Genomic DNA, 60,948 nt, shown 5'->3' with positions numbered 1-60,948 from the left:
GAATGCAACAAGTCTCAAGTTTTATTTTAGCTTAATCATGCATGTTATTTTGATTTTTTGTTTCCGTACGCATTTCTTTTATACATGTTAGTTTGAATTATATTTTTTCATGAAGGAATAAATAGTTTGGCGATACACTTTTCCCCCGAAAAAGGGTTTTTAACGACGTCGTCCAACTTTTTCAAAAGATTGTCTCCAAAGGAAAACAACTTGTCGTTCCTCTATGATCTGCACGAGTTTGTTACTTAAAATTGATACTACGAAAAAGTAGCTCACCGAACCTCTATGATTGGTCCAAGCTTTTTATTTAAATCTGATTTTACGAAAAGGCAGCTTGTCGAACCTCTATGATTGATCTGAGTTTGTTACTTAAAATCGATTCTACGAAAAAGTAGCTCGCTGAACCTCTATGATCGATTCGAGCATGTTACTTAAAATTGATTCTACAAAAAAGCAGTTTGTCAAACCTCTATGATCGGTCGGTGCCATTTATTTGAAGATTCCCTACAAATAGATAGCTCACTGAACCCCCATGATCGGTTTGAGCTAGTTGCTTAAAACCACTACGAAAATAAAGAAATCACGCACGACTCGCCAAGCCTGTACGATTGGCCAGAGCCAGTGATAGGCTCTTTCTACGGCTACACTAAGATAATTGAAACTAGGGTAACATCAAAATTCTCCTCCTTTCATTACTGTTAAAAACTGACCTAAATAGAAGTTGTATGGGCCCAACTGGCCTTACATTGTTCCCTAAACTTTCTAATAACACCTAATTAATTACATAATGTAGTCTTCCATCCATTTGGGCTTAACAATCTGACGTTTGGGCCTATTATTGTTGGGCCCAGTTGTATCAGTACCATCCGCCCGTTTTAGCACTCTGTCCTCAAAGTGAGTAGTTGGATTGATTTGGGCTGAAGAGTCATTAGCAGATTGGGCTTGCGGATGTGTTGGGTGTGAAGGGTGAACATAGGATTGGCCCATTTGTGGATTGTTTTGGAATGTTATAGCATTGTTAGGAGTGAAGTCTTGGTTTTGGGAATCTGAAATGTGGTCATTACGTGGCCTTGTGTGAATGGTTGGAATGGGTGGTTGGGGTAGAGAGTTAGGTGAGGGACTTAATGGTGGTTTTAAAAGTTCTGAGGGGTTAGGTGGGGCTATTAAATGCTGGTGGGAAAGTGTTAAGTCACGTGGTGTAGAGTTAGGTGGGGGCATTAATTGCTCTTCTGAAGGGTTTTCAAAGTCAGGTGAGTTAAGTGGTTGGACATTTAAAATGCTTTTGGGGTTAGGCGGGGGGGTATTCAAAGAGATTGGCGAGTCTCTCTCTGCGTGAGAGAGTGAATTAATACCTGTAGCTCCATGGGTTCCTTTGAAAGAACGGAGGAGGGATACATGAAATACGGGGTGTACTCGCTAGGTGGTTGGTAAGCAGAGTTCGTAGGCCACAGCGCCGATGCGGGGGGGGGGGGGGTATTCAAAGAGATTGGCGAGTCTCTCTCTGCGTGAGAGAGTGAATTAATACCCGTAGCTCCATGGGTTCCTTTGAAAGCACGGAGGAGGGATACATGAAATACGGGGTGTACTCGCGAGGTGGTTGGTAAGCAGAGTTCGTAGGCCACAGCGCCGATGCGGGGGGGGAGGGGGGTTATTCAAAGAGATTGGCGAGTCTCTCTCTGCGTGAGAGAGTGAATTAATACCCGTAGCTCCATGGGTTCCTTTGAAAGCACGGAGGAGGGATACATGAAATACGGGGTGTACTCGCGAGGTGGTTGGTAAGCAGAGTTCGTAGGCCACAGCGCACTTGATAAGGCCCCGAGTAACGAGGGGCGAGCTTTGAACATGTACGACGCTCCACCGATTGCTGGCGGTGAGGTTGAAGACGTACCCATACCCAGTCATCGAGGTTAAAAGAGCATTCAGATCGGTGCACATCCGTTGACGGGCTCGACGAAGGTTTTGTTTGAGGGCATGGAGAACCAGCGTATGTTGGTGCAATAAATCAACAACGGTGGTGCCTGAGCATGGACTGTGCAACAGATCTAGGGCGGTGGGAGGTTGTCTTCCGTACAGAGCATGGAATGGTGAGGTTCCAATGGCAGAATGGTAAGTTGTATTGTGCCAAAGTTCTGCTAGATGAAGATATTGGAACCAAGTGTGAGGATGTTCGCCCACAAAGCATCGGAGGTAATCTTCCAAACTTCGATTAAGAACTTCTGTCTGTCCATCAGTTTGCGGATGATAAGCAGAACTGAACTTTAATGTTGTGCCTTGTGCCTTGAATAGGTCAGAGTCCAAGGTCATTGATGGAATCAGGTTGTTGTCTATTGAAAGCAGGTTAAGGGATGCAATGGAATGGGTGGATAGGTACTGGCAAAATTGGTGGTAAGTGGTTGAAGTTGGGGTAGATGGAGTGGCAACTTGTAAGGTGATTTGTTTGTTCTGGTGAGTGAAAGCAATGCTGGGTACAGAGAAATCTGCCTGAATAGGCCCTAGAGTGCGCAACCATTCAATACCCAAAACTACATCTGCTCCTTCAATAGGTAATAGGTAGAAAGGAATGGTGAATGTAGAAGTCTGAAGAGAGATGTCCACTAAGGGGCATATCCCTTGGCATTGTATGAAGGCCCCGTTTCCTACCATCACTGACAAAGGGGGGCTTGGTGTAATGGGTAGATGAAGGTGGTGAGCTATGCGGGGCTGGAGAATGTTGTGGGAGCTGCCTGAATCAATGAGAACAGTGACAGGCAGGTTGTGGATTGTGCCAGTAAATTTTAGAGTTTTGGGAGATGTGTTGCCTGTGAGGGCGTGGGGTGATAAATGAAAATGGATGGTGTTTGGGCATTCAATGTTTGTGGTTGCAGTCTCGACAGTGTCTAGGGTATAGTCTGAGTCATCCAAGAGAAGTAGGAAACGAGAAGTGGTGCATCTATGCCCTGGGGTAAATTTCTCATCACAGTTGTAGCATAAACCAAGGGCACGACGTTCTTGCAGTTGGGTTGGTGTGAGGCGTTTAATGGGCAAGGGATGAGTTATTTGATGGTTGACAGTGGATTTGTTGTTAGGCAATATGGGGAAGTTGGAGGTAGGATGGGTTGTTTGGGGAGTAAGAAAACGTTGGGGTCTAGGTTTGGAGTCACGAAGTTTGTCCTCAATGAGTTTGGCTAAACCAATAGCTTGGGACACAGAATATGGGTTGAGGATGGAGAGTTCTCTGCGGATTTCAGGTTGGAGTCCCGAAATAAAGCAATTAAGTATAATATCAGGGGTGAGTCCAACTACGCAGTTACATAATTTCTCAAAACGGGATTGATAATCTGTTACCGTGGTGGTTTGCTGGAGTTTGAATAATTCTGCTTGATGGTTAGTGTAGGTGGATGGTCCAAAACGCAGTTCCAAGGCTCGAGTGAAGGAAGGCCAGTCTGTGATAAGGTTGTTCTGATGCAACCATTTAAACCAGCTGAGAGCCTCTCCCTTCATGTGAAAAGCTACCATAGAAATCCTTTGTTCAGGTGGAATCTGATAAAACGCAAAATACTGCTCTGCTTGGAAGAGCCAATCTAGAGGTTCAGGGCCTTCATAAAAGGCTAACTGGAGTTTGGGTGGTCGGATAGTGGAAGGGGGGTTGCTATTATATTGGGTGTTGCCAGGGGGTTGATTTGTGTTTCCATCGGTGTGTGTGGAGGGAATGTGATTCATGAGAAATGTGAGGATGGATTGAACCGAATCATTATGTGTCTCCATGGCTGCCTCGCGGGTGTGATTATCGTCCATTTGAACCTGAATACATGATAGACGTTCTTGAATGGATTGTAGAATTTCTTCTAGGTCTTTGGTTTGGGGTTTAGAAGGAGGCATTGGGAAGGTCAATGAAAGCACCAATTGATAGGCTCTTTCTACGGCTACACTAAGATAATTGAAACTAGGATAACATCAAAATTCTCCTCCTTTCATTACTGTTAAAAACTGACCTAAATAGAAGTTGTATGGGTCCAACTGGCCTTACATTGTTCCCTAAACTTTCTAATAACACCTAATTAATTACATAATGTAGTCTTCCATCCATTTGGGCCTATTATTGTTGGGCCCAGTTGTATCAGCCAGCAACTGCATAGTCTTGAAAGAATGAAGAACGAACATCCAGAACCTCGGTGAACACTACAAACGGCCGAAAAGGATAAGATACCAAGATCTATCAAACAAAAGGGGAAAAGCAAAAATTCAGGTATGAATATCTAGGACTTACTTGCAAGTCATTATGATCCATCACATAACACAATTTACTTTTGGTTCGAGTAATTTAAGTTTTGGAAGCAAGTTATGTTTTGCAATACAATAAAGTTAACATAAAATGTGTATGTCTTAAACGGACATACAAATAGAGTAACTTGTTTTTCAAAATAGTTTTACAACCCAGATAAAACTTAAAACAAAACATACATATCAAGCATTTTCGGTCAGCTTCCTGTCCACCACAAACTTACAGGGCTCAATTATAGATAAATCAATAGTTTTGTGGATGACGACTACTTGCTCCAAAGCCGCATCAAAACCGGTTGCGAACGAATTAGCCACATCATCTTTTAGGAGCTTCATTTTTGTTCCTTGTTCATCGAGTTTTGCCAGTTTCTCTTCATCATATTTCTGGGCCTGGGTCAGTTGGGCATCCAGTTAGGACTTCTCACGAGTTAGTTGGTCAACGCTTCCACGGAGCCGATCCACTTCAGCATTTTCAGCTAGCAATCGGTCAATCTCCTTTTGTGAGTCTGCTAGTTGTCATTTCCGTTTTTGGATCTCGAAGATGTCCGCCTCTGCTTGGGCATTAGCTATACACACCAGTGTTGTCACTTTTTTTAGCATGCCTTCGGCCTCTTTACAAAGCAGGTTTACCTTCGACCCTTTCAGCCTCGAGACATCCTCTTTCAAAGTACTGTGTCTTGATATGAGACAACATGTCGAAGTCAGAATACCAAAAACTCGACTTACCTTTTTCGTTTTCAGCAATGCTCAGGTTACCGACATCCGAGCTCGAGTGTTGGAAAGAGATCAGGCCCTCTACTCTCTTCCTTTTGAAACTTGCTCCCGATTGTGTGTGGTCGTTGGGGTCGGATTGAATTCGGACTCTACCTGGGGAGGCCAGGTTTGCCACTAAGGTGGTCTTAGCTGCTCGCATCCTTCTCAAGCGCTCAACCAATTCCTCTTTGTTGAAAAAAGATAACATCTTATCTGAAAGGAAAATGTTAAAGCATCTCAAAATACAAGAGAAACCAAAATTCCTACAGAAGTCCAAGAAAACGCTATACAAATATAAACCTTTATCAGCTCGGGTCGATACTCCCGCTTCAAGAGAGTATAGGTGTCGAAAGTGATTTGAAGATTTCCCAAAAACTCGAAAGCACCTTGCTCCACGAGGTCAAGTTGCTTGAGCTGGCGAGCACTTTAGAACTCGGGTTTGTTGGTCCAATACAAAGGAAACCATCCAAGAGTGTGGGGCTCTCGGTTGCAGGTCGTGCTTTGACAAAGCGACCTTTGAAGTTCTTGTAGGAGGATTGGAAAAGGGAGAGAATTCCTCTCCTTCCACAATTGTTTAGGGAAGACCACAGTTGTTTATTGGAATTCTTAAATTCGAAAAAGTAAAAAAAAGATATTAAAAGTCGATGAAATCCTGAAGTGTGAACATAAGATAATGAAGGCTCGGATAAAGGCCCAACTATTTGGGTGTAGCTGGGACGGACAAACATTTAGCTTAGCAAGAATTTCTTTTTCAAAGATGGTTGACAAATGCAGGTATAATTTAATGAAAATGATGACATAGAAAAAACAAAATGACCCTGGGGAGCCACCGGACTCGTCCCTACACACCAGTTTGTCGGGCTCACAAGCAACGACCTTGACGAATCTTTCATCGACTCTACTCAAGCTATGCGACTCACTAAGGTTCTTAATTATCTGGCAAGAGGTTTAAATAGAAGTCTCCCTAAGAAAATTCTTTTTTGCCCAAGTTTAAAGAGTTGAGTAATCCATAGTCTAAAAAAGCGAAAGAACAAACTAAGAAAAGCCAGAAACAGGTGGCAGGAATGGTATGAATAGTAGTAAAGCCAGAGGGTGTAGGGCAATGGAAAAGACAATTGAATAGTAAAACCACCACCACAAAAAGCTAAAAGTAAGTAGCACTAGTGACAAAGACATACCTAATATGTCAATCATTAGGGAACCACGTTGGAACAAAGAATGAATAGTGGCTATGGTTTGGAGCGAATGAAGCAAAAAAATGGAGTAAGCTAGTAGTAGAAATGTGGAATGTTAAAGAGCCCCATTGGCGGAATTCGAAATGAACGAATCAAGTCATCAAGAAGCTGACACATAACCCATACTAGATCGTATCCAATGGTCAGAGTCAGGATAACAGTCTTATCGGAAGAGTCTTGTCTTCTCGGGGAAGCGGAAGTGCCAAGAGGGGAAGGTCAATCCTTGCGCGACACGTGTAGCATGAGGTTCAATATTATGAGGACTTGGGACGATAAACCCTGTCAGTACAAGCCGCGCAAAGACAACACGTGTATGCCAGGTATATTAGCCTCTTCGCCTAGCTCTACTCGGCTGGAGGCAGGGTGGATGTGTCCCATCCGAGCAATCTGGTCAAAGTACTGACCACGACCTAAGCAAGAAATAAGGATTCGTTTTGCTGACTAGGCAGGCCACGTTGGTCTAACTAATCAAAGGCAAGCGCGATCAAGACTGAAGGAAACACGAAGAGATTAGGGAGAACATTTGAGGACATGGAGCCCGGGTGGAGAACGTGAGGTGAACGAAGTGGCGTAGAAAGAAAGGATAAAAGGAAATGAGAACAAAGGATACGAGACGACATTTTTGGTTGGTGAACAAAGAAAGAAAGACAGAAAGGCAAAGAACGTCAAAGAGAACTGAGTAATTAAACATTCGGCTGAGTTGACTAAATACAACTCGGCGAGAATATATATATATATATATATATATATATATATTAATGTTATTATTTGATAATTGTTGTTTTACTATTAAATTAAAATAATTCTAGCGTAGATATGTTTAACGTTAGAGAAATGATACTATAATTATGGTAAGTAGATTTGTGGTCATAATCTATTTGTAAACAATAAAAGTTAACAACAATAATAATAATAGAGATGAAAGAAGTTGAAATTTTTAGCATACAATATGGAAGAGATTGATTACATGCTTCAGAATTAATTGTTTAGTATCTAAAATAATGTTTATTATTGATAAATAGTTTATAAATTGGTATTTAATTAGTTACAAAAAATTTTGCTATAAGTTTTAGCTACCAACTTTAAAATCTAAATAATTAATAGTTAAAACATTAGTAACTAATTAGATACTAATTTAAAAATTATTTATCCATAATAAAAACTAATATACATACCAATTTAAAAACTATTTATCAATAATAGAAATTAATCTAAATACCAATAATTTTATTCTTTAAAATAATATCTAATTTTATTCAATATTGTTTTAGTATATATATATTGAAAATCAAAACTGACTCTTAATAAGAAAATTAGGTGAGAAATTAAAAACAATTAATTAAATTTACTTACGATTTATTAGAAAAGTTCATTTAAATGATTAATTTAATAAAAATGACCAAATTTATTTATTAGTACTTTTTATGGATGTTGAATGTGGTGTGTACTATTTAAGAAGGTAAAAAAAAGTTATAAAGTAGAGTTATTCCCAGGAAATAGTATCCTTTTATTATGAATAACGAGAGATTACTTCTGCTACCATTTTTGGTTTCATGATGGTTATGTATTAGTCAGTGAAATCTTGGCGATTTTAACAAAGAAAAATTATAGTAGAAACTTAATTGGGTAGGGAATTGAATGCAAACAATAGTAATATTGTTTGATAAATAGGCAAAGAAAGATGCATTTTTTTTATTGAGTTTCACATATTTTATTTTTCACTCGAATACAAGAAGGAAAAAGTATAAACAAACTAATATTTTTGAAAAAAAGTATTTTTTTTTTCTATATAGTGGAATTAGACCACATTCGTTCCTTAGGAATATTATTTTATTGATTTAAGTAATTCAAACCTTTTAAGAAAAATTGTACTTTTATGATAAAAATTACTTTAGAAATATCATAATATAAATATATGGGACAAAAATAATACCTTAATTTAATTTTTTTTTAAAATTTATTTCGTTCATAAAAAAATAATTAATAAATATATGACTGGTTTTATAATTACGTAATTGATTAATTTTAATTTTTTTAAATGATTTTTTTTTTCTACATTTTGGTGTATCTTTTTCATCAAACTAATAATTATAATGAGTGGGGGAGGGAACTCCACTGCATTAATTTTTCTTATTTATATCTAGTAAGTTGTTTTTAATTCAATAAAATACTAACTATCATTCATTACCCAATTCAATTTAGGGAATTCCTTTTTTCTCCCCATAATTTTCTTCTTCATCCTCCTAAATATGAAAAAATTTCCACTTTACCCGTAGTTTATAAAAAAAAATTGAATTGTATAATTCAAAAATAATTTATTACATGAAAAAAGTTTTTAGATTATGTAATTTATAAAAAAAATACTTTTAAAGCTTATTTAACTTTTAGATTTTTCAATTCAAAATATTTTTTACATTAAAAAAAAACTTTAGATTACATAATTCATAAGTTATTTAACTTTCAAATTACATAATTAAAAAAAAATTGAATTACATCACCTGAAAGTCGTCTTTTAACTTTCAGATTACATAATTAAAAAAAAATTAAATTACGTCACCTGAAAGTCGTCTTTTGCATAAAAGAAAAAGACTTCTAAATTATACAATTTGAAAATTATTTTTTTATAATCTTTTTTTTCAAATTACGTAATTTGAGAGTCTTCCAAATTGTAAAATCTGAAATTCAAATTTAACTTCTGAATCATTTAATCTGAAAGTTGTTTCTAAATTACACAATCCACAATTTAAAAATTACTTCTTAATTATATAATCTAAAAGTATTTTTTTGAATTGTAAAATATTTTTTTTCTTGAATTTATCTATAACACAACACATAGATAATGGTAGTGTAGCGATAAAGGGACAACAACAATGAGTGGAATCTTTTCAACAAAGAGGTGAAGGCAAGAAGGAAAGAGTTTAATCTTTTCATCACCCTATAGGAATGCACGTGGAAACTATGGGGTACAAAAAGAAATCTCCTTCAAGAGCACCAGCCGAAGCGCCTTGTTCATTTTTTATTAAACATTTTTGTGAGAGTTTTTCTTTTTCCTTTTAATTTTTTTAAGTCTCCTATTTTAAACATTGGTCAAAGTTGAATACTAAATTTAATAGTTAGAAGTAATTTTTTAATTTATTTAGCAAATTGTTGATTTTAGGTTATTCGCATGTATTGATCTTCTTTTCTTTTTCTTACATTTAAATTTTTGTTTCTCTACCTTTCTTTTTTGTCTTTCTCTTTCTTTTACTCCAATACCAAAATGGGGTGACACTTCGTATTTTAGATTTAGTTAAATGTGAACAAGAAGAAAACCCATGTTTATATGAAGAAATATTTTCTCATTGTTCTATTAGGCGGGATCTGCATTAGTCTTAATGTGATTAGAATAAATTGAAAAATAAATAAAGAAAGAAAATTAATAGTTCAAAAGAAAATTAAAGTTCTTATAGTATCAGTATCGTGTCTTCTATCGACCTGTTCTTTGGTCTGGACTGTTTCTTTTATGTACCTCCATATATTTTTTCTCTTATTTTTATAGATTTTCGTATTTTTAAAAATATCTTTATGTAATATTTGAAATTATGTAATTTGAATTTTTTTTTTAAAATTTGTAATTGGTTTCCGGATTACATAATCCGAAGCCTTTTTTTATATGCATAATTAGTTTATGGATTATGTAATTCGAAAGTCTTTTTTAACATCCGAATTATGTAATTTGAAAGTTTTTTTTTTAAATACGTGTTTGGATTACATAATTCAGAAGGTACTATATGATGATGATAAAAAAATATTTTCATATTTTGTATGACGGTGACAAAAGAATATAGGGAGGTGTGGAAGAAATAGTCTTGTTCTTTCATCCCTTTACATGTTTTTTTTCTTCTCAATGTGGTACAAAAGAAATCCAAATGTCTACTGAGAAAAGACATAAGTTATTAATATTATTATTATTAATGTAGGGTAAATAATTTAGTCATATAGTAATTCAGTTTATGTTATATAGATAAAAAAAAAGTGTTAATTTGCTTAATATAACTTCTTTTTTATCATGGCGATAAAAAAGTTAAAAGATAAAACAATTATTCAACTAGTTTTTTTTATGCTGAGTGAAACCTAAAACCAAAATTCTAATATCAGAGAAGGCAGCCCAAATTTTTTTGGTTTACTACATCTCTTTGTTTATATAACCTTATATATTTAAAAAAAATTAATCAATTTTTTATTTATTATAAATTTTGAACTTGTTTTATTAATATTATTTTTCGTCTTTATCATTAATTAATAATATGACATTAGTAGTTCAGTAACTAGTCACGTTATTCATACTGCACAGAACAATCATGTTTGTAACCACTGAAACAGAGACATCATTGTTTTTAATAATATCAAACAATGTTACAAACCAGGATAGATTTTGTCGGTTGGGAACACTGCCTCTATTAGCCACAAAGCTAAACACTTACGACAAGGAAGCTTCTGAAATGGAAATTGACAGCAATTAACTACAGCTTGTTCTTGAACATCAACAAACTCATCAAGCAGATGGCAAAGGATTCTATTATTGATTACCTTAGTAAAATCCACCGAAATTCAATGGAGTAATACACAAAATAATTATACAGAAAATTTAACTCCTTCATCGTCAGTTGAAGTTCCTTTAAAGACCACAAGCTTTCCTTTCTGTTCTAATAGTTTCAGTGCACGATTCAAAATAGTTCGATCAATTCCATGAAGATCTGCCGAATATAAGAAACAATGAGAACAAACTTCAGTCAAAATAATTGCAAAGCCCAGCAGGTAAGAAATAACTACAATATATTAAGAAAAAAGAGTATGCCAAGATTGAGGAACAATATTCCTTCTTACACACAATGAGGATGAAAGGTATGGCACACACATAACATCACAGAAAAAATAAATAAAGGTACGGCACACACACGTCACCTCTTGCCTTTGTCCACGAACTTGTCTCAAAAGTATTCATTATATTACATCACATTACAAGCTTTCTGGACAAACTTGAGAAACTCTTCCCACTACAAATTTTCAGGGCAACCTGAGAAACCGTCACCCATTACAAAACCACCCCCCTTTGATTTAGGGTGGTGACCGCTCTCTCTCTATTGTGTGTGTACCTTCTTCATTCACATGATCTATTTATATAGCAAAGGTTCATGACTTCCTTCATAAATAACACTTAGTGGACCCTTATCTATCCCGCCTCTTCATCTATATCTCATTATGATAATGGGATTTTCAAGAGTCAAGATACATTCACCATCCTCTTGGAATACATCTTTTGGCTTTTTAACTTTCTTGTATTAATGTTAGGAAAATTTGGATTGATTTTCACAACAATCCCTCCCCCTCTAAACTGTATAACTTTTGCAAGCAAAAACTCAACTTTTAACACGACCAATTCCATCTTATTCAACTCGGATTAAATGATTAAGTAAAATCGTCTCCATTGATTTATATTTAGTATTAACCAATTGTATAATTCTTTTCATTTTCCAATTACTTTTTTCCTTATTTTTGAACTTTCTGAGATTAAAACAAAATGAAGAGGTATCATCTTCCTCTTCTCTGAATTTGTCTGCACTCCCATTCTCAAGTATATTGGTCCAAGAGTGCAGCAACCACAGAATCCACTCTCTCTACTCCGAACAAAAATTATAGCATGATCTTTCACAATATTGACTGTACAGTTTTGTAAAACTGTTTTAACTGTATTGTAATTATAGTGGTTTAGTCTAGCATGCCAAAGCTGTATATCAGAATTTCCAGGTTTAAGCACAGTATTGTTTGCATCAGCAGAAACAGAAAAAATAGGCTCAGAAAACACATAGAGGTCATCTTTAACAGTTCCGAGAAGCAAAGTCTATTTGGTTACCTAATGTTTCACATAGCAATCTTTAGGAAAGAATTCAAAGTAGACATTATTATCTTTGGCAAATTGAGATACACTAAGTCATTTTTTTGTGATGTGAGGAACATGAAGATTTACCACTACAAGAAAAAGTGCTTTTAGAAACTAAATTTTTGGTTTCTAAAATGATAAAATTAATCACTAACTTGATTAGAAACTAATTTAGAAACTAATAGTCTTAAGTGGCTAAAATCATGGTCGCTAATTTTAGATACCAATTTAGATTCTAATTTAGAAACCAATTTAGTGACATTAAATAAAAACCAATTTAGTAACCAAATATATAGAAACTAATTTAGTGACTAAATGTGTAGAAACTAATTTAGTAACCAAATATGTAGAAACTAATTTACGTGCAGATGCATTTTGTGTTAAGTCTTCAAATTTACGTGTAAATTCTGCCTGTTAACATCAATAGAATATTTATACCAATAGAATATTGATCAAGAAAACAAACAGATATTATTTCATGAATGATTGCTTCTCAGTCTATTTGAAGTAATTAAAAAGAAATTAGTTGGAAACTTTTCATTAATGTGCAGGTAAACAATAACAGTGACCTATAATAACAGTGTACTCTGAGGTTGATTTGGTAAGGATCTATGTGTGTGCCAGCAATTCCCCTCTTTCTCTTTGGCACCAAAGAAGCAATTGCCAGTGTTGGTTTGGTGTCATACTGGTTCCTCGGTTTTTCCAATGTCCAATAACAACCTAACACACTGATTTGATTCCCCTCGGTTCATTAGCATTGATTTAAGGTATTGTTTTTATTGATTATAAATTTAAAACCTTGTCAGGTTTCATTCTGATACGGTGGTGCAAGACATTTATCTTGTTATCTTTTATTAATTTTCTTTAAATTCATTGTGTACTTACATGCAAAGCTTCTTTATTGTAATTGGAGGTCACTTATATATGCTATAAAGTGTAAAACGGTAAACAAATGATTTTTCTTCAGAAGTTAGTAATTTTTCTAGTACTGATAAAAGTGTTACATTTTTCTTTTTACTTTTCAATTGTTTTTGACATCAAAATAAATGTAGGAGGATGCTGGGGAAATTTTGATATTGGGAAAGCACAACAAGGGGTGCCATTGTAAAAAATCTGGGTGCCTCAAGAAGTACTGTGAGTGCTTCCAAGCCAACATTCTTTGTTCTGAAAATTGTAAATGCATGGATTGCAAAAACTTTGAGGGTAGTGAAGAGAGACAGGCTTTGTTCCATGGAGATCAAAATAACAACATGGTGTATATTCAGCAGGCAGCCAATGCTGCCATAACTGGAGCTATTGGTTCCTCTGGCTTTTCATCACCACCAATATCAAAGAAAAGAAAAGGTCAAGAACTCTTATTTGGGTCAGCCATCAAGGATCCATCACTTGGCAGGCTGGGACAACAGGTGAAATTTGTTAATAATGTTTAAGGTTTATTTTAACTTGGGAAATCAGTTAAATTGGGGAAATGAAGAGAAAAAACTAGTGGAGTTTTACAATTTACACTCACTTAATATTTCCTTTACTGTAATATTTACATTTGTGCAATAGTAGTTTATATTTTTAAATTAAACGTGAAAGTTGCATTTAAATTTGATTTAGTCTTTATTTAATTGGGACATGCTCCCTTTGATTTGTTCCAATGTTTTTAGTACGACTCAAACCCAGGAGGAAAACCCATCTCAAAGCTAATCTATTGGTCAGGAGGGCCTCAAGGCCTAAGTATCACAATATGCTTCCATATTTGCTCTGTGAGATATTAGAATATCTTACATTAATTCAAAAGCCCGTGTTCACTATGGCCATTCTGGATATCCAGTCAGAGTCTGACTCCTTTGCAGGCTTAGGGTTTCACTTAGAGTAAGCCTTTCTCTGGTTGCTTTTTACCATGTCTAGGTTGCCCCATCCATGTCTAGGATTTCCCTCGGTTCTTACACTGTGGTGTTGCATAATTGAGTTGTGTTTTGTAATAATAGTTATGGATGCACCTACCCTTGAAATATAATAATAAAAAAGTGACGAGGAACATACGTACATACCCTTGTCTTGTAAGATGCACCTAAGAGGCAAAATCTAGATGAACTTGATGATGAAGGACAGGTCGGATAGACTAGGAACCCAGAGGTTGAGAGAGACTAATCACTATAGCAGTGTATGCCTCTAGCTCAAACAGTTTTCAGGGAAAGTACATTAACAACTTTTTCTACAAACCTATCCCAGCTTTTGAAAATCATGAAATTGAGCTTTATCGCAAGCTGTTTCACTTCAACCACACTACTTTTCATCCAAAATTTCAAAATAATGAATTTGTAGATTTTTTTATACGTTTCTCAATTTTTCTTTCTATTACAGATAGCCAGCAATATTCATGTTCTCTTTCTGTTTTGTTTTTGTACTTAAATTTGTATATGCTGTGATGGGAACTTCTAGAGAGATAGCAATTGGTCTCGTGGCAGTGACAGTGATTTCTAGACAGATATGTATTTAAACACACAACAGCAATAAACTAACTAACAATAAATTTGTATATGTTGTGATTGGAATAGAAACATCATGTGTATTGTTTATAGAATCAAAAAGTGTGTGCAAGATTATAAGGCCAATTTCATACAAATATATCTTATTAATATGTTCAGGATGCATAAATTTAAGTGATGGAGAATTTTGTGAATAAATTAATGGATTGATTTGGATTTTATACCACACAGGAATACTCTATTCTAAAAAACTAACACTATTATCTTATAAGGAATCTATACATAAATTAAAAGAATTATCAGTTGATAGTTGAGATAAGTAAAAACATCCTACTCTGCTGCAATGAAACAATGAAACAAAGCTAGGCAGATTCCTAAAATGTATAAAGAATATGTTCATTGTAATGAAAAAACATTGAAAATAAAAGATTCAAAATCAAATTTGATATCTCCTTAAAATTAAAAAATACAGAGCAAGAATGGAGCACGAATTGAAACTTACAATAGAGCGAGAAGAGAGCCTCCTTCAGAGCAGAGAAGCTTCGTTTTCGTAGAGCGTGTTACCGTCGCACAGGGTGTGCTTCTGTTGCGCGTTCCCGTCATAGGGTTACCGTCGCGCGTTCTCGTCGTAGGGTTCCAGTCGTAGGGTTGCCGTCGCGCGTTCTCGTCGCGTCGCAGCGTTGCCGTCGCGCGTTTCCGTCGCGTCACAGGGTTGTCGTCACGTGTTCCGACCGGGAATGTTGCCGTCGCAGGGTACAGTTCCGATTGGGGAGTGTGTTACTGTTAGATGAGAGTGAAAGATGAACGGAAAATGTAGAAATAAAGAGGTAGAAAGAGTTTGAAATTCAAACCTACCTGCAGTCTATTCTCTCAAACTTTAAAAAAATTAAATTAAATTAATAATTAATTTTATAAAATTTAATTTAAATATTAATTTAATTTTATATTTAAATAAAATTAAAATATTAAAATATTATTTTAAATGTAATTTATAAATTGATATTAATTATTTTAATATTAAACTAAAATTAATAAATTAGTAAATTTATTCTTATCAATTTAAAATATTTTATAAATTAATAATTAATTATATAAAATTTAATTAGTTCAAAATTAGTATTTAAATTTAAATAATAATGACTAAAAATTTAAGTATCTAATTATATGGTGATTAGAAACTAAAAAATTAGTTTCTAATTTTATTATTTTTAGAGACTAAAAATTAGTTTCTAAACTAGATTAAAAGTGACTAAAATAATGGTTTCCATTTATATTTTAGCAAGAGACTAAAAAATTGGTTTCTATAAAAAAACTTTTTTTATTTTTATTTTTAGCAACCAAAAATATAGCATCTAATTATATTATAATTTTTATTAATAATAGATACTATTTTAGTAACCAATAATTTTTAGTTTATAAAATGGTATCTAAATTAGTTACTATAGAAACTATTTATTTTTGGTTTCTAAATTAATTGTCATTCAATCATTTTTTTGTAGTGTACTAAGTAAATTTTTTGTGATGTGAGGAACATGAAGATTTCTTAAGATAATTTCGTATTAGTATGTGATGGAGTGTATTTAGCAGTACCAATATGTGCAACACGCATACTTGTACCATTACCAAATTGAACTTGATCAGCGCCTTGATAGGTTGATTTGTTGATAAAGACTTCTGAATCATTTGTGATATGATGGGATGCCCTATTATCAGGGTACCACAGAGGATCAATTACGGTGGATGGCGTTCCAATAATTGAGGATTCTTCATCTAGGTGAGAGGGAAATTGAGACATGTTAGCACTGAAGCAATTTTTTTCAAACTGGTCATTCTTGTACCAACAACGAAGTGTTGTATGGCCAAGTTTGCCACAAATCTGGCATGGATGTTTGTCGGTGTGCCAAGGCATATTCGAGGTTGAAGCATTATTGTTGGGAATACGAGCATTGGTAAAACGATTTGAACGAGACTTATGGTTTCTTTAAGGCATACGACCACCACGAGAAGAATTGGGATTAAACCTAGAACGAGCATTTGCAAGATTTGTAACAGTGACATTTCCATAAACAATATTGGCTTGGATTAAAGAAGACTGAGTTTTGTGCTTTTCAAAATGCTCTTCTTGAACAAGCAGCAAAGCTTCATGATCATCAACACTATATGGATTCGTTCGTGATATAATTGATGTAATGAAACCATCATACTCATCAGATAGGCCATCAAGAATCGTTTCGTTGTGTTTCTCAATGGAGGTAGCAGCACCAACCGTTGCCAAGGTATCTACAGTTTTCTTTATATCCAGAAGATAAGTGGTACAAACTTATCATTTTTTGGGGTTTTAAGAAGAAGAATCAGTTTCTTGATTGTTTGCCCTGGTATGAGACGCGTATGAAGTGCATAGGCATTTCCATATGTTAGTTGATTTCTCGAGGCCAACCATCTTTGTGAGAACGGTTGATGTCATCGAAACAAGAAGCCAGACACAACGAGGCGATCTTGTTGTATATAGTGAAGATAGGCATCATTAGGTTTTGGAGATTGATTAGCGGTGGACGGTAGGTACCGATCAAGGACACCAATGCCTTCAAGAAAGTGTCCAACCTAACTGTAGATAGAACCTGTTGTTTCCAAAGAAGAAAATTGTCATTATCCAGCTTTAGAGTGATTGTGGAAGAGGTCCCATGGGAAAAGAGGAAGATGAATGACTGGTGGTGGAAGATGTAGAAGAAGAAGTGATGTGAGTTGATTAGAAGATGAAGCATTAATAGACACTTTTAAGAATTAGGATCAAGATTCTCAAGCAATTTCAAGAACACATAACCGAATAAAAACCCATTTTAAGAACACAAAAGGAGAAGATGAACCGATTAAACCCATTAAAAACAATAACAACACACAAACTACCGATTGAAATCAATCAATAGCAACATTCAACCGATTGAAACATCAAACAAATGAACAAGACATGTTTTAGAATTTTGATATGACATGGAAATGGAAGAAGATGAAAAGGTTGGAAAAACTTATGTGGTTGTAGACAAGGGAATGGTCACGCCACTTGGAAGGTGATTGGCTCCAAAATGAGTGAAGAATGTCGCCACTTGAGAGCTCCCAAAGACTCACAAGATAAGACTATGAGAAGGAGAACAAATCTCACAAAATCTCTCTTAATTTGAGAAGAGTAACTTTACTTCAATTTCAATTTAATGTGTTTTCACAATAGCCAAACACCTCTTTATATAGAGTAGAGGGTCAGTCATTCAAAGGGAAAAGGAAAAAGCAAATGAAAAGGCATTGCAAATGTCGCCCAACAAGTCACAAACCCATGACAAAAGTGACTTTTCTACTATTTCTCATAAGTCTTATACTCATATTCATATTTCCCTTCATATTTCCCTTTTATGTTCTATTTTAAAACTATTGTAAAGAAATTACAAATGTTAAGAACACTAATAAGAAGAACTTCAAGCATTGTGGTCCTTGCACATTCCTCCTATTGATGACATATTTATTTACTTGTTGAGATGACCCTTCAAGTTTAGTATCCTTAGTTCTCTTCATGTGTTTTTGGGTCACATCAAGAAGTAACAGAAGTCATGAATGGAAAAAAAATGTTTTTGATACCATATAAAGAGAAGAATAGAGATGATACAAAGATAGAAAAGTCTATGCAAAAGCTATATATAGAAAATATACCACCTAAGAATATATATAGAATACAGAATACAACAGAATATGAAACTACAATAGAAAATATAATACAGAGTACAAAAATCCATGTACATAGTCAAACACTAGATAGATTATTTTGCATGCTTAATAGTCTCAAATGCCAAGGAGAGTGTGACCTTATGTAGGACGTCATGAAATTGGCTTTATTTGTATGGGTTGAATGAAGTATGAGTAAGAGTTGCAAGTTGTATAGAAATGAATTATAACAAATATAAATAAGAATGAGCCACAACTTATCTTAATATTGTGCTGACCCATATACTTGTAGTTGTTTTTATATTTGTTATCAGTAATACATAAAGTCAATCCAATTGAAAACTGTTCAAATCTAAAAATTCTAATGTTGTTTTTATGTCTGTTATCAGTAATACAAGTGGTACAAAATACAAGTCATATTCAAAAGTGTTCTTCTATGTCTCTTCATTTGGTGCTTTAAAAGTTTCTGGCAAGCGCAATGAACTGAACAAAGGTCCATATGTTTTTTAAGCTTTCATGATTCATCATTGCATCCCTAGGTTGATTTCACTAGAATATAATGCCAAATAAATTTTATTATTGTACAAGGGAAAATAGATAGTAAAAAAAACAATTTGTATTGCTTTTAGAGTCAGTGAGACATATACAGAAAAAACAATGCAAACCAAAAGACCCTTTTTCAAATGCCATATAAGACTTGGTTAAATCAAATTTAGAATTTTACATCAAAAAACATATCATTGCATGCCCTTTTATTAGACTAGTCCAAACAAAACTAGCATAGGGCAAACAAGCACATCACCAAACATAAAAAGATAAAGAGTTCACATAAGACATTAAATGCATGATTTTAGAAATAAACATCAATCAAAGTATTTGCTTATTTTTTATTAGTGATCCATCTCGAGACTTTTAATTATATCATTTAAAATATCTCATCACTATCTACTATTCTATTTCTAACTTACAATTGTTTTCTCTTTTTCTCAGGTTGAAGTGGTAAAAATGTTGTTTGCTTTGGTTACCATGAGCTGTTATTAATCCTATTCATTTCTTATAAAAGTTCCATACATGTTTACCAGACATTCATATAGAATAAATTTCGTATTTTTTTATCCACAAAGATTAAATGAATTAAAAGAGATACAACATTTTACAAAATAAGAACAAACATATACTTCCCTAAGAAGCTACTAAACTTATGAAGAACAACACAAGTTTGGTTCCCCTAACAATGCAAAAACTGCAGAATCTCCAGCACTATAGCCAACAAAAACAACACATTATGCAACAAAAAAAACAGAGTTTTAAGCATTATAGAAACCCTCTTAGCAGCTAAAAAACTCTTGATGCTGCCTCTAGCCTGTACTTCTGAATGCAGTTACTAAACCTGTGAAAATGAACATATGTTTAGCTCCCCTATCAGTGCAGAAAACTGTAATTTCTCCAACACTTTAGTCATCATAACCAGCAGATTATGCAGTAAAAGACAAAGATTCCAACACTAAGAAATGCATGCCTTTGAATAAGGACTCCACCGATGATGTTGTTTCTGCCACCAACCCTCACCATACAGACTATGCCTTCCATACATGGGTTGTTCAATCAACAGAGTGGTTAGTTCAGCCCTTCTAATGATAAATAATGTCACGGACTATTGCCAAGCGATGTCAATGACTGCTCACTTGAATTCCTTAAGCACACCCAGCAGCTACATACAATGCTTCCATTCATGACATCCTTAAACCAGAGTCCACTTTAAGCACCATCAAGAGCAGAGATGTTGCAGTGATTTATATCCTCCTCTAGCCTTTATTTTTTCCTTATGTGTTTCTATGACCTCTTGTTTAAAGTTGAACTTATTTAATTCAGCAAACAGTTTACTTATTGTACCGGTCAGGTCAGTACCGGACAGTCCATGTCACTCGGTATTGATGACCGACCGACCGCATTAATATACATTAAAGGAGCTCAATAAAATGAGAACAATGACAATCATGAAAAATTTCTATGAATCATGATTATGTCTCATCGAATCCGGGTGACATTCCCGAGAAATCAGCTAACATTGATTTAGTGGAAGATATTGATTTATTAAAGATATTCTCCAAATATACCAATATATTAATATACCTCCCTATAAATCAAGGATCATGCTAGAAACTAGTTAACACTGATATTTGATAGATTCGGTCCATCACAACAAAGATCCATGATTAAAAAACTATAAATAAACCATCTACAAATGTGTAAGGTAATCAACTTTCCCTATACACTCTTAACACAAAGTACTTACTTGATTGTCGGAGTACCTTTTTCAGGTCAATCCTAACTGAGTACCAACAATTAAAGGATGAGACTTGAATTAAGGAGCGAAAAGACAACTGGCACATCAACAATTCTACAATCAGTTTCGGGTACTATCAAGGTCCACTTTGTCTATACAGGTATATGCATATGCAGTGATGTTTCTAGCTTACCCTAAACTTAGCCTTTTTTAATTTTTCATTTATTCCAGAATGCCAGAACCGCAATGGTAATCCCATTCAGAAGGAATGATTGAAACAAATTGAAAAAAAACAATATTATTCAAAAAAAGACATACCAAGTTCAAAAAAATATACTGATAGACAATTATACTGAAGTAGCAAATCACCTGCGTCTTAGAGATTTTCACTACAAGAAAAATAAGGCACAATGTTTGAGAAGATGAGTTATGCAGAACATGGTTTTGTTAGTACTTATGCCAATACACAAAATTTGACACTGCCATGACGCTATGCAGGGTATACTGCATAATTATGCAGGTAGTTTAGGCTTTAAAGATTGTTGTATAATTATGCAGGTAGTTTAGGCTTTTAAAGCTTGCTGCATAATTCTGCAGACCCAAAATAGAATGAACTTTTATGTTTTTGGTTGTACATTGTAGTATTAATCATGGAATTTGTTGGTTTTTGTTGCCCTGGTTGTGCTAGGAATTTGAAGATTATACCAATAGTAGGCTCGGTGGGCCATTGACGAAGGGTAATGGAGTAGCTAGTGACACAAATTTCATGGCAGCCACTAACTTATTATGCTGCATAACCTGAAAATTATGCAGATCTGGTGCACTTTTGGTTATGCTGATTGGTTTTTTTTGGTTTTAAAGCTTTGCCTTTTATTATGAAACAACTTGCTGTAATATGCTTTCTGTGAGACTAAGTTTTAGTTTATTTGCTTTTGAAAAAGCAAGTGCCAAAGATCTAGGCCTTTGTGCTTGTATTTATCTTTTTTGTCTGGTATCTTTTGTAGATGTTTTTTATAAGGTCTGGGACACCTGAAGTGTTTTATTAATTATTTTATTTATTACTGATAAAAATGTTTTAGTCTTTATAGATTTGAAAGCAAAATGGAAAAATTGTAGGCATTTGAATAGAGACATTTTAAAGTGTCTTTTTTAATTTATTTATTTTTTTTATAAAAAAAATTAAAGCAGCAAATCATCAAACTTATCCTGTTTCAAATTATTTATCAGATTACCTTCTTGAGGAATATATATATATATATATATATATATATATATATATATATTAAAATATCAGAATTAAATTTTTTTATCTGCTGAATATCTTTTGGCGGGAATGAATCTTGCTAATTGCAATGTGAAAAGAATGCAGAATTTTAAAAAGTTGACTTGACTTTAAAACGTCAACTATGTTACTTATGAAAGAGAGAAAAAATGAGGAGAAATGGTGCATGATTAGCATATGATCACGAATAATCAGGATCCCCACCAAACATCAAGGTTCTTTAAAAAACCATCTTTTCACACGTTAAATATGTTTTAACGTATGATTACGCTAAGATGTGAACTAATAGTTAATTAGAATGACAAGTGCATCCTCATAAATATGTTTTCAAAGTATATATTATCATAAATCTTTTTATTTAACTTCAGCTCAGCCTAAGAGCAACCATGCCACATGATCGTGTTTAATAAATTGGAGACAATATTAAGTAAAAGAACTTATTTGAGTATGGAGAAAGGTGATTTTTTTTATATTTAGCTAAGGTTTAACCACCCCTTTAATGCTCCTGTTTAATTATGTTTAATTATTTACTTTTTTGCTGATATAAAAAAAAGAGAGTAAAAGAACTTGTAAAGTTTGATTTCACGTAATATCAATTTAAATATTTTTATGTCATATTGATTAAAATTATATTAATTTTTATAATCAGTATTCTTGTACTAGTGAGGACTATGATTGATGTCGCATCTTGATCTTCATAAATGATAGATATAATTAACTTCATGAAAACTAATTCTTGGATTAATATCGTTATACTTTTAAGAAGCATTAAAAAATAGTACAATATTTTATTTCATTATTTATGTTGGACATCTCACATTCACTATAGATAAAAATATTTCATAGTATAAATTTGTGAAAATCTTATCTTATGAACCGATTTTGTAAGATTGAATTATTCTGGCAAGTGTTTGTTGGACTCAACAAACAGAATCAATACACAGTGTTACACACAAAATTGCTTAGCACATGAGTTTTGTTCAATTCAGAAAACCAAAAAGATCTGGAAATAACAAGAATAACTGCTTGATTCTAAAAATGATTGATTGATTTTAAACTATTACAAACAATTATGTAGAAAAACAAAGTGCAGTGATAAAGAAAGCTTTTAAAGTTATATTGGATCACTCATAACATAGCTATATCCAGCCCCACCTCACACCAAGATGGAGTTCGCTAGATCACCGAAAATTCTTTTACAAAAAGAACAACAACACAGTTTTTGAACACTACAAGAACCAACCACTCAGTACAACACCCTATTACAGTTGTGAGTACCACCAAGAAACCCTATCTTGGCACTTATATAAAGAATTAAAGAACAATACTGAAAAGGAACTGATTCACCTTGATTGTGAACCAAGAAATACAAAGGGGTCTCTCAATTCACATGAGCACTTTGAAGAACCTTTGAACTCTAGTTGGATGATGAAAATTAGGCACCAAGAACACTCGAAGATAAACAATAACTAATTCTTCCAAAGCAACTCACTCTTTGATTCTCACAAATTGTAAAAGTGTATTTTGTGTAAGCAATATTCAAAACCTTTTTTCTAAAAACAAACTCACACTTTTATAGAAGATGAAACAGAAATAGTTTTTAAAACATAAAAGGGTCTTGTCAAGTAAAATCAACCGGATGAAAAACAAAACAATCTATTGATTTTAATCAAAACAAGTAGTTTGTGTGAAAATTGTTTTTTCTTAACTGAAAATACTTATAATCTTACATATTAAAATATGGTTTTTCAAAGGTAAAACACATTAGAGAAAAATCTAAAAGCATTTCAATATTTTCAATCAATTGATTTGTAAGATAACAGATTAAAAAATTGTAACTTTCCAAAAAAACAAAATTTAAACCAGTTGAAACCATTTTTAATTAGTTGAAAACCATTTAAATCAATTAAAAATCAGTTTAACCAGTTGAAAATCATTTTGTTCTTGGGTCCTTCATCATTCCTAAAGGTAAAAGATAAATTAAGCCACCCAAAATAAAACCTAAGCTACATAGACACATAAGGCAACAGGTCTTCACTCAAGACTTCAATCATGGCTCCATCAAACACTTTAAGTTAGGATCCTTGAAATATTCAACACTTATGAGGTCACCCACTAACAGGACGTTATCGGACCACACATAAATATATGGTCGCAAGCACAAGTTGGCATATCTCAGTGTGAGAGGGTATGTGAGCTTAAAGTCCACTTTTTAATAATTTATATATATATATATAAATTAACACTAGAGTAAATAATTTTTTCCATTATTTATATCTCTAAATTAACATTAAAGCATGGTAGAAAATTTAAATTCTAATAAGTTAATTTATTATTAATGACTTGATAAAGTTAACGAGTGGATCGAACTAGTGCTTAAAAAATTAGGTTTCCAAAACTACAATATGCTAATCATAATGCTAATTCCAAAACTGTTACTATGTTGCTTGTTGATAAGTACTAGTGCTTTTTTTTAGTTGCTTGTTGACTTTCTAATTACCTTCAATTTAAGAATTGTTCATACACAATATGCAGTGTATTCACCTAAATCTTCATCCTGTAACTACTTCACTCCCATCAACTTGTTCTTAAGCTATTTGACCTTCTTTTTCGACAATGTGGAATGAGCTATCAACTTTCCGGTATGACATATAGAAGGTGGGTGAAACTCTTCAATGCTTAAGTTAATTTTGATTATTAAGTGTTAATTAATTATCTAACTAATAAATTAAATGTATTTTTATTTATACTACCGTGTTTTCACCTCATAATATATCCACTAATTAATTTTATAATTAAATTTATTTTATAATTTTCACTTTAATTAATAATTAATATGTTTTGAACATATTTACCTGTCATTGTTTCAAGAAACAAAATAATATTAAATATTGTTTAATAAATCATTCGACATTTCGATCATTCACCGTTTTGACCTTTCACTGGTCCTAAGGTCAAGAATTTTTTATAAGTAGAACCAAAAATAATAACTAAAACATTTTATTGGAAACGTGATTTCTTTATATTTTCTTACTTTAACAGTCGAGAATTTCTTAATTTATTAAGAACTTACAATTCCTTAATTTATTAAGTACTTATCTCAAATATTATCTTGGATTTAACCCAGAAATACAGGGATTGATAATCCATGCTTTTTAGGTGTGGGCAGTGAATTAGCAAGGGTATAGTTGTATGAGTTATAAATAATATTCTTCTCTTCTTTTGTGATGGAAGAACATAGTATCTTTAATTACTTGTGAAAATGTTCCTAAGTTTAGTTATTGGGAGTATCTTTAATATGTGTGGAATTTTTTTATAAGGGTTGGAGTATCTAAAATGATCCATTTTTATTTTATTGTATTTTTTAACTGATAAAAAATGTTTATATTTATAAACCAAGAAAATAAGTTCAACTACAAGGTCGCAAGAAAAACCCAATAGCTTGCTAATAGCAGTGTGAAAAGAATGCACGAGGTGACTTTCCTTTGCCAGGTAAACGTCAACGATGCCACTCATTTTTTTGAAGAAAACAATTTACCAAATGGTGCAGGATTAGCATATATATGACACGAATAATGTAGATCCCTATACCAAACATCAAGGTTATTTAAAAACATATTTTTCACATATTTTTCACACGTTAATATGTGAAGTAATTGTTAATTAGAATGACAACTCCATCCTCTTAAATATGTTTTCAGAGTATATATTATCATAAATCTTTTATTTAACTTTATTTCCGCCTAAGGCCACGCATACCACATGATCGTGTTTAATAAATTGGAGACATAATTAAGTAATAGTACTTGCAGAGTTTTGTTTTCACGTAATACCAATTTAAATACTTATATATATTTTCAAATTAATTAAAATTATACAAATTAAATTTAAACCAAATCCAAAAAATATGTGTAATGACTTGCAAAAGGGCAATAAAGTAAGGAAATTTGAACGTAAACAAATTTTTTTTCAATAAACAAAGTGCAGAAAAAAAAAGCAATACAAACTTACTGAGGAACTAAATCAATATCCGTTGCATAAAAGACATTAAACAGATAGCTTAACAGGAAAATGTGTCCGATAAAATATGGTTTCTGTCCAAGTTTTGTATAATGGAGGGTTGGGTTGGAATTCTTGAAATGCTCAGTTTTATCTATATAAGCTCACACCCTTCCAACATTAGACTCCAAGCCACTCAAATCATTGTTCTTTCTTCTTTCTATAGTTCCATTTTCCCGATCTTAAATTTCTTCTTTCTTTGCATTCCACTGGAAAAAATGACACTCTCCAGAGCGGTTAAGAGGGCTGCGGGGAAGCTCCAAAAAAGACCTGCTGAGGTGCCCAAAACTTCCATGGATATGGTATTCACTTTAGCAGAAGTCATGATGAGGTTCGGTTATGCAGAGACACTTGGCGGCAAATGTGACCCATTTGACATGCATAGAGCCATCCTTTATGCTATCATGGAAACGGTACATCCATTTCATTCTTTCCCTCCATTCAAGTTTTATTCATTAGTTAATGTCCTTACTGGGTTCTTGTAGGATAAGAAAACAGTTGCAATCGAATGTAAAGAAAGAGATGATTGTGTGCAACTCACAGACCCTGAATTATTAAAGGAGTTGTATGAGCTCAAAAAATGCTTGATACGGACCATGCTTTTAAGCAATAAACACTTTCGTTCCTTTCTATTTACTGCTGGATTCGCCAAGAGGACGTTCTCCTAAGGAACACAAGAGCTGGGGTAAAGGGTTATTTTAGTTTTTATACTTGAAGATGCAGCAAATCTATCAAATGCTAGTTTATCTAACAGTTTGTTTTGGCAGATTCAGAAGCCTGCTTTCACAGTCATACGTGATAAAAAATCAAAATGTTTGTTTGTGTTCATCCGGGGAACTCGTGAAATAAAAGACACTCTGACAGATGTAATCGGTGATCCCGTTTCCTTCAATCATTTCATTTGCAGTGATGGTGAGCTGAAGAGGAAGAACGTGATTTCAGGACATGGGCACCGTGGTATGGTTGCTGCAGCTGGTTGGATAAAAAAACACTGCACTCCTAAACTTCTTGATGAACTTCATCAATACCCCGATTTCCAAGTCAAGGTATTATTATATTAGCCTCTTACTTAAGCTTTTTTGAAGAACATTGATTAAAATGTTCACCCACTATAATGACAATTCCCCGATTTCTAATTCAAAATATTGTGGTCAACTTTTATATGCCACACTCTTGCTTCAATGTTTTTATAAACTCAAATTGTGTATTGTTTTTATTTAATCATGCAACTCAACCCAATCTTTATTTAATAGATCGTTGGGCACTCACTTGGTGGTGGTACTGCTGCGCTGTTGACATATATGCTTAGAGAAATTAAACAGTTCTCTTCATGCACTTGTGTCACCTTTGGTCCAGGCATGTGCTAATACTGATTTCTATCTAAATTTGTATTCTGCTTTAGATTGAGTATTAATTTTCAATACGTTTTTATTATAATTGAATCATCTCATCATCTCTGGAATTAACCAGATGTAGAATAGTACGAGTTTTGCTGATTCTAAAGAAGTAATTGTAATCTTTTTGACAAACCCACATCTTGGACATGATAATACAAGTAAAAATGAGTTTTCTACGTAGGTCTTTCACCCCATGTAAAATAACTCATTTTTTTCTACGAGACTTCATTCTGCATAGTTTTGAAATAGATATGCAGAAAGTATTGACCGTTATAATTCATTTGATAGCCATGCTATGAATTGCATTTGAGTTTATATTATAAATAAAGATTGTTGTTATGACCAATAGGGATTAATAAATATACATTTTATCAATTTATGACAAGTAATGCATAATATTTTTTTCCTTGTGATATTTCATTATAACACCAATTGAAAATATATTGCTATCGATCTCTCATATTTAGTTTTAATGCAACCAAGTTGTGTTCGTAAATTTATATCTATATTTCTTCTTGTGAACATTAAATAAATGAAACTTAAGGTATTTATTAAAAAAGTGATGGATAATATTTCAACCCTAAATATGAAAGTTTTCAAGACTTTTATCTGTCATTGTTAATTAATTAATTAGTTGTTTTGTTGTTTCACAATTTTAATTTTTAATGCAGCTGCTTGTATGTCACTGGACTTGGCGGAATTCGGGAAGCCCTTTGTCACTTCCATTATAAATGGTTATGACATGGTGCCTACATTGTCAATTTCTTCTGTTCATGATTTCATTTCCGAGGTGCTCAAATCAGTTCTTTCAACGATACATGGTTTTGCCAAAGGTGTTTTTTTTTATATGTTGTCCATATTTATGTTAATGGTTTAACTTCGGAAAACGTTTTCTCTCAGGAAATGGTTGGTTCTTTGCTCAGCTTAAGTTGGCTTTTATTATGTCACTCCATAATTAATACTGATTGCATGATTTACAGGATCTGGTTAAGAGTAAAAAGTTCATAAAATCTGCTTGCAGCTCAATCGGATCTCGCTTACCATTTGCATCTTATGCAAAAGCCATCGTGAATCATGCAGTATCACGTGGCACCCAGGTACCTTCAACCTCCCTTGTTTATGCTTAATTGTGGTTTACATTGTGGATATGATCATTAAGCAGTTACAGTAAGAAAAAAAAACATTTACATTACAACAAGTTATTACTGTTGCATACGAGGGAACCATGTTTGATCTATTGATCTTACAAGAAGTACACTTTTATACTAATTTCTCCTTACTCACATTAAGATTCTTTCTTTATACCTGAAGGTTGTGATGAATAGTAAACAAAGAACTCGGTCAATGATAACGTGGCCCCAACGTGAGAATACTGCGGCATTGTCAAGTTCTAAATCAGCAAATTTGGCTGAAGCCTCTCAATCATTAGATACAACTTATGAAGATGAGGACGAGGGATCTAAATCCTCCAGTGAAGGATCTGATAATGATGACATGGATGAAGAAGAGGAGCAAATCATATCTGCTACTCACAACATTGCTAACGATGAATTTTATCAATATTTGAAGGAGCTTCAACTTGAGGCACAGAATGATTATCCTAACACTAGTGATGCCAAGGAAAAAGAAGCAGCCACAAAAGAAAGCACCACAGAAGCAGAAATGAATGATGAGGTTGTTCATATTGAAGAAAGAGGAGGTAGTACAGTGGCAACATCAGACAAGCAGGTTAGACATCATCTTTATCCACCGGGAAGGATCTTGCATATTGTCCCTGTACTTTCCACTGGAAATGGTGATGGTGATGAGAAACATGTCTTGTATGAAACGAGTAGAGAGCTGTATGGAAAACTCAGACTTTCAAGAGGGATGCTATTTGATCACATGACAGGGAAGTATCTGAAGGTGCTACAACAATTAATCAATCAACTAGAGGATGAGAAGTCCCATTATGGTGCCTGAAAACCCAAAATCAATATCAAAGGTTTTACCTAACAGGGTTGTGGAGCCTTTGAATTAAAATTGGCCTCTTTATGTTTGTTTGCGTGTATTGGAGCCGTAGTAGCCTGACACTTTTATGTGTAAGATTATTGGTTTGTGAGACCGATGATAATAGGAGAAGTGTGTTTGGTGGTTATGAATCGTGTTTCACTCTCCTTACCAAAATATTTAGAATTAGAATCAAGATATTTACTTTTAATTCCAAGTCTCCATGAGCAAATTAGTACCAATTACTTTTTTATTTAATTTTTTTAAATTGGCCATCCACGATATTTGAGTTACTCTTTCTCTAGTTTATTGATTAATTGTTGTAACTTCTTTAGATACTTGGTCGTGGGATGATCCAATACCATCCCTCCTGAAAATCTGAGTTTTCCATACAGCTTTGTAGGTGTTTGATATAATAAGCAGACATGTTTTTCATCAGCTTCACTATGGTTTGAGTTCGAATTTTCAGACATATGTGAAGGGATCATATGCATGATCCTGTCTGGTGGATAAAGACGTCGCCTAGCTGAAGCTGTGACCGGAAAAACACTAGCATAAATGTTAGGAATATTAACATGTTTTTCCTGTTTAAGCTCCCACTGAAGTCAACAATTGGTCTTCATCTTCATTATCCTCATCTGAGTCATCATTTTCAGATCCTTCCTTGGAAGAATTATATTCTTCATCATCATCAATATTCTATGAATAATTGCTGATAAAATATAATTTTTTGTATTTTTCTTTTTGGCCCAGTTTGGGTTTTTTCTGGGCTGTCCAACACGGTTTGTATTTCCTTTTTATACCCCTTTGTAACATACTTCACATGCATAATAATAATACATTTTTCTTCTTCTCTTTCCTTTCTCGCTTCTTTTCTGTTATTCACTGCTTTCACCGCTATTGCGGTTTTTCTTTTCTGGTTCCCCTGTTCTCCCTTTTCAATCAAGGGTCGCATATTCTTTTTCATTTTTTTCTCACTTTCGCATGGTCGACGCCTACTCTGTTATAGTATTAGAGCTCTTCCTTTGAAGAGCTCTGTTGCGCGCTCTGCCTTCCTTCTTTTCTTCATCTTTATACCTATTTTTTACACTTACGTTCCTTTCTTTTTCTTTCTTTCAGCAATATGGGGGAGGAACGTTCAGCAAAATCGGCTACACTAGTGGCAGGCGGAGCAGCCTGGGCCGGGTTGGGGCGGGAAGGTGCAGGCCTTTCAGCCTGAGAAGATGAGGCACCGCACGCTCGCGGTGCGTTGTGTGCTTGTGAGGAGGGGTTTCGTGATGAAGGAGGTGGATTCGGGGTGATCTTGGAGCGAGTCATGGTGGAAGCTGCAAAGGAAGAAGAAAGGAAAGGGTAATCAGGACTCGCAGGGGCTGACGCTAATTATGAACGAAGGGTGAACAAACGAACGAACGGAGGTTCGTTGCAACAGAGACAAAGCCCTAAGTTACGAAGAAGGAGAAATAGCGAAAACAACCCACAACGTATGCACCAGACAGTTAAAGGATGATGCGAATCGGTTAAAATGCAGTAAAAACCAGCAGAAAAAGGAAAGGAAGTACCTTTTTATGATCAGGAAGGCGATGAAGAATGTTGGTGATTCGGGAAGTTGAAGAACGTCGAGAGCTTTTTTTCGCAGAAGAAGGTTGGAGCGTTCGAGAATACGAAGAGAAGTGATGGAACAGTAGGAACGAAAATGGGTTTAAGGGTTTTTCGAAATGGGTTTGGGAAGCGCAAACGTTAACTGAAGGTAACCGTTGATGAAGCCACGTGTCGAGCGATGGGTGAGGGGTTTGGTGGAGCGTCAGAGAAGCAGAAGGTACAACCGCTTGAAATTCCGCGCCAGTGCCACGTAGATCGGTATTGGCGTGACTCTTTTAGTCTTTTCGCTGGACAAGTCTACGCTTAAGACTGGGGGGCTTGTGTACCGCCCTGGTAGTCGGAAGTGACGACGTGGCACCAAGCTACAGTGTAGGCGTGTTGACAAGGCGCCAGATCCGCAGAAGGGAAGGAAGTCGGGGGGGCTCATGTAGTCGCCAGTTATTAAGTTGGCGTGCTCCGATCTCCAGCATGCCAGGCGATCGCCCAGTTGAAGATGAAGTCGCCAGATGTGAACTCAGGCGACCAAGTGATTAGAGATCGCCAGAGCAAGCACATCGCCGAAGATGAAGGTGGTGCAGATTATGAAGGCGGCTGACGAGACCACAGGGAAGGTGTATGAAGGCACCCTAACTCGCCAATTCCAGTAGAGATCGCACTCCCAAGTTAGCTATGCACTGAGTAACACCATGCATAAGTAACTTAGCCAAATAAGAGATAGAAGCAACGTCCAAGTCAAGGAGGCTCCAGATGATGGCACGTGTACAGTTGGATGCGAGCCACGTGTCTAAGTCTGTAACTGCCAGGAGAGAGAAAGTGACCAGGTATATAAGAGTTCTCAACGAACTTTCGAGGTACGCGCACGTTCAGATTATACTCTTTACGTTTGCGAGTTCTTGAGCACACTGTGAGAGAGAACATTGCACGGCTCCTTGAGATTTCTTGAGCGTTCTTGCTCTCAGTATTTGGTGGTTCGGTCACTGACTTGGGCGTTGGAGTGCGATCGGCCGCAGCGGCGCCGCTCTGTTCTTTTGCAGGTTCTTGAGGTGGATCTTGAAGAAGGACGGAGGTTCAAAGCGGTGCACACGTCGATCCTTTGACGAGGCAGGTTCCAGCGTCCCGGTCAACAGGCAGGATCATCAGGCGCCCACCGTGGGGCCGTGTAAAACTTGCTCTCATCCACAGCGTGAGTTCTTGAAGGTTTTCGAAGTTTTCTGCGTGGTTGTGTGCTGGTGCAACCATCGTTCGCTGCTTGCTTGAGATTTGTTCGGTAGTTTCGCGTTTTACACCGTTCGTTTGGATTTGTGAGCGGTGAAGTGAGGTTTTCTGCTGTCTACGCGTGATTTGTTCGGTGGAGTCTGAGTTCTTTCGCTCGTTTGGTTATTCGCGGGGAAAGCAGTGGTTTCTGGTGGAGTTGCAGGTTTGTTTGAAGGTTTGCGGTGTTCTTGAGTTTTCTTGCGGAGTTTCGCACAGTTTTCTCCGATTGATCGCTGAATCGATCGTAGCTGAAGTAAGTGGTGTTCGCTACTTGAATCGCTTTGGGGCGCAGATGGTCAGATCGCCGGCCAAGGATGAGGAAATGCTGGTCTATGCGTTTAAGAAGGGCGTGCTGCCGGGACCATTCTGCGAGGCATTGATCAGGGCCCACCCTGCCACGTTCGCTGAGGTTAGGCGACTTGCGGTGGCCCACATCGCCGACGAGAGTGAAGTCGCCGAGAAGAGAGGAAGCGTGGCTCCCACCAGGCCACGTGCCCAGACCAGGATCCAGTCACACAGGGTGCTGGAGACAGCGGCGGCCAGAAGGGATCAGAGGGCTCGCCATCCTTATGATCCAAGGAAGAACAAGGGTAGAGGCCAAGGACGCCAGCAACCAGCACGCCGGGAGTACAATCGCCCGCCTAAGCACAAGTTTGTTATGGGATTGACGGATCTGATCGCCATTCCCAATATTTTCGCTAGGTTGAAAGCGCCCGAGAAGGTGGGCGACAAGGTGCTGGGGTCAAAGCCAGATGCCTGGTGTGAGTTTCACCAAGGCTTTGGCCACACTTTGGACTCGTGTTTGTCTTTAGGATACCAGCTCGACGATTTGGTTAAGAGCGGGTTCCTAAATGACTACCTGCTGGATAGAAGGACGGGGGGTGCGTCGAGCTCCCAACCAGCAGGTGGAGAAGCCCAACAGCATGAGATGCCCACGCACGGGGAGATCCACACCATTGCAGGGGGTTTCTCAGGAGGTGGATGCACCGCATCACAGAGGAAGAGGTACGCGAGGTCTGTGATGACGGTGGATATGTTTGAAGACCACTCGCCGGAAGTGGATATTACATTCACCAAGCAAGATCTCCGGGATGTTGTGCCTCATGACAACGATCCCATAGTAATTTCTTTGATAACAGCAGGAAGAAAGGTCCACAGGGTGCTGGTGGACCAAGGAAGCTCGGCAGATGTGATGTTCTGGCCGACTTTCACGCAGCTGGAGCTGCCCCTTGACCAGCTGAGGCCCTATGGGGGGTGTTTGTATGGGTTCGCTAGTGACCAGGTGGAGGTCAGGGGGTACATAGAATTGAGGACAACGTTTACAGATGTGGCGGGTTCAAGAACGGAAAAAATCAAATACCTCATTGTAAACGCTCCTTCAACATACAACATCCTGTTGGGAAGGCCCACGCTCAACAGGATAGGTGCCATACCATCGACCCGGCACATGAAGGTGAAGTTGCCGTCCATGGAGGGGGTGGTTATCACCATCAAATCCGATCAGAAGGAAGCAAAGAAGTGCTATGAGAATAGCCTGAAAAACAAGAGATCGGTGAGTTACGTAACGACCACCCCGCCTCCTGGTGTGAAGTCCAGATCGACGGTAACAGAAGAGACCGCCGGAAGGGACGTGGAGATGGTGGACGCTGAGCTGGGGGAGAAGAGCGCTGGCCTGGAGGAAGAAGAGGCAAGGAATCGCCCTGAGGAAGCGAGAGAACTGGGAATCGCCAGGGCGGTGATCGCTAGAGAGACCAGGCCAAAACCCGTGGAGCAGTGGCTCGAGAGAGAGATCGGGGGAAAGATCTTCAAGTTGGGAAGATCCCTGGAGGTTGAGCTCCAGGACCAGATCGCCAAGGTGATTGAACGGCATCTGGATGCGTTTGCATGGTCCGTTTCGGACATGCCCGGGATCGATCCCGACTTCTTGTGCCATCATCTGGCGATGGATAACTTGGTGAGACCAGTGCGACAAAGAAGAAGGAAGTTCAACGAGGAGAGGAGGCAGGCGATCAGGGACGAAACACAAAAACTCCTCGCTGCAGGCCACATCAGGGAAGTCCAGTACCCTGAATGGCTGGCAAATGTCGTGCTGGTGAAGAAGAGTAACGGGAAGTGGCGCATGTGCGTCGATTTCACCGACCTGAATAAGGCTTGCCCAAAGGATTCGTATCCTTTACCAAGCATAGACGCCCTGGTAGATAGTGCTGCAGGGTGTAAGTTGCTGAGCTTCCTAGATGCCTTCTCAGGGTATAATCAGATTAAGATGCATCCCATGGATGAAGAGAAGATAGCCTTCATGACGGAGAGGTCATGTTATTGCTATAAGGTGATGCCGTTTGGGCTGAAGAACGCGGGGGCCACGTACCAGAGGCTGATGGATCGAGTACTTGCACCGATGCTGGGAAGGAACGTGCAAGCGTACGTCGATGACATGGTCGTAACCTCGCCGGAAAAGAGCAAGCACGTTGAAGACTTGGAAGAATTGTTCACAACGATCGCCAAGTTCAAGTTGAAGCTAAATCCGGAAAAATGCATTTTCGGCGTGGAGGCTGGAAAGTTTTTGGGTTTCCTCTTGACTGAAAGAGGCATAGAGGCCAACCCTGATAAGTGTGCCGCCATCTTGGCGATGAGGAGCCCAGCTACGGTGAAAGAAGTCCAGCAGCTAACAGGTCGGATGGCAGCCCTATCTCGCTTCGTGTCGGCTAGCGGGGAGAAGGGACATCCCTACTTTCAGTGCTTAAGGCGCAATAACAAGTTTGCTTGGACGAAGGAGTGCGAGGAAGCCTTCGTCAAGCTGAAGGAGTATCTGGCGAGCCCGCCGGTTTTGTGTAAACCGCTGGTGGGAACCCCTCTCAGGTTGTATTTTGCTGTAACTGAGAGGGCGGTGAGTGCGGTGCTCGCCCAGGATCAAGATCAGGCTCAGAAGCCTATTTATTTTGTTAGTAAGGTGCTGCAGGGCCCCGAAACGAGATATCAGGCCCTGGAAAAGGCCGCGATGGCGGTGGTATTTTCGGCAAGGAGGTTGCACCACTATTTCCATAGCTTTACCATACTGGTGATGACTGACCTGCCCATTCAGAAGGTCTTAAAGAAGCCTGACGTTGCGGGAAGGATGGTGAAGTGGGCGGTAGAATTGTCAGAGTTTGATATCAAATATGAGCCCCGAGGCCCGATCAAGGGGCAAATCTTCGCAGATTTTGTGGTTGAGCTCTCATCAGAGGCGACACGAGTAGAAGGGGACGACTTCCGTTGGGTGCTCTCGGTGGATGGATCGTCGAACCAGCAGGGTAGCGGTGCTGGAGTCATTTTAGAAGGACCCAATGGCGTGCTGATCGAACAATCTTTGAGATTTGCCTTCAAAGCCAGTAACAATCAAGCAGAGTATGAGGCGCTGATCGTCGGGATTTTGCTGGCCAAAGAAATGGGAGCCAGGGTGCTAATGGCTAAGAGTGACTCGCTGCTAGTCACAGGACAAGTAACAGGCGAGTTCCAGGCTAAAGATCCACAAATGGCGGCTTACTTGGAGTATGTGCAGGAATTGAAGAGTTCCTTTGCCTCCTTTGAAGTAATGCATGTGCCCAGAGAGCAGAATGCCCGAGCTGACTTGCTAGCCAAGCTCGCCAGCTCAGGCAAGGAGGGTAGGCAGAGGACGGTGATTCAAGAAACTCTGAAGACACCAAGGGCATTTGTAGCAGATCACCTGGTTCTTCAGATAAGCAAGTCGACGGAGAAAGCAGCGAGAGGCCATAAATCCCTGACGCAAGAAACTTTGAGATCGCCGAGAATTAGAGCATGTCGAGGAGAGAAGGAGAACATGACGCAGGTTTGCGCTATCCATGAGCCAGACACCTGGATAACACAGTACAAGCGGTGCCTGGCAGATGGCCTCCTCCCACTAGATCCGACAGAGGCTAGGAAGGTAAAGAAAAATTCTAGCAAATACACATTGATTGATGGCGATCTGTACAGGTTTGGGTTCACTCACCCACTCCTGGAATGCGTACATGGCGAGAAGTGCACGAGAATCATGGCAGAGCTCCACGAAGGTATATGCGGAAGCCACGTCGGGGGTCGAGCTCTGGCCGCGAGGACTCTCCGTGCAGGCTACTACTGGCCAACGATGAGAGAAGACTGCAAGAAGTACGCGCAGTGTTGCAAACAGTGCCAGCAGCACGCCGATTGGCACAAGGCGCCTCCCGAGGAGTTGAAGTCGATTTACAGTCCTTGGCCGTTTCATACTTGGGGAATCGACATCCTGGGACCTTTCCCGCTGGCAATCAGGCAGATGAAGTACTTGGTGGTGGCAATTGAGTATTTCACCAAGTGGATCGAAACAGAACCAGTGGCCCAGATCATCGCACACAAGGTCGAAGGTTTCGTGTGGAAGAATATTGTGTGCCGGTTTGGTGTGCCCAAGCGCCTGGTGTCGGACAACGGGACTCAGTTTGCAAGTCACATGTTGAAGAAGCTTTGCGAAGGGGTGGGAATTCAACAAGTGTTTGCATCCGTCGAGCACCCTCAGACGAATGGCCAGGTGGAGTCAGCCAATCGGGTGTTGCTGAGAGGATTGAAGAGAAGGCTCGAGAAAGCCAAGGGAAGCTGGGCTGAGGAGGTACCCCGTATAGTCTGGGCGTACCACACCACCGAGCAGTCAGGGACCCATGAGACCCCGTTCAGCTTGGTCTATGGGTGTGATGCCATGATTCCAGTAGAGATCCAGGAGAGCTCGCCGAGATTCCAGAACTTCGTAGAGGAAGACTCGAATGAAGAGAGAAGGCTGAACCTGGATCTACTGGATGAAGTCAGGGAAGGGGCGAGATTGAAGGCTGAAGCGGTGAAGAGAAGGATTGAACGAAGATACAACTCGAAGGTGATGATGAGACAGTTTAGAGAAGGCGACCTGGTGATGAGGAAAGCCCACCAGTATGAGATGGAGAATAAATTGTCACCTAAGTGGACCGGACCGTTCAGAATAACCGAGGCGCTCGGGAACGGCGCCTACCACTTAGAGACATTGGAAGGAGGGGCGATTCCTCGCACCTGGAACGCCACGCACCTGAAGGTGTATTACAGTTGAGAATTTTGTAAGTAAAGATAAACACAAAGTTACATTACAATGTCTCTGTTAAAACAGTTTGAAGGGGGCACTCTTTTTTCCCTAAGGAGGGTTTTTAATGAGGCTACCCAATAAAAGAAGAGTTTTCGAAGTTCGAAGGTGTTTTAGATTGCATGATTGTTGTTTTCAGAAAGTTTTGAAGAAAGACCTTGTCACTTATACGTGATTTAAGGCAAGTAAAGATATATTACATGCTTTCTAAAAAAGTTTTAAAGTCCTCATCGTTTTTCGGCGATTGGAGGCACCAGTTAAAGTTTTAAAGTCCTCATCGTTTTTCGGCGATTGGAGGCACCAGTTAAAGTTTTAAATTCCTCATCATCTTTCGGCGATCGGAGGCACCAAGTAAAAGACCTCAACGCCCTCGCGCGTTCTGAGGCGAGATAAAGACCTCCTCGCCGTCGAGCGAGTGCAGGCGAGGAAGAGTAAAAAGTCCTCAGTGTTTCTGGGGGCGAGAAGATGTAACCCCTGGGGCAATGTAGAGGCACGATTTAAAGACCTTCTCGCCTATGAGCGGGTTCAGGCAAGATAAAATCCTTCTCGTCTCGAACGAGTTCAAGTATGGTGTAAAGGGTGGAAGAAGTTTGAAGGGTGGCTAAGGTAGGTTCGAAGAGAACGCCTAGTCACCCGGTCTTTCGTTCTGAAGTTCAGGAAGGTAGAGAAGGATCCGAAAGGCGTCTCTACCCCCAGATAAGGGAACAGTGGCCAAGGCATGAAGTTAGAAAGAAGCTGATATCACCAAGAGTCTTTGGCGACCAGGAAAAGTTCAAACAGTGGCGAGAAAGTTAAAGACCCGTTTTGATGAAGCAGATCGGGTGAAGCAATGTTTTAAGCCAGTAGTTGAGTTAAAGTTTGTTGCTTGAAGAGTAATTTTACGCTAAGGTTAATTGTCCTGAGATTACGAGTTATTAAAGCGATTGTTATTTGAAGTCGAAGTGGTTCGAAGCAGTTAAGTATATGAGCGTGCTTGCGGAATCGCTAAGTTAAATTCTTTGAAGTAAATCATGCAAGAAAGGTTAAGGGCAGACAAAGAGGTTACAAGAAGAATTGCAAAGGTAATTTCATTGAGTAAAGTATCAGCTCAAAACTACATATACAAGAAAATACGAGTTTATTTCAGAATTATATACAAGGGAAAGACACGAAGGTAGCAGATGAAGAGAATTGATTAGTCTTCAGCGGGAACCACTTTTCCATCCACTACCTCGTTATCAAGAGACACCATGCTGAGGTCCAGGTTGGGGAACAAGCAGGCGAATTGTTCCCGTGCAGCTTCGAATCCAGCAGCCAGAATTTGAGCAGAATTCAGCTTAAGTTCTTTAATTTGCTTCTGAAGTTCCTCAATCCGTTTCTTGAGCCAGTTGCTGCACCTTATGGCGGAGATCAGTGGCCTCCTTGCGCGCCAACCTGAGCTCGGTGCTCATTGCGTCTTCTACTCGAGAGTGTTCAATCTCCGCGAGTGTCAGATTGGCAGACAACTTCTCCACCTCAACTCTGATGGTGCTATTCTCAGTTTTAAGGGTGAAGAGGTCGTCTTGAAGCCTCCTGGTGGAGCTCTCCACAGCTCTGGTTATGATGGCGGGGATGTCTTCTGCTATCGTCTTCAGCTTAACAGATAAAGGCTCCCACATCCTCGTGACCTCAAGAGGGAGGTTTGCTGCTTGTAGAGGCACTGTGGGGGCCTGTTGTTGGTTTTCGTCGCCACCTTCTTTAGCTGGTTCTTCAGCAGGCACTTCTGGACGTGGTGACAACATCGGGGATTCGGGGATTCGGTGATCAGAATTGGAGAGGTATGGGCGACCTCATCCCCGATTGGAGCGACATCTGCAGCTAAGGCATTTGAAGGAGAACCCCCTCCAGTTGATACGTATGGCGTGGAGGCGCTCGGGGGGTCCTCCATGAAGTTTTGCTCGGGGGCCTCAACCGCAGGTGGCGCAGTGGCCAGCGGGATCGCTTGGACTGGTGAAACAGGAGCTTGTGGGGGTGGCGATGATGGGGGAGGAGCAGGCGTGGATGGTGGCGTTGACGTGGAAAGAGGGGGTGGTGCAGGTGGTGAAGAAGGTGCCACCCTCTTCCTCTTCGTGACAAGGCCATCTTCAGTGGCCTCGTCGTCCTCCACTTCCTCCTCGTGGATGACTTGAGGAGCTTTCCTCTTAGGCATTTTGAGGACAAGCTTTTTGCGATGCGCGGCGGGTTGGACGTCGGAGGGAGCTGGGCCCTTAGGTGGCGATCGGCCCTGTGCGACGGCGATCTCCACCACCGAATTCGGTACTGTTTGAGAGCCCGTTGCCAACCCGTGGGTTCGGGCGAGCGCCCTCAGTTCAGCGAGCATACCCTTGCCCAACATGTTATCTGCATAGAACGAAAATGCATGGGTTAACTCAGAGAGAAAATAAGTGCATAAGGCAGTATGCAGCAAAGCAGATGATCGGTGCAGAAAAATAAAACCAAAGTCTTGCGCATAACGCACAAGACGCCCAGAAACAGTTAAACAGAAGCAGTATTAAAACAACAGTTTAAATGTTCTAACCTATTCGAATTTCGAGTTGGTCCTCGTAGAATTCGAAGCAGATCAGGGTGGTGGTGAGGAAGGTGATGTTGGCATCCGCCACCCTTTTCCAAAAGAGGCAGAGATCTATGTCCAACGCTCCCATGCTATCAGGACTTCTGGGTCTCCTAAAGCAGCTTTTGGACTCTTTCTTCCCCTTGTCCACCCAGTACAAGGGGAAGCCGTCGAGTAGGGAGGCGTCCTTGTCGTTAGGGCGCACTTGGACGAACTTCCCTTTCCAGTCTTTATAGGATTGCTGGAAGATGGCGAAGATCGACCTCCCAGCAATCCCATTCAAGCTTACCCACAGGCGGTCTCCTGGGTGCTTGGCTTCAAAAAGGAACAGGAATACGTCCACTGATGCGGGCAACCCCAGATGGTCGCACATCACTTGGAACGCTCGCACAAACGTCCAGCTGTTGGGATGGAGCTGGGCGGCGGCGATGTTGAGCTCGGTAAGGAGCTCCCTTTCGAAACGGGTGAAAGGGAACTTAAGCTTCACCTTCTTGAATAAGGTTGTGTAGACGAAGCAGAAGGGCCCGTCATTGCTCGCCTTATCGTCAGCACAAACCGGCAGCTCGGGGGGCAAGGCAGCACGGTCTTCTTCTCGTCGTGCTCCTTGTGGAATGTTTGATGAGGCTCGTCCCCCTTTGTCAGCCGCAAAACTGCCCCAGCAGTGTTCACAGAAGATGTTTCCCTCAAGAGGGTCGAGTTGGCCCAGGGGTACAGGGTTTTGAAGTCTGGTGGGGGAACGGAGGCTCCTCCGGTGGCAGACGGAGCAGCCTGGGCCGGGTTGGGGCGGGAAGGTGCAGGCCTTTCATCCTGAGAAGATGAGGCACCGCGCGCTCGCGGTGCGTTGTGTGCTTGTGAGGAGGGGTTTCGTGATGAAGGAGGTGGATTCGGGGTGATCTTGGAGCGAGTCATGGTGGAAGCTGCAAAGGAAGAAGAAAGGAAAGGGTAATCAGGACTCGCAGGGGCTGACGCTAATTATGAACGAAGGGTGAACAAACGAACGAACGGAGGTTCGTTGCAACAGAGACAAAGCCCTAAGTTACGAAGAAGGAGAAATAGCGAAAACAACCCACAACGTATGCACCAGACAGTTAAAGGATGATGCGAATCGGTTAAAATGCAGTAAAAACCAGCAGAAAAAGGAAAGGAAGTACCTTTTTATGATCAGGAAGGCGATGAAGAATGTTGGTGATTCGGGAAGTTGAAGAACGTCGAGAGCTTTTTTTCGCAGAAGAAGGTTGGAGCGTTCGAGAATACGAAGAGAAGTGATGGAACAGTAGGAACGAAAATGGGTTTAAGGGTTTTTCGAAATGGGTTTGGGAAGCGCAAACGTTAACTGAAGGTAACCGTTGATGAAGCCACGTGTCGAGCGATGGGTGAGGGGTTTGGTGGAGCGTCAGAGAAGCAGAAGGTACAACCGCTTGAAATTCCGCGCCAGTGCCACGTAGATCGGTATTGGCGTGACTCTTTTAGTCTTTTCGCTGGACAAGTCTACGCTTAAGACTGGGGGCTTGTGTACCGCCCTGGTAGTCGGAAGTGACGACGTGGCACCAAGCTACAGTGTAGGCGTGTTGACAAGGCGCCAGATCCGCAGAAGGGAAGGAAGTCGGGGGGGCTCATGTAGTCGCCAGTTATTAAGTTGGCGTGCTCCGATCTCCAGCATGCCAGGCGATCGCCCAGTTGAAGATGAAGTCGCCAGATGTGAACTCAGGCGACCAAGTGATTAGAGATCGCCAGAGCAAGCACATCGCCGAAGATGAAGGTGGTGCAGATTATGAAGGCGGCCGGCGAGACCACAGGGAAGGTGTATGAAGGCACCCTAACTCGCCAATTCCAGTAGAGATCGCACTCCCAAGTTAGCTATGCACTGAGTAACACCATGCATAAGTAACTTAGCCAAATAAGAGATAGAAGCAACGTCCAAGTCAAGGAGGCTCCAGATGATGGCACGTGTACAGTTGGATGCGAGCCACGTGTCTAAGTCTGTAACTGCCAGGAGAGAGAAAGTGATCAGGTATATAAGAGTTCTCAACGAACTTTCGAGGTACGCGCACGTTCAGATTATACTTTTTACGTTTGCGAGTTCTTGAGCACACTGTGAGAGAGAACATTGCACGGCTCCTTGAGATTTCTTGAGCGTTCTTGCTCTCAGTATTTGGTGGTTCGGTCACTGACTTGGGCGTTGGAGTGCGATCGGCCGCAGCGGCGCCGCTCTGTTCTTTTGCAGGTTCTTGAGGTGGATCTTGAAGAAGGACGGAGGTTCGAAGCGGTGCACACGTCGATCCTTTGACGAGGCAGGTTCCAGCGTCCCGGTCAACAGGCAGGATCATCAGGCGCCCACCGTGGGGCCGTGTAAAACTTGCTCTCATCCACAGCGTGAGTTCTTGAAGGTTTTCGAAGTTTTCTGCGTGGTTGTGTGCTGGTGCAACCATCGTTCGCTGCTTGCTTGAGATTTGTTCGGTAGTTTCGCGTTTTACACCGTTCGTTTGGATTTGTGAGCGGTGAAGTGAGGTTTTCTGCTGTCTACGCGTGATTTGTTCGGTGGAGTCTGAGTTCTTTCGCTCGTTTGGTTATTCGCGGGGAAAGCAGTGGTTTCTGGTGGAGTTGCAGGTTTGTTTGAAGGTTTGCGGTGTTCTTGAGTTTTCTTGCGGAGTTTCGCACAGTTTTCTCCGATTGATCGCTGAATCGATCGTAGCTGAAGTAAGTGGTGTTCGCTACTTGAATCGCTTTGGGGCGCAGATGGTCAGATCGCCGGCCAAGGATGAGGAAATGCTGGTCTATGCGTTTAAGAAGGGCGTGCTGCCGGGACCATTCTGCGAGGCATTGATCAGGGCCCACCCTGCCACGTTCGCTGAGGTTAGGCGACTTGCGGTGGCCCACATCGCCGACGAGAGTGAAGTCGCCGAGAAGAGAGGAAGCGTGGCTCCCACCAGGCCACGTGCCCAGACCAGGATCCAGTCACACAGGGTGCTGGAGACAGCGGCGGCCAGAAGGGATCAGAGGGCTCGCCATCCTTATGATCCAAGGAAGAACAAGGGTAGAGGCCAAGGACGCCAGCAACCAGCACGCCGGGAGTACAATCGCCCGCCTAAGCACAAGTTTGTTATGGGATTGACGGATCTGATCGCCATTCCCAATATTTTCGCTAGGTTGAAAGCGCCCGAGAAGGTGGGCGACAAGGTGCTGGGGTCAAAGCCAGATGCCTGGTGTGAGTTTCACCAAGGCTTTGGCCACACTTTGGACTCGTGTTTGTCTTTAGGATACCAGCTCGACGATTTGGTTAAGAGCGGGTTCCTAAATGACTACCTGCTGGATAGAAGGACGGGGGGTGCGTCGAGCTCCCAACCAGCAGGTGGAGAAGCCCAACAGCATGAGATGCCCACGCACGGGGAGATCCACACCATTGCAGGGGGTTTCTCAGGAGGTGGATGCACCGCATCACAGAGGAAGAGGTACGCGAGGTCTGTGATGACGGTGGATATGTTTGAAGACCACTCGCCGGAAGTGGATATTACATTCACCAAGCAAGATCTCCGGGATGTTGTGCCTCATGACAACGATCCCATAGTAATTTCTTTGATAACAGCAGGAAGAAAGGTCCACAGGGTGCTGGTGGACCAAGGAAGCTCGGCAGATGTGATGTTCTGGCCGACTTTCACGCAGCTGGAGCTGCCCCTTGACCAGCTGAGGCCCTATGGGGGGTGTTTGTATGGGTTCGCTAGTGACCAGGTGGAGGTCAGGGGTACATAGAATTGAGGACAACGTTTACAGATGTGGCGGGTTCAAGAACGGAAAAAATCAAATACCTCATTGTAAACGCTCCTTCAACATACAACATCCTGTTGGGAAGGCCCACGCTCAACAGGATAGGTGCCATACCATCGACCCGGCACATGAAGGTGAAGTTGCCGTCCATGGAGGGGGTGGTTATCACCATCAAATCCGATCAGAAGGAAGCAAAGAAGTGCTATGAGAATAGCCTGAAAACAAGAGATCGGTGAGTTACGTAACGACCACCCCGCCTCCTGGTGTGAAGTCCAGATCGACGGTAACAGAAGAGACCGCCGGAAGGGACGTGGAGATGGTGGACGCTGAGCTGGGGGAGAAGAGCGCTGGCCTGGAGGAAGAAGAGGCAAGGAATCGCCCTGAGGAAGCGAGAGAACTGGGAATCGCCAGGGCGGTGATCGCTAGAGAGACCAGGCCAAAACCCGTGGAGCAGTGGCTCGAGAGAGAGATCGGGGGAAAGATCTTCAAGTTGGGAAGATCCCTGGAGGTTGAGCTCCAGGACCAGATCGCCAAGGTGATTGAACGGCATCTGGATGCGTTTGCATGGTCCGTTTCGGACATGCCCGGGATCGATCCCGACTTCTTGTGCCATCATCTGGCGATGGATAACTTGGTGAGACCAGTGCGACAAAGAAGAAGGAAGTTCAACGAGGAGAGGAGGCAGGCGATCAGGGACGAAACACAAAAACTCCTCGCTGCAGGCCACATCAGGGAAGTCCAGTACCCTGAATGGCTGGCAAATGTCGTGCTGGTGAAGAAGAGTAACGGGAAGTGGCGCATGTGCGTCGATTTCACCGACCTGAATAAGGCTTGCCCAAAGGATTCGTATCCTTTACCAAGCATAGACGCCCTGGTAGATAGTGCTGCAGGGTGTAAGTTGCTGAGCTTCCTAGATGCCTTCTCAGGGTATAATCAGATTAAGATGCATCCCATGGATGAAGAGAAGATAGCCTTCATGACGGAGAGGTCATGTTATTGCTATAAGGTGATGCCGTTTGGGCTGAAGAACGCGGGGGCCACGTACCAGAGGCTGATGGATCGAGTACTTGCACCGATGCTGGGAAGGAACGTGCAAGCGTACGTCGATGACATGGTCGTAACCTCGCCGGAAAAGAGCAAGCACGTTGAAGACTTGGAAGAATTGTTCACAACGATCGCCAAGTTCAAGTTGAAGCTAAATCCGGAAAAATGCATTTTCGGCGTGGAGGCTGGAAAGTTTTTGGGTTTCCTCTTGACTGAAAGAGGCATAGAGGCCAACCCTGATAAGTGTGCCGCCATCTTGGCGATGAGGAGCCCAGCTACGGTGAAAGAAGTCCAGCAGCTAACAGGTCGGATGGCAGCCCTATCTCGCTTCGTGTCGGCTAGCGGGGAGAAGGGACATCCCTACTTTCAGTGCTTAAGGCGCAATAACAAGTTTGCTTGGACGAAGGAGTGCGAGGAAGCCTTCGTCAAGCTGAAGGAGTATCTGGCGAGCCCGCCGGTTTTGTGTAAACCGCTGGTGGGAACCCCTCTCAGGTTGTATTTTGCTGTAACTGAGAGGGCGGTGAGTGCGGTGCTCGCCCAGGATCAAGATCAGGCTCAGAAGCCTATTTATTTTGTTAGTAAGGTGCTGCAGGGCCCCGAAACGAGATATCAGGCCCTGGAAAAGGCCGCGATGGCGGTGGTATTTTCGGCAAGGAGGTTGCACCACTATTTCCATAGCTTTACCATACTGGTGATGACTGACCTGCCCATTCAGAAGGTCTTAAAGAAGCCTGACGTTGCGGGAAGGATGGTGAAGTGGGCGGTAGAATTGTCAGAGTTTGATATCAAATATGAGCCCCGAGGCCCGATCAAGGGGCAAATCTTCGCAGATTTTGTGGTTGAGCTCTCATCAGAGGCGACACGAGTAGAAGGGGACGACTTCCGTTGGGTGCTCTCGGTGGATGGATCGTCGAACCAGCAGGGTAGCGGTGCTGGAGTCATTTTAGAAGGACCCAATGGCGTGCTGATCGAACAATCTTTGAGATTTGCCTTCAAAGCCAGTAACAATCAAGCAGAGTATGAGGCGCTGATCGTCGGGATTTTGCTGGCCAAAGAAATGGGAGCCAGGGTGCTAATGGCTAAGAGTGACTCGCTGCTAGTCACAGGACAAGTAACAGGCGAGTTCCAGGCTAAAGATCCACAAATGGCGGCTTACTTGGAGTATGTGCAGGAATTGAAGAGTTCCTTTGCCTCCTTTGAAGTAATGCATGTGCCCAGAGAGCAGAATGCCCGAGCTGACTTGCTAGCCAAGCTCGCCAGCTCAGGCAAGGAGGGTAGGCAGAGGACGGTGATTCAAGAAACTCTGAAGACACCAAGGGCATTTGTAGCAGATCACCTGGTTCTTCAGATAAGCAAGTCGACGGAGAAAGCAGCGAGAGGCCATAAATCCCTGACGCAAGAAACTTTGAGATCGCCGAGAATTAGAGCATGTCGAGGAGAGAAGGAGAACATGACGCAGGTTTGCGCTATCCATGAGCCAGACACCTGGATAACACAGTACAAGCGGTGCCTGGCAGATGGCCTCCTCCCACTAGATCCGACAGAGGCTAGGAAGGTAAAGAAAAATTCTAGCAAATACACATTGATTGATGGCGATCTGTACAGGTTTGGGTTCACTCACCCACTCCTGGAATGCGTACATGGCGAGAAGTGCACGAGAATCATGGCAGAGCTCCACGAAGGTATATGCGGAAGCCACGTCGGGGGTCGAGCTCTGGCCGCGAGGACTCTCCGTGCAGGCTACTACTGGCCAACGATGAGAGAAGACTGCAAGAAGTACGCGCAGTGTTGCAAACAGTGCCAGCAGCACGCCGATTGGCACAAGGCGCCTCCCGAGGAGTTGAAGTCGATTTACAGTCCTTGGCCGTTTCATACTTGGGGAATCGACATCCTGGGACCTTTCCCGCTGGCAATCAGGCAGATGAAGTACTTGGTGGTGGCAATTGAGTATTTCACCAAGTGGATCGAAACAGAACCAGTGGCCCAGATCATCGCACACAAGGTCGAAGGTTTCGTGTGGAAGAATATTGTGTGCCGGTTTGGTGTGCCCAAGCGCCTGGTGTCGGACAACGGGACTCAGTTTGCAAGTCACATGTTGAAGAAGCTTTGCGAAGGGGTGGGAATTCAACAAGTGTTTGCATCCGTCGAGCACCCTCAGACGAATGGCCAGGTGGAGTCAGCCAATCGGGTGTTGCTGAGAGGATTGAAGAGAAGGCTCGAGAAAGCCAAGGGAAGCTGGGCTGAGGAGGTACCCCGTATAGTCTGGGCGTACCACACCACCGAGCAGTCAGGGACCCATGAGACCCCGTTCAGCTTGGTCTATGGGTGTGATGCCATGATTCCAGTAGAGATCCAGGAGAGCTCGCCGAGATTCCAGAACTTCGTAGAGGAAGACTCGAATGAAGAGAGAAGGCTGAACCTGGATCTACTGGATGAAGTCAGGGAAGGGGCGAGATTGAAGGCTGAAGCGGTGAAGAGAAGGATTGAACGAAGATACAACTCGAAGGTGATGATGAGACAGTTTAGAGAAGGCGACCTGGTGATGAGGAAAGCCCACCAGTATGAGATGGAGAATAAATTGTCACCTAAGTGGACCGGACCGTTCAGAATAACCGAGGCGCTCGGGAACGGCGCCTACCACTTAGAGACATTGGAAGGAGGGGCGATTCCTCGCACCTGGAACGCCACGCACCTGAAGGTGTATTACAGTTGAGAATTTTGTAAGTAAAGATAAACACAAAGTTACATTACAATGTCTCTGTTAAAACAGTTTGAAGGGGGCACTCTTTTTTCCCTAAGGAGGGTTTTTAATGAGGCTACCCAATAAAAGAAGAGTTTTCGAAGTTCGAAGGTGTTTTAGATTGCATGATTGTTGTTTTCAGAAAGTTTTGAAGAAAGACCTTGTCACTTATACGTGATTTAAGGCAAGTAAAGATATATTACATGCTTTCTAAAAAAGTTTTAAAGTCCTCATCGTTTTTCGGCGATTGGAGGCACCAGTTAAAGTTTTAAAGTCCTCATCGTTTTTCGGCGATTGGAGGCACCAGTTAAAGTTTTAAATTCCTCATCATCTTTCGGCGATCGGAGGCACCAAGTAAAAGACCTCAACGCCCTCGCGCGTTCTGAGGCGAGATAAAGACCTCCTCGCCGTCGAGCGAGTGCAGGCGAGGAAGAGTAAAAAGTCCTCAGTGTTTCTGGGGGCGAGAAGATGTAACCCCTGGGGCAATGTAGAGGCACGATTTAAAGACCTTCTCGCCTATGAGCGGGTTCAGGCAAGATAAAATCCTTCTCGTCTCGAACGAGTTCAAGTATGGTGTAAAGGGTGGAAGAAGTTTGAAGGGTGGCTAAGGTAGGTTCGAAGAGAACGCCTAGTCACCCGGTCTTTCGTTCTGAAGTTCAGGAAGGTAGAGAAGGATCCGAAAGGCGTCTCTACCCCCAGATAAGGGAACAGTGGCCAAGGCATGAAGTTAGAAAGAAGCTGATATCACCAAGAGTCTTTGGCGACCAGGAAAAGTTCAAACAGTGGCGAGAAAGTTAAAGACCCGTTTTGATGAAGCAGATCGGGTGAAGCAATGTTTTAAGCCAGTAGTTGAGTTAAAGTTTGTTGCTTGAAGAGTAATTTTACGCTAAGGTTAATTGTCCTGAGATTACGAGTTATTAAAGCGATTGTTATTTGAAGTCGAAGTGGTTCGAAGCAGTTAAGTATATGAGCGTGCTTGCGGAATCGCTAAGTTAAATTCTTTGAAGTAAATCATGCAAGAAAGGTTAAGGGCAGACAAAGAGGTTACAAGAAGAATTGCAAAGGTAATTTCATTGAGTAAAGTATCAGCTCAAAACTACATATACAAGAAAATACGAGTTTATTTCAGAATTATATACAAGGGAAAGACACGAAGGTAGCAGATGAAGAGAATTGATTAGTCTTCAGCGGGAACCACTTTTCCATCCACTACCTCGTTATCAAGAGACACCATGCTGAGGTCCAGGTTGGGGAACAAGCAGGCGAATTGTTCCCGTGCAGCTTCGAATCCAGCAGCCAGAATTTGAGCAGAATTCAGCTTAAGTTCTTTAATTTGCTTCTGAAGTTCCTCAATCCGTTTCTTGAGCCAGTTGCTGCACCTTATGGCGGAGATCAGTGGCCTCCTTGCGCGCCAACCTGAGCTCGGTGCTCATTGCGTCTTCTACTCGAGAGTGTTCAATCTCCGCGAGTGTCAGATTGGCAGACAACTTCTCCACCTCAACTCTGATGGTGCTATTCTCAGTTTTAAGGGTGAAGAGGTCGTCTTGAAGCCTCCTGGTGGAGCTCTCCACAGCTCTGGTTATGATGGCGGGGATGTCTTCTGCTATCGTCTTCAGCTTAACAGATAAAGGCTCCCACATCCTCGTGACCTCAAGAGGGAGGTTTGCTGCTTGTAGAGGCACTGTGGGGGCCTGTTGTTGGTTTTCGTCGCCACCTTCTTTAGCTGGTTCTTCAGCAGGCACTTCTGGACGTGGTGACAACATCGGGGATTCGGGGATTCGGTGATCAGAATTGGAGAGGTATGGGCGACCTCATCCCCGATTGGAGCGACATCTGCAGCTAAGGCATTTGAAGGAGAACCCCCTCCAGTTGATACGTATGGCGTGGAGGCGCTCGGGGGGTCCTCCATGAAGTTTTGCTCGGGGGCCTCAACCGCAGGTGGCGCAGTGGCCAGCGGGATCGCTTGGACTGGTGAAACAGGAGCTTGTGGGGGTGGCGATGATGGGGAGGAGCAGGCGTGGATGGTGGCGTTGACGTGGAAAGAGGGGTGGTGCAGGTGGTGAAGAAGGTGCCACCCTCTTCCTCTTCGTGACAAGGCCATCTTCAGTGGCCTCGTCGTCCTCCACTTCCTCCTCGTGGATGACTTGAGGAGCTTTCCTCTTAGGCATTTTGAGGACAAGCTTTTTGCGATGCGCGGCGGGTTGGACGTCGGAGGGAGCTGGGCCCTTAGGTGGCGATCGGCCCTGTGCGACGGCGATCTCCACCACCGAATTCGGTACTGTTTGAGAGCCCGTTGCCAACCCGTGGGTTCGGGCGAGCGCCCTCAGTTCAGCGAGCATACCCTTGCCCAACATGTTATCTGCATAGAACGAAAATGCATGGGTTAACTCAGAGAGAAAATAAGTGCATAAGGCAGTATGCAGCAAAGCAGATGATCGGTGCAGAAAAATAAAACCAAAGTCTTGCGCATAACGCACAAGACGCCCAGAAACAGTTAAACAGAAGCAGTATTAAAACAACAGTTTAAATGTTCTAACCTATTCGAATTTCGAGTTGGTCCTCGTAGAATTCGAAGCAGATCAGGGTGGTGGTGAGGAAGGTGATGTTGGCATCCGCCACCCTTTTCCAAAAGAGGCAGAGATCTATGTCCAACGCTCCCATGCTATCAGGACTTCTGGGTCTCCTAAAGCAGCTTTTGGACTCTTTCTTCCCCTTGTCCACCCAGTACAAGGGGAAGCCGTCGAGTAGGGAGGCGTCCTTGTCGTTAGGGCGCACTTGGACGAACTTCCCTTTCCAGTCTTTATAGGATTGCTGGAAGATGGCGAAGATCGACCTCCCAGCAATCCCATTCAAGCTTACCCACAGGCGGTCTCCTGGGTGCTTGGCTTCAAAAAGGAACAGGAATACGTCCACTGATGCGGGCAACCCCAGATGGTCGCACATCACTTGGAACGCTCGCACAAACGTCCAGCTGTTGGGATGGAGCTGGGCGGCGGCGATGTTGAGCTCGGTAAGGAGCTCCCTTTCGAAACGGGTGAAAGGGAACTTAAGCTTCACCTTCTTGAATAAGGTTGTGTAGACGAAGCAGAAGGGCCCGTCATTGCTCGCCTTATCGTCAGCACAAACCGGCAGCTCGGGGGGGCAAGGCAGCACGGTCTTCTTCTCGTCGTGCTCCTTGTGGAATGTTTGATGAGGCTCGTCCCCCTTTGTCAGCCGCAAAACTGCCCCAGCAGTGTTCACAGAAGATGTTTCCCTCAAGAGGGTCGAGTTGGCCCAGGGGTACAGGGTTTTGAAGTCTGGTGGGGGAACGGAGGCTCCTCCGGTGGCAGACGGAGCAGCCTGGGCCGGGTTGGGGCGGGAAGGTGCAGGCCTTTCATCCTGAGAAGATGAGGCACCGCGCGCTCGCGGTGCGTTGTGTGCTTGTGAGGAGGGGTTTCGTGATGAAGGAGGTGGATTCGGGGTGATCTTGGAGCGAGTCATGGTGGAAGCTGCAAAGGAAGAAGAAAGGAAAGGGTAATCAGGACTCGCAGGGGCTGACGCTAATTATGAACGAAGGGTGAACAAACGAACGAACGGAGGTTCGTTGCAACAGAGACAAAGCCCTAAGTTACGAAGAAGGAGAAATAGCGAAAACAACCCACAACGTATGCACCAGACAGTTAAAGGATGATGCGAATCGGTTAAAATGCAGTAAAAACCAGCAGAAAAAGGAAAGGAAGTACCTTTTTATGATCAGGAAGGCGATGAAGAATGTTGGTGATTCGGGAAGTTGAAGAACGTCGAGAGCTTTTTTTCGCAGAAGAAGGTTGGAGCGTTCGAGAATACGAAGAGAAGTGATGGAACAGTAGGAACGAAAATGGGTTTAAGGGTTTTTCGAAATGGGTTTGGGAAGCGCAAACGTTAACTGAAGGTAACCGTTGATGAAGCCACGTGTCGAGCGATGGGTGAGGGGTTTGGTGGAGCGTCAGAGAAGCAGAAGGTACAACCGCTTGAAATTCCGCGCCAGTGCCACGTAGATCGGTATTGGCGTGACTCTTTTAGTCTTTTCGCTGGACAAGTCTACGCTTAAGACTGGGGGGCTTGTGTACCGCCCTGGTAGTCGGAAGTGACGACGTGGCACCAAGCTACAGTGTAGGCGTGTTGACAAGGCGCCAGATCCGCAGAAGGGAAGGAAGTCGGGGGGGCTCATGTAGTCGCCAGTTATTAAGTTGGCGTGCTCCGATCTCCAGCATGCCAGGCGATCGCCCAGTTGAAGATGAAGTCGCCAGATGTGAACTCAGGCGACCAAGTGATTAGAGATCGCCAGAGCAAGCACATCGCCGAAGATGAAGGTGGTGCAGATTATGAAGGCGGCCGGCGAGACCACAGGGAAGGTGTATGAAGGCACCCTAACTCGCCAATTCCAGTAGAGATCGCACTCCCAAGTTAGCTATGCACTGAGTAACACCATGCATAAGTAACTTAGCCAAATAAGAGATAGAAGCAACGTCCAAGTCAAGGAGGCTCCAGATGATGGCACGTGTACAGTTGGATGCGAGCCACGTGTCTAAGTCTGTAACTGCCAGGAGAGAGAAAGTGATCAGGTATATAAGAGTTCTCAACGAACTTTCGAGGTACGCGCACGTTCAGATTATACTTTTTACGTTTGCGAGTTCTTGAGCACACTGTGAGAGAGAACATTGCACGGCTCCTTGAGATTTCTTGAGCGTTCTTGCTCTCAGTATTTGGTGGTTCGGTCACTGACTTGGGCGTTGGAGTGCGATCGGCCGCAGCGGCGCCGCTCTGTTCTTTTGCAGGTTCTTGAGGTGGATCTTGAAGAAGGACGGAGGTTCGAAGCGGTGCACACGTCGATCCTTTGACGAGGCAGGTTCCAGCGTCCCGGTCAACAGGCAGGATCATCAGGCGCCCACCGTGGGGCCGTGTAAAACTTGCTCTCATCCACAGCGTGAGTTCTTGAAGGTTTTCGAAGTTTTCTGCGTGGTTGTGTGCTGGTGCAACCATCGTTCGCTGCTTGCTTGAGATTTGTTCGGTAGTTTCGCGTTTTACACCGTTCGTTTGGATTTGTGAGCGGTGAAGTGAGGTTTTCTGCTGTCTACGCGTGATTTGTTCGGTGGAGTCTGAGTTCTTTCGCTCGTTTGGTTATTCGCGGGGAAAGCAGTGGTTTCTGGTGGAGTTGCAGGTTTGTTTGAAGGTTTGCGGTGTTCTTGAGTTTTCTTGCGGAGTTTCGCACAGTTTTCTCCGATTGATCGCTGAATCGATCGTAGCTGAAGTAAGTGGTGTTCGCTACTTGAATCGCTTTGGGGCGCAGATGGTCAGATCGCCGGCCAAGGATGAGGAAATGCTGGTCTATGCGTTTAAGAAGGGCGTGCTGCCGGGACCATTCTGCGAGGCATTGATCAGGGCCCACCCTGCCACGTTCGCTGAGGTTAGGCGACTTGCGGTGGCCCACATCGCCGACGAGAGTGAAGTCGCCGAGAAGAGAGGAAGCGTGGCTCCCACCAGGCCACGTGCCCAGACCAGGATCCAGTCACACAGGGTGCTGGAGACAGCGGCGGCCAGAAGGGATCAGAGGGCTCGCCATCCTTATGATCCAAGGAAGAACAAGGGTAGAGGCCAAGGACGCCAGCAACCAGCACGCCGGGAGTACAATCGCCCGCCTAAGCACAAGTTTGTTATGGGATTGACGGATCTGATCGCCATTCCCAATATTTTCGCTAGGTTGAAAGCGCCCGAGAAGGTGGGCGACAAGGTGCTGGGGTCAAAGCCAGATGCCTGGTGTGAGTTTCACCAAGGCTTTGGCCACACTTTGGACTCGTGTTTGTCTTTAGGATACCAGCTCGACGATTTGGTTAAGAGCGGGTTCCTAAATGACTACCTGCTGGATAGAAGGACGGGGGGTGCGTCGAGCTCCCAACCAGCAGGTGGAGAAGCCCAACAGCATGAGATGCCCACGCACGGGGAGATCCACACCATTGCAGGGGGTTTCTCAGGAGGTGGATGCACCGCATCACAGAGGAAGAGGTACGCGAGGTCTGTGATGACGGTGGATATGTTTGAAGACCACTCGCCGGAAGTGGATATTACATTCACCAAGCAAGATCTCCGGGATGTTGTGCCTCATGACAACGATCCCATAGTAATTTCTTTGATAACAGCAGGAAGAAAGGTCCACAGGGTGCTGGTGGACCAAGGAAGCTCGGCAGATGTGATGTTCTGGCCGACTTTCACGCAGCTGGAGCTGCCCCTTGACCAGCTGAGGCCCTATGGGGGGTGTTTGTATGGGTTCGCTAGTGACCAGGTGGAGGTCAGGGGGTACATAGAATTGAGGACAACGTTTACAGATGTGGCGGGTTCAAGAACGGAAAAAATCAAATACCTCATTGTAAACGCTCCTTCAACATACAACATCCTGTTGGGAAGGCCCACGCTCAACAGGATAGGTGCCATACCATCGACCCGGCACATGAAGGTGAAGTTGCCGTCCATGGAGGGGGTGGTTATCACCATCAAATCCGATCAGAAGGAAGCAAAGAAGTGCTATGAGAATAGCCTGAAAAACAAGAGATCGGTGAGTTACGTAACGACCACCCCGCCTCCTGGTGTGAAGTCCAGATCGACGGTAACAGAAGAGACCGCCGGAAGGGACGTGGAGATGGTGGACGCTGAGCTGGGGGAGAAGAGCGCTGGCCTGGAGGAAGAAGAGGCAAGGAATCGCCCTGAGGAAGCGAGAGAACTGGGAATCGCCAGGGCGGTGATCGCTAGAGAGACCAGGCCAAAACCCGTGGAGCAGTGGCTCGAGAGAGAGATCGGGGGAAAGATCTTCAAGTTGGGAAGATCCCTGGAGGTTGAGCTCCAGGACCAGATCGCCAAGGTGATTGAACGGCATCTGGATGCGTTTGCATGGTCCGTTTCGGACATGCCCGGGATCGATCCCGACTTCTTGTGCCATCATCTGGCGATGGATAACTTGGTGAGACCAGTGCGACAAAGAAGAAGGAAGTTCAACGAGGAGAGGAGGCAGGCGATCAGGGACGAAACACAAAAACTCCTCGCTGCAGGCCACATCAGGGAAGTCCAGTACCCTGAATGGCTGGCAAATGTCGTGCTGGTGAAGAAGAGTAACGGGAAGTGGCGCATGTGCGTCGATTTCACCGACCTGAATAAGGCTTGCCCAAAGGATTCGTATCCTTTACCAAGCATAGACGCCCTGGTAGATAGTGCTGCAGGGTGTAAGTTGCTGAGCTTCCTAGATGCCTTCTCAGGGTATAATCAGATTAAGATGCATCCCATGGATGAAGAGAAGATAGCCTTCATGACGGAGAGGTCATGTTATTGCTATAAGGTGATGCCGTTTGGGCTGAAGAACGCGGGGGCCACGTACCAGAGGCTGATGGATCGAGTACTTGCACCGATGCTGGGAAGGAACGTGCAAGCGTACGTCGATGACATGGTCGTAACCTCGCCGGAAAAGAGCAAGCACGTTGAAGACTTGGAAGAATTGTTCACAACGATCGCCAAGTTCAAGTTGAAGCTAAATCCGGAAAAATGCATTTTCGGCGTGGAGGCTGGAAAGTTTTTGGGTTTCCTCTTGACTGAAAGAGGCATAGAGGCCAACCCTGATAAGTGTGCCGCCATCTTGGCGATGAGGAGCCCAGCTACGGTGAAAGAAGTCCAGCAGCTAACAGGTCGGATGGCAGCCCTATCTCGCTTCGTGTCGGCTAGCGGGGAGAAGGGACATCCCTACTTTCAGTGCTTAAGGCGCAATAACAAGTTTGCTTGGACGAAGGAGTGCGAGGAAGCCTTCGTCAAGCTGAAGGAGTATCTGGCGAGCCCGCCGGTTTTGTGTAAACCGCTGGTGGGAACCCCTCTCAGGTTGTATTTTGCTGTAACTGAGAGGGCGGTGAGTGCGGTGCTCGCCCAGGATCAAGATCAGGCTCAGAAGCCTATTTATTTTGTTAGTAAGGTGCTGCAGGGCCCCGAAACGAGATATCAGGCCCTGGAAAAGGCCGCGATGGCGGTGGTATTTTCGGCAAGGAGGTTGCACCACTATTTCCATAGCTTTACCATACTGGTGATGACTGACCTGCCCATTCAGAAGGTCTTAAAGAAGCCTGACGTTGCGGGAAGGATGGTGAAGTGGGCGGTAGAATTGTCAGAGTTTGATATCAAATATGAGCCCCGAGGCCCGATCAAGGGGCAAATCTTCGCAGATTTTGTGGTTGAGCTCTCATCAGAGGCGACACGAGTAGAAGGGGACGACTTCCGTTGGGTGCTCTCGGTGGATGGATCGTCGAACCAGCAGGGTAGCGGTGCTGGAGTCATTTTAGAAGGACCCAATGGCGTGCTGATCGAACAATCTTTGAGATTTGCCTTCAAAGCCAGTAACAATCAAGCAGAGTATGAGGCGCTGATCGTCGGGATTTTGCTGGCCAAAGAAATGGGAGCCAGGGTGCTAATGGCTAAGAGTGACTCGCTGCTAGTCACAGGACAAGTAACAGGCGAGTTCCAGGCTAAAGATCCACAAATGGCGGCTTACTTGGAGTATGTGCAGGAATTGAAGAGTTCCTTTGCCTCCTTTGAAGTAATGCATGTGCCCAGAGAGCAGAATGCCCGAGCTGACTTGCTAGCCAAGCTCGCCAGCTCAGGCAAGGAGGGTAGGCAGAGGACGGTGATTCAAGAAACTCTGAAGACACCAAGGGCATTTGTAGCAGATCACCTGGTTCTTCAGATAAGCAAGTCGACGGAGAAAGCAGCGAGAGGCCATAAATCCCTGACGCAAGAAACTTTGAGATCGCCGAGAATTAGAGCATGTCGAGGAGAGAAGGAGAACATGACGCAGGTTTGCGCTATCCATGAGCCAGACACCTGGATAACACAGTACAAGCGGTGCCTGGCAGATGGCCTCCTCCCACTAGATCCGACAGAGGCTAGGAAGGTAAAGAAAAATTCTAGCAAATACACATTGATTGATGGCGATCTGTACAGGTTTGGGTTCACTCACCCACTCCTGGAATGCGTACATGGCGAGAAGTGCACGAGAATCATGGCAGAGCTCCACGAAGGTATATGCGGAAGCCACGTCGGGGGTCGAGCTCTGGCCGCGAGGACTCTCCGTGCAGGCTACTACTGGCCAACGATGAGAGAAGACTGCAAGAAGTACGCGCAGTGTTGCAAACAGTGCCAGCAGCACGCCGATTGGCACAAGGCGCCTCCCGAGGAGTTGAAGTCGATTTACAGTCCTTGGCCGTTTCATACTTGGGGAATCGACATCCTGGGACCTTTCCCGCTGGCAATCAGGCAGATGAAGTACTTGGTGGTGGCAATTGAGTATTTCACCAAGTGGATCGAAACAGAACCAGTGGCCCAGATCATCGCACACAAGGTCGAAGGTTTCGTGTGGAAGAATATTGTGTGCCGGTTTGGTGTGCCCAAGCGCCTGGTGTCGGACAACGGGACTCAGTTTGCAAGTCACATGTTGAAGAAGCTTTGCGAAGGGGTGGGAATTCAACAAGTGTTTGCATCCGTCGAGCACCCTCAGACGAATGGCCAGGTGGAGTCAGCCAATCGGGTGTTGCTGAGAGGATTGAAGAGAAGGCTCGAGAAAGCCAAGGGAAGCTGGGCTGAGGAGGTACCCCGTATAGTCTGGGCGTACCACACCACCGAGCAGTCAGGGACCCATGAGACCCCGTTCAGCTTGGTCTATGGGTGTGATGCCATGATTCCAGTAGAGATCCAGGAGAGCTCGCCGAGATTCCAGAACTTCGTAGAGGAAGACTCGAATGAAGAGAGAAGGCTGAACCTGGATCTACTGGATGAAGTCAGGGAAGGGGCGAGATTGAAGGCTGAAGCGGTGAAGAGAAGGATTGAACGAAGATACAACTCGAAGGTGATGATGAGACAGTTTAGAGAAGGCGACCTGGTGATGAGGAAAGCCCACCAGTATGAGATGGAGAATAAATTGTCACCTAAGTGGACCGGACCGTTCAGAATAACCGAGGCGCTCGGGAACGGCGCCTACCACTTAGAGACATTGGAAGGAGGGGCGATTCCTCGCACCTGGAACGCCACGCACCTGAAGGTGTATTACAGTTGAGAATTTTGTAAGTAAAGATAAACACAAAGTTACATTACAATGTCTCTGTTAAAACAGTTTGAAGGGGGCACTCTTTTTTCCCTAAGGAGGGTTTTTAATGAGGCTACCCAATAAAAGAAGAGTTTTCGAAGTTCGAAGGTGTTTTAGATTGCATGATTGTTGTTTTCAGAAAGTTTTGAAGAAAGACCTTGTCACTTATACGTGATTTAAGGCAAGTAAAGATATATTACATGCTTTCTAAAAAAGTTTTAAAGTCCTCATCGTTTTTCGGCGATTGGAGGCACCAGTTAAAGTTTTAAAGTCCTCATCGTTTTTCGGCGATTGGAGGCACCAGTTAAAGTTTTAAATTCCTCATCATCTTTCGGCGATCGGAGGCACCAAGTAAAAGACCTCAACGCCCTCGCGCGTTCTGAGGCGAGATAAAGACCTCCTCGCCGTCGAGCGAGTGCAGGCGAGGAAGAGTAAAAAGTCCTCAGTGTTTCTGGGGGCGAGAAGATGTAACCCCTGGGGCAATGTAGAGGCACGATTTAAAGACCTTCTCGCCTATGAGCGGGTTCAGGCAAGATAAAATCCTTCTCGTCTCGAACGAGTTCAAGTATGGTGTAAAGGGTGGAAGAAGTTTGAAGGGTGGCTAAGGTAGGTTCGAAGAGAACGCCTAGTCACCCGGTCTTTCGTTCTGAAGTTCAGGAAGGTAGAGAAGGATCCGAAAGGCGTCTCTACCCCCAGATAAGGGAACAGTGGCCAAGGCATGAAGTTAGAAAGAAGCTGATATCACCAAGAGTCTTTGGCGACCAGGAAAAGTTCAAACAGTGGCGAGAAAGTTAAAGACCCGTTTTGATGAAGCAGATCGGGTGAAGCAATGTTTTAAGCCAGTAGTTGAGTTAAAGTTTGTTGCTTGAAGAGTAATTTTACGCTAAGGTTAATTGTCCTGAGATTACGAGTTATTAAAGCGATTGTTATTTGAAGTCGAAGTGGTTCGAAGCAGTTAAGTATATGAGCGTGCTTGCGGAATCGCTAAGTTAAATTCTTTGAAGTAAATCATGCAAGAAAGGTTAAGGGCAGACAAAGAGGTTACAAGAAGAATTGCAAAGGTAATTTCATTGAGTAAAGTATCAGCTCAAAACTACATATACAAGAAAATACGAGTTTATTTCAGAATTATATACAAGGGAAAGACACGAAGGTAGCAGATGAAGAGAATTGATTAGTCTTCAGCGGGAACCACTTTTCCATCCACTACCTCGTTATCAAGAGACACCATGCTGAGGTCCAGGTTGGGGAACAAGCAGGCGAATTGTTCCCGTGCAGCTTCGAATCCAGCAGCCAGAATTTGAGCAGAATTCAGCTTAAGTTCTTTAATTTGCTTCTGAAGTTCCTCAATCCGTTTCTTGAGCCAGTTGCTGCACCTTATGGCGGAGATCAGTGGCCTCCTTGCGCGCCAACCTGAGCTCGGTGCTCATTGCGTCTTCTACTCGAGAGTGTTCAATCTCCGCGAGTGTCAGATTGGCAGACAACTTCTCCACCTCAACTCTGATGGTGCTATTCTCAGTTTTAAGGGTGAAGAGGTCGTCTTGAAGCCTCCTGGTGGAGCTCTCCACAGCTCTGGTTATGATGGCGGGGATGTCTTCTGCTATCGTCTTCAGCTTAACAGATAAAGGCTCCCACATCCTCGTGACCTCAAGAGGGAGGTTTGCTGCTTGTAGAGGCACTGTGGGGGCCTGTTGTTGGTTTTCGTCACCACCTTCTTTAGCTGGTTCTTCAGCAGGCACTTCTGGACGTGGTGACAACATCGGGGATTCGGGGATTCGGTGATCAGAATTGGAGAGGTATGGGCGACCTCATCCCCGATTGGAGCGACATCTGCAGCTAAGGCATTTGAAGGAGAACCCCCTCCAGTTGATACGTATGGCGTGGAGGCGCTCGGGGGTCCTCCATGAAGTTTTGCTCGGGGGCCTCAACCGCAGGTGGCGCAGTGGCCAGCGGGATCGCTTGGACTGGTGAAACAGGAGCTTGTGGGGGTGGCGATGATGGGGGAGGAGCAGGCGTGGATGGTGGCGTTGACGTGGAAAGAGGGGGTGGTGCAGGTGGTGAAGAAGGTGCCACCCTCTTCCTCTTCGTGACAAGGCCATCTTCAGTGGCCTCGTCGTCCTCCACTTCCTCCTCGTGGATGACTTGAGGAGCTTTCCTCTTAGGCATTTTGAGGACAAGCTTTTTGCGATGCGCGGCGGGTTGGACGTCGGAGGGAGCTGGGCCCTTAGGTGGCGATCGGCCCTGTGCGACGGCGATCTCCACCACCGAATTCGGTATTGTTTGAGAGCCCGTTGCCAACCCGTGGGTTCGGGCGAGCGCCCTCAGTTCAGCGAGCATACCCTTGCCCAACATGTTATCTGCATAGAACGAAAATGCATGGGTTAACTCAGAGAGAAAATAAGTGCATAAGGCAGTATGCAGCAAAGCAGATGATCGGTGCAGAAAAATAAAACCAAAGTCTTGCGCATAACGCACAAGACGCCCAGAAACAGTTAAACAGAAGCAGTATTAAAACAACAGTTTAAATGTTCTAACCTATTCGAATTTCGAGTTGGTCCTCGTAGAATTCGAAGCAGATCAGGGTGGTGGTGAGGAAGGTGATGTTGGCATCCGCCACCCTTTTCCAAAAGAGGCAGAGATCTATGTCCAACGCTCCCATGCTATCAGGACTTCTGGGTCTCCTAAAGCAGCTTTTGGACTCTTTCTTCCCCTTGTCCACCCAGTACAAGGGGAAGCCGTCGAGTAGGGAGGCGTCCTTGTCGTTAGGGCGCACTTGGACGAACTTCCCTTTCCAGTCTTTATAGGATTGCTGGAAGATGGCGAAGATCGACCTCCCAGCAATCCCATTCAAGCTTACCCACAGGCGGTCTCCTGGGTGCTTGGCTTCAAAAAGGAACAGGAATACGTCCACTGATGCGGGCAACCCCAGATGGTCGCACATCACTTGGAACGCTCGCACAAACGTCCAGCTGTTGGGATGGAGCTGGGCGGCGGCGATGTTGAGCTCGGTAAGGAGCTCCCTTTCGAAACGGGTGAAAGGGAACTTAAGCTTCACCTTCTTGAATAAGGTTGTGTAGACGAAGCAGAAGGGCCCGTCATTGCTCGCCTTATCGTCAGCACAAACCGGCAGCTCGGGGGGGCAAGGCAGCACGGTCTTCTTCTCGTCGTGCTCCTTGTGGAATGTTTGATGAGGCTCGTCCCCCTTTGTCAGCCGCAAAACTGCCCCAGCAGTGTTCACAGAAGATGTTTCCCTCAAGAGGGTCGAGTTGGCCCAGGGGTACAGGGTTTTGAAGTCTGGTGGGGGAACGGAGGCTCCTCCGGTGGCAGACGGAGCAGCCTGGGCCGGGTTGGGGCGGGAAGGTGCAGGCCTTTCATCCTGAGAA

At 42.7% G+C, this 60,948-nt stretch overlaps 1 protein-coding gene and 2 long non-coding RNA genes across 3 annotated transcripts; 1 reads left to right on the top strand and 2 right to left on the bottom strand.

Annotated features, from left to right (window-relative positions):
• Positions 1 to 4,341: 4,341 nt before the first annotated feature.
• LOC137811208 (uncharacterized) lies at positions 4,342 to 6,913 on the bottom strand. Its single transcript, XR_011081041.1, has 2 exons — positions 5,314 to 6,913; positions 4,342 to 5,226 (listed from the first exon to the last, which is right to left on the bottom strand). It is a non-coding gene; the product is annotated as an uncharacterized lncRNA (long non-coding RNA).
• A 3,689-nt stretch (positions 6,914 to 10,602) lies between these two features.
• Positions 10,603 to 15,488, bottom strand: LOC137811207 (uncharacterized). The gene is made up of 2 exons (XR_011081040.1): positions 15,148 to 15,488; positions 10,603 to 10,984 (listed from the first exon to the last, which is right to left on the bottom strand). It is a non-coding gene; the product is annotated as an uncharacterized lncRNA (long non-coding RNA).
• Positions 15,489 to 26,005: 10,517 nt separating this feature from the next.
• Positions 26,006 to 29,578, top strand: LOC137809674 (uncharacterized). Its single transcript, XM_068610774.1, has 7 exons — positions 26,006 to 26,394; positions 26,467 to 26,666; positions 26,749 to 27,027; positions 27,235 to 27,337; positions 28,050 to 28,168; positions 28,359 to 28,475; positions 28,690 to 29,578. Exons 3-7 carry the CDS (start codon positions 26,941 to 26,943, stop codon positions 29,338 to 29,340), a joined length of 1,077 nt encoding a protein of 358 aa, XP_068466875.1. The 5' UTR covers positions 26,006 to 26,394; positions 26,467 to 26,666; positions 26,749 to 26,940; the 3' UTR covers positions 29,341 to 29,578.
• Positions 29,579 to 60,948: the final 31,370 nt, after the last annotated feature.

The sequence above is a fragment of the Phaseolus vulgaris genome, chromosome 2 (assembly GCF_000499845.2).
Source record: "Phaseolus vulgaris cultivar G19833 chromosome 2, P. vulgaris v2.0, whole genome shotgun sequence".
Classification (NCBI taxonomy): domain Eukaryota; kingdom Viridiplantae; phylum Streptophyta; class Magnoliopsida; order Fabales; family Fabaceae; genus Phaseolus; species Phaseolus vulgaris.
This window is presented reverse-complemented; position numbering and strand designations above follow the sequence as displayed.

Coding starts and splice junctions, on each gene's coding strand:
- LOC137809674 (XM_068610774.1), top strand. CDS start 26,941: ATGGTTGCTGCAGCTGGTTGGATAAAAAAACACTGCACTCCTAAACTT. Junction 28,169..28,358: donor TTCATGATTTCATTTCCGAG/GTGCTCAAATCA, acceptor CATGATTTACAG/GATCTGGTTAAGAGTAAAAA. Junction 28,476..28,689: donor CAGTATCACGTGGCACCCAG/GTACCTTCAACC, acceptor TTATACCTGAAG/GTTGTGATGAATAGTAAACA.